This window comes from Nerophis lumbriciformis, linkage group LG15 (assembly GCF_033978685.3).
Source record: "Nerophis lumbriciformis linkage group LG15, RoL_Nlum_v2.1, whole genome shotgun sequence".
Classification (NCBI taxonomy): domain Eukaryota; kingdom Metazoa; phylum Chordata; class Actinopteri; order Syngnathiformes; family Syngnathidae; genus Nerophis; species Nerophis lumbriciformis.
The window spans coordinates 30,817,208-30,889,296 of NC_084562.2; the positions used below are offsets into that span (position 1 = coordinate 30,817,208).

At 38.5% G+C, this 72,089-nt stretch overlaps 2 protein-coding genes across 8 annotated transcripts; one reads left to right on the forward strand and one right to left on the reverse strand.

Moving 5' to 3' along the window:
• Positions 1–21,095: 21,095 nt before the first annotated feature.
• On the forward strand, positions 21,096–51,631 carry LOC133579560 (uncharacterized). Its single transcript, XM_061934036.1, has 6 exons — positions 21,096–21,217; positions 23,570–23,717; positions 48,275–48,539; positions 50,180–50,239; positions 50,369–51,439; positions 51,526–51,631. The coding sequence occupies exons 1-5, from the start codon at positions 21,171–21,173 to the stop codon at positions 51,436–51,438; spliced, it is 1,590 nt and encodes a 529-aa protein (XP_061790020.1). The 5' UTR covers positions 21,096–21,170; the 3' UTR covers position 51,439; positions 51,526–51,631.
• On the reverse strand, positions 27,370–43,964 carry LOC133579561 (uncharacterized). Of its 7 annotated transcripts, XM_061934040.2 has the most exons (7): positions 32,419–35,495; positions 30,497–30,523; positions 29,953–29,999; positions 29,689–29,862; positions 29,429–29,596; positions 29,149–29,244; positions 27,372–28,848 (listed from the first exon to the last, which is right to left on the reverse strand). In XM_061934040.2, exons 4-7 carry the CDS (start codon positions 29,776–29,778, stop codon positions 28,462–28,464), a joined length of 741 nt encoding a protein of 246 aa, XP_061790024.1. In that variant the 5' UTR covers positions 29,779–29,862; positions 29,953–29,999; positions 30,497–30,523; positions 32,419–35,495; the 3' UTR covers positions 27,372–28,461. The 7 variants fall into 7 exon arrangements, with proteins under 7 accessions (XP_061790027.1, XP_061790024.1, XP_061790026.1 ...); XM_061934042.2 differs by lacking the exons at positions 29,953–29,999; positions 30,497–30,523; positions 32,419–35,495 and adding exons at positions 38,401–38,610; positions 43,776–43,964; XM_061934039.2 differs by lacking the exon at positions 32,419–35,495 and adding exons at positions 38,401–38,610; positions 43,776–43,963 and having other exon boundaries at positions 29,689–30,523.
• Positions 51,632–72,089: the final 20,458 nt, after the last annotated feature.

Below are 72,089 nucleotides of genomic sequence, written 5' to 3' on the forward strand. Positions count from 1 at the left end.
CTGATGACATTTTGAGACATTTTATACAACTACAGCAGCAGAAATGTGCTGCTGAAGCAAGTCCGTTTTTTTGAATTTTTTGTAAGGGTCCCGCCTTACGAAATTTTAGCAACATTTTTTTTTCGTAAACGATGCATTTTCTTCTATTTTTAGGTTGTGTCGGGACACCTGATGACGTTTTGAGACATTTTATACAACTACAGCAGCAGAAATGTGCTGCTGAAGCAAGTCCGTTTTTTTGAATTTTTTGTGAGGGTCCCGCCTTACGAAATTTTAGCAACATTTTTTTTCGTAAACGATGCATTTTATTCTATTTTTAGGTTGTGTCGGGACTCCTGATGACGTTTTGAAACATTTTATACAACTACAGCATCAGAAATGTGCTGCTGAAGCAAGTCCGTTTTTTTGAATTTTTTGTAAGGGTCCCGCCTTACGAAATTTTAGCAAAATTTTTTTTCCGTAAACGTTGCATTTTCTTCTATTTTTAGGTTGTGTCGGGACTCCTGATGACATTTTGAGACATTTTATACAACTACAGCATCAGAAATGTGCTGCTGAAGCAAGTCCGTTTTTTTGAATTTTTTGTAAGGGTCCCGCCTTACGAAATTTTAGCAAAATTTTTTTTCGTAAACGATGCATTTTATTCTATTTTTAGGTTGTGTCGGGACACCTGATGACGTTTTGAAACATTTTATACAACTACAGCATCAGAAATGTGCTGCTGAAGCAAGTCCGTTTTTTTGAATTTTTTGTAAGGGTCCCGCCTTACGAAATTTTAGCAAATTTTTTTTTTCGTAAACGATGCATTTTCTTCTATTTTTAGGTTGTGTCGGGACTCCTGATGACATTTTGAGACATTTTATACAACTACAGCACCAGAAATGTGCTGCTGAAGCAAGTCCGTTTTTTTGAATTTTTTGTAAGGGTCCCGCCTTACGAAATTTTAGCAAAAAATGTTTTCCGTAAACTATGCATTTTTTTCTATTTTTAGGTTGTGTCGGGACACCTGATGACGTTTTGAGACATTTTATACAACTACAGCACCAGAAATGTGCTGCTGAAGCAAGTCCGTTTTTTTGAATTTTTTGTAAGGGTCCCGCCTTACGAAATTTTAGCAAAAATTTTTTTTCGTAAACGATGCATTTTCTTCTATTTTTAGGTTGTGTCGGGACACCTGATGACGTTTTGAGACATTTTATACAACTACAGCAGCAGAAATGTGCTGCTGAAGCAAGTCCGTTTTTTTGAATTTTTTGTAAGGGTCCCGCCTTACGAAATTTTAGCAAAAAATGTTTTCCGTAAACTATGCATTTTTTTCTATTTTTAGGTTGTGTCGGGACACCTGATGACGTTTTGAGACATTTTATACAACTACAGCAGCAGAAATGTGCTGCTGAAGCAAGTCCGTTTTTTTGAATTTTTTGTAAGGGTCCCGCCTTACGAAATTTTAGCAAAAAATGTTTTCCGTAAACTATGCATTTTTTTCTATTTTTAGGTTGTGTCGGGACACCTGATGACGTTTTGAGACATTTTATACAACTACAGCACCAGAAATGTGCTGCTGAAGCAAGTCCGTTTTTTTGAATTTTTTGTAAGGGTCCCCTTACGAAATTTTAGCAAACATTTTTTTTCGTAAACGAAGCATTTTCTTCTATTTTTAGGTTGTGTCGGGACACCTGTTGACGTTTTGAGACATTTTTTACAACTACAGCAGCAGAAATGTGCTGCTGAAGCAAGTCCTTTTTTTTGAATTTTTTGTAAGGGTCCCGCCTTACGAAATTTTAGCAAAAAATGTTTTCCGTAAACTATGCATTTTTTTCTATTTTTAGGTTGTGTCGGGACACCTGATGACGTTTTGAGACATTTTATACAACTACAGCAGCAGAAATGTGCTGCTGAAGCAAGTCCGTTTTTTTGAATTTTTTGTAAGGGTCCCGCCTTACGAAATTTTAGCAAAAAATGTTTTCCGTAAACTATGCATTTTTTTCTATTTTTAGGTTGTGTCGGGACACCTGATGACGTTTTGAGACATTTTATACAACTACAGCACCAGAAATGTGCTGCTGAAGCAAGTCCGTTTTTTTGAATTTTTTGTAAGGGTCCCGCCTTACGAAATTTTAGCAAAAATTTTTTTTCGTAAACGATGCATTTTCTTCTATTTTTAGGTTGTGTCGGGACACCTGATGACGTTTTGAGACATTTTATACAACTACAGCAGCAGAAATGTGCTGCTGAAGCAAGTCCGTTTTTTTGAATTTTTTGTAAGGGTCCCGCCTTACGAAATTTTAGCAAAAAATGTTTTCCGTAAACTATGCATTTTTTTCTATTTTTAGGTTGTGTCGGGACACCTGATGACGTTTTGAGACATTTTATACAACTACAGCACCAGAAATGTGCTGCTGAAGCAAGTCCGTTTTTTTGAATTTTTTGTAAGGGTCCCGCCTTACGAAATTTTAGCAAATTTTTTTTTTCGTAAACGATGCATTTTCTTCTATTTTTAGGTTGTGTCGGGACACCTGATGACGTTTTGAGACATTTTATACAACTACAGCAGCAGAAATGTGCTGCTGAAGCAAGTCCGTTTTTTTGAATTTTTTGTAAGGGTCCCGCCTTACGAAATTTTAGCAAAAAATGTTTTCCGTAAACTATGCATTTCTTTCTATTTTTAGGTTGTGTCGGGACACCTGATGACGTTTTGAGACATTTTATACAACTACAGCACCAGAAATGTGCTGCTGAAGCAAGTCCGTTTTTTTGAATTTTTTGTAAGGGTCCCGCCTTACGAAATTTTAGCAAAAATTTTTTTTCGTAAACGTTGCATTTTATTCTATTTTTAGGTTGTGTCGGGACTCCTGATGACGTTTTGAAACATTTTATACAACTACAGCAGCAGAAATGTGCTGCTGAAGCAAGTCCGTTTTTTTGAATTTTTTGTAAGGGTCCCGCCTTACGAAATTTTATCAAAAAATGTTTTCCGTAAACTATGCATTTTTTTCTATTTTTAGGTTGTGTCGGGACACCTGATGACGTTTTGAGACATTTTATACAACTACAGCACCAGAAATGTGCTGCTGAAGCAAGTCCGTTTTTTTGAATTTTTTGTAAGGGTCCCGCCTTACGAAATTTTAGCAAAAAATGTTTTCCGTAAACTATGCATTTTTTTCTATTTTTAGGTTGTGTCGGGACACCTGATGACGTATTGAGACATTTTATACAACTACAGCACCAGAAATGTGCTGCTGAAGCAAGTCCGTTTTTTTGAATTTTTTGTAAGGGTCCCGCCTTACGAAATTTTAGCAAAATTTTTTTTTCGTAAACGATGCATTTTCTTCTATTTTTAGGTTGTGTCGGGACACCTGATGACGTTTTGAGACATTTTATACAACTACAGCAGCAGAAATGTGCTGCTGAAGCAAGTCCGTTTTTTTGAATTTTTTGTAAGGGTCCCGCCTTACGAAATTTTAGCAAAAAATGTTTTCCGTAAACTATGCATTTTTTTCTATTTTTAGGTTGTGTCGGGACACCTGATGACGTTTTGAGACATTTTATACAACTACAGCATCAGAAATGTGCTGCTGAAGCAAGTCCGTTTTTTTGAATTTTTTGTACGGGTCCCACAGTCGGCCAAACAAACAAACCAAGGCCTCCCAGCCAGCCGAACAAACCAAGGCCTCCCAGCCGGCCAAATAAACAAATTAAAGCCTCCCCGTCGGCCAAACAAACCAAGGCCTCCCAGCCGGCCAAACAAACAATACTTGAATTTCAGTGCAAATTCAAGTATTTCTCTCTATCTATGCACTGAAATTCAAGAATATATATATATATATATATATATATATATATATATATATATATATATGTATATACATACATACATACATACATACATCTGAATTTGCACTGATATTCAAGAATTTCTATATATAAGAAATGTATACACAGAAATACCTGAATTTGCACTGAAATTCAAGAATTTCTATACATAAGAAATGTATATATAGAAATACCTGAATTTGCACTGAAATTCAATATATATATATATATATATATATATATATATATATATATATATATATATATATAAGAAATGTATATATAGAAATCATTGAATTTGCACCGATATTCAAGAATTTCTATATATAAGAAATGTATACATAAATATAAATAATGATAAATGGGTTGTACTTGTATAGCGCTTTTCTACCTTCAAGGTACTCAAAGCGCTTTGACACTACTTCCACATTTACCCATTCACACACACATTCACACACTGATGGACGGAGCTGCCATGCAAGGCGCTAACCAGCACCCATCAAGAGCAAGGGTGAAGTGTCTTGCTCAGGACACAACGGACATGACGAGGTTGGTACTAGGTGGGGATTGAACCAGGGACCCTCGGGTTGCGCACGGCCATTCTTCCACTGCGCCACGCCGTCCCTAAATATACTTGAATTTGCACTGATATTCAAGAATTTCTATATATAAGAAATGTATACATAGAAATACTTGAATTTGCACTGAAATTCAAGAATTTCTAGATATATATAAGAAATATCTGAATTTGCACTGAAATTCAAGAATTCTATATATAAGAAATGTATACATAGAAATACCTGAATTTGCACTGAAATTCAAGAATTTCTATATATAAGAAATTTATACATAGAAATACTTGAATTTGCACTGAAATTCATGAATTTCTAGATATATATAAGAAATATCTGAATTTGCACTGAAATTCAAGAATTCTATATATAAGAAATGTATACATAGAAATACCTGAATTTGCACTGAAATTCAAGAATTTCTATATATAAGAAATTTATACATAGAAATACTTGAATTTGCACTGAAATTCAAGAATTTCTAGATATATATAAGAAATGTCTGAATTTGCACTGAAATTCAAGAATTCTACATATAAGAAATGTATACATAGAAATACCTGAATTTGCACTGAAATTCAAGAATTTCTACATATAAGAAATGTATATATAGAAATACCTGAATTTGCACTGAAATTCAAGAATTTCTATACATAAGAAATGTATATATAGAAATACCTGAATTTGCACTGAAATTCAAGAATATATATATATATATATATATATATATATATATATATATATATATATATATATATATATATATATATATATATATATATATATATATATATATATATATATATATATATATATATATATATATAAGAAATGTATATATAGAAATACTTGAATTTGCACCGATATTCAATAATTTCTATATATAAGAAATGTATACATAAATATACTTGAATTTGCACTGAAATTCAAGAATTTCTAGATATACAAGAAATGTATATATAGAAATACTTGAATTTGCACTGATATTCAAGAATTTCTATAAATAAGAAATTTATACATAGAAATACTTGAATTTGCACTGAAATTCAAGAATTTCTAGATATATATAAGAAATGTCTGAATTTGCACTGAAATTCAAGAATTCTATATATAAGAAATGTATACATAGAAATACCTGAATTTGCACTGAAATTCAAGAATTTCTACATATAAGAAATGTATATATAGAAATACCTGAATTTGCACTGAAATTCAAGAATTTCTATACATAAGAAATGTATATATAGAAATACCTGAATTTGCACTGAAATTCAAGAATATATATATATATATATATAAGAAATGTATATATAGAAATACTTGAATTTGCACCGATATTCAAGAATTTCTATATATAAGAAATGTATACATAAATATACTTGAATTTGCACTGAAATTCAAGAATTTCTAGATATACAAGAAATGTATATATAGAAATACTTGAATTTGCACTGATATTCAAGAATTTCTATAAATAAGAAATTTATACATAGAAATACTTGAATTTGCACTGAAATTTAAGAATTTCTAGATATATATAAGAAATGTCTGAATTTGCACTGAAATTCAAGAATTCTATATATAAGAAATGTATACATAGAAATACCTGAATTTGCACTGAAATTTAAGAATTTCTACATATAAGAAATGTATATATAGAAATACCTGAATTTGCACTGAAATTCAAGAATTTATATATATATATACATATATATATATACATATATATATATATATATATATATATATATATATATATATATATATAAAATAAATTTATATATAGAAATACTTGAATTTGCACTGATATTCAAGAATTTCTAGATATAAGAAATGTTTACATAGAAATACTTGAATTTGCACTTAAATTCAAGAATTTATATATATATATATATATATATATATATATATATAAGAAATGTATATATATATATATATATATATATATATATATATATATATATATATATATATATATATATATATATATATATATATATAAGAAATGTATATATAGAAATACCTGAATTTGCACTGAAATTCAAGAATTTCTATATATAAGAAATTTATGCGGATAAGCGGAAGAAGATGGATGGAAGAAATGTATTTATAGAAATACTTGAATTTGCACTGAAATTCAAGTATTTCTTATGTGTACATCTACATACACATATACACATAAGAAATACTTTAATTTCAGTGCTTCTCCCGGAACAACCATTCTCACAAATTTCCAGCCGGACCTGAGTGAGGACAGCCTGTCATGTCCGCTTTTCGTGCCGGCCTCGTCACGTTATAACATCTACGGCTTTTGGAGCCCAGTGCACCAACTGCACACACAAGAAGGAGACTATTATATATGTCTCTGTTATCCATAGGTTTATCTATAACCCATAAAGTAGGAAGGCACGGAGCTATTTCCCAGCGTGTGTTTATTCCAGCCGGCACGTTAACACACTGACACAACATCCAGATTCCCATCATGCATTGCTTCAAAAGTACGGCAAGTAGTGATGTCCAAACAAAGACTGACAGAATAGAATGAGGATGGACAATTCAACCCTAAACTCACTCCTTTCCCGCAAATTAAATGTCACCTATGTTCCTTCAAAGGCTGTGCTACTGGCTGCAAAGCATTGCACTTTCAAATACAACAATGAGTAGAGGAGTGTTGTGTATGTATATATGTATATTATATTAAAAATATTATTATTATTATTATTATTATATGTATAAGGAATACTTGAATTTGCATTGAAATTCAAGCATATCTTTTGTGTGTATATATATATATATATATATATATATATATATAAATAAAATAAATACTTGAATTTCAGTGCAAATTCAAGTATTTCTTATATATACATACATATACACACACACAAACACTACTCATTGTTGTATTTGAAAGTGCAATGCTTTGCAGCCAGTAGCACAGCCTTTGAAGGAGCATAGGTGAAATTTAATTTGCGGGAAAGGAGTGAGTTTAGGGTTGAATTGTCCATCCTCATTCTATTCTCTGTCAGTCTTCGTTTGGACATCACTACTTGCCGTACTTTTGAAGCAATGCATGATGGGAATCCGGATGTTGTGTCAGTGTGTTAACGTGCCGGCTGGAATAAACACACGCTGAGAAATAGCTCCGTGCCTTCCTACTTTATGGGTTATAGATAAACCTATGGATAACAGAGACATATATAATAGTCTCCTTCTTGTGTGTGCAGTTGGTGCACTGAGCTCCAAAAGCCGTAGATGTTATAACGTGACTGGGCCGGCACAAAAAGCGGACGTGACGACAGGCTGTCCTCACTCAAGCCCGGCTGGAAATCGGGAGAAATTCGGGAGAATGGTTGTTGCACTGAAATTCGTGATTCTCCTGTAAAATTCGGGAGGGTTGGCAAGTATGGTTCACCTGTATCAAACACTCAGACCCAGGCTCTGCTTTTTATCCATAGATTCATCAGATTTATTGTTTAATTATCTATAGCAGGGGTGTCAAAAGTCTGCCCCGGATGCCATTTGCAGCCCACAGCTAATTCTAAAAATACTATTAAATCAAACCGAAATAAAAGCTTAAAGGTGAAATGTAATTTAGAAAAAGTTGCAATGTTGACTAAAACAAAGCTGGGTTTTTTTTCTTCCTTTCAAACTGTCATTGCTGAAAACATAATATTGAATCAAAATCAATGTTATTATTGACCTATCCAAAGTTCCGATTACTTCACATCAAATATTACACTTTGAAAATTATTTTTGGTGGAAGATTTTGCATATTTTGTGTGTTTGCAATTAAACAGTTTGGTTTGACAAAAAAGGGCAGAAAACAAACAAAAACACACACACACAAAAAAAAAAAAACATTTTGAAATGAGGGATAGATCTGAAGTTATGTAGACTCCAGAGGTTTAAGCGTTAAATATAAAAGCATATGCCCTGGCACACCATTATAATCATTTCATGACCGATGCAAAACACTTTTATACTGAAATAAATACACCTACAACATATTAAATAAAAACATAAAAAAAACTAGCAGCAGCGGTAAAGTTTAGATCCATGAAGGAAAGAAGTGAATGAATGTTTATAACTGAATACATTCACATATGCATACACATTTGTTTTCTTTTTTTCTTAATGAAGTAATGTTTATGACAACCTTTATCCAAAACACAATATAGAAGAGATATACCATAATTCATAAGTTTTTTTTTTGTTTGTTTTTTTAAAAGGCTTACAAAAAAGTCGGACCCCAAAAATGTACTGTGGGACCCCATTTTGAAAATTCCTAGCGCAAACACTGCTGTCAGAGGAGAAAACTGCTGTATTTAAATAAATATTTATAAAGCAAGTTCGAGTATTGGCAAATTTCCACCTAGTCCCGGCCTTGGCACGCATATACGTGTCCTCTTTTTGGGATTTCACAATATGGTCAGCCTAATTAAAGCAGCTAAGCACAAGATAGAAGCAACCCTTGACTAACACCCTCCCCCTTACACCTCCACGGATCCTAAATAACCAAATGTTAATCAAACGGATTTCTAATGTATATAATTGTTGTTCTTATGCTATCTGAACTCACTATGTTCTCCTCATCCCACCCCCCGGATTGTAAATCATTCAATGTATATACTCTGATTAACTTGTGCGATGACTGTATTATGATGATAGTACATATATATTTGTGCCATGAATTGATTACGTGGACCCCGACTTAAACAAGTTGAAAAACGTATTGGGGTGTTACCATTTAGTAATGATGGGTTGATGAGGCGTCATGAAGCGTTTCGACACATTGCAAAACTGTACTGATACTGTGTCGATACTGTGTCACTAAATACTGACATCTGCTGGACATTAAAAATCCCTACAGGCAACCTATGGACCGACTCAACTGACACTGATTTTATGACCTAGTATATACAATAATATAAACCAAGTCATTGTATTTCATTTAAGATTATTTCATATCTTCATTTAAATAAAAATATATTTTTATCTTTTTTAGATACAGTCAATAAAAAATATGAACATGTATAATAACATGGAAATCTAAGAGAATGTGTTGTGAATGAGGATGTTTGTGGACTGGGATTTTTTTTTAATTAATTTTTTACACATTTTTATTTTAAAAAAACAGTTTTTCCAACGTATTCAATTTTAGACGATTTCTTTCATTGATTGATTGAGACTTTTATTAGTAGATTGCACAGTGAAGTACATATTCCCTACAATTGACCACTAAATGGTAACACCCCAATAAGTTTTTACACTTCTTTAAGTCAAGGTCCACTTAAATTGATTAATGATACAGATATATAACATCATAATACAGTCATCACACAAGATAATCATCACAGTATATACATTCAATTATTTACATTATTTACAATCCGGGGTGTGGGATATAGAGGGGGGGGGGGTTAAGTTTGGTTGTTATCAACACTTCAGTCGTCTCTTCTTAGTTATTATTTCTCTGGCTGTAGAAAAGAGCCGCTCACAGGGCACAGAGGAGGCGTCTGTGCGACACAGTTGGCGTATCGGTCACGTGACCAAAACAGCTCATGATCGGTCACGTGACTTTCTAAAACCGACACAGGGTTTCGCTCTATGAGCTCGACGCATGCGCCGATGCATCGGTGTTGCCGGACCCATCACTACCATTTAGTGGTCAATTGTACGGAATATGTACTTCACTGTACAATCTACTAATAAAAGTTTCAATCAATCAATCAATAGAAAGCATCATCACATACAGTAGAAAGCAAGCGAAAAAGACCAAAGTATGAGTCACTGTGAATAAAAAACCGTCTTTTCAATCAATCATCAATAGAAAGCACATGATAGAAAGCATCAACACAAACAGTAGAACTAGAAAGTAGTGATGGGTCCGGCAACACCGATGCATCGGCGCATGCGTGGAGCTCATAGAGCGAAACCCTGTGTCGGTTTTAGAAAGTCACGTGACCGATCATGAGCTGTTTTGGTCACGTGACCGATACGCCAACTGTGTCGCCTCCTCTGTGCCCTGTGAGCGGCTCTTTTCTACAGCCCGAGAAATAATAACTAAGAGAAATCGTCTAAAATGTAATACGTCGGAAAAACTTTTATTTATTTATTTTTTAATAAAAATGTGTAAAAAAATAAAATTAAAACAATTCCCAGTCCACAATCATCCACAACACGTTCTCTTAGATTTCCATGTTATGATACATGTTCACATTATTTATTGACTGTATCTAAAAAAGATACAAATATATTTTTATTTAAATGAAGATATGAAATAATCCTAAATGAAATACAATGACTTGGTTTATATTATTGTATATACTAGGGCAGGGGTCACCAGGTAGCCCGTAAGGACCAGATCAGTCGCCCGCTGGCCTGTTCTAAAAATAGCTCAAAGAGCAGCACTTACCAGTGAGCTGCCTCTATTTTTTAAATTGTATTTATTTACTAGCAAGCTGGTCTCGCTTTGCTCCACATTTTTAATTCTAAAAGAGACAAAACTCAAATAGAATTTGAAAATCCAAGAAAATATTTTAAAGACTTGGTCTTCACTTGGAATAAGCGGTAGAAAATGGATGGATGGATGGGTCTTCACTTGTTTAAATAAATTCATTTATTTTTTACTTTGCTTCTTATTACTTTTAGAAATACAATTTTAGAGAAAAAATACAACCTTAAAAATGATTTTAGGATTTTTAAACAAATATACCTTTTTACCTTTTAAATTTCTTCCTCTTCTTTCCTGACAATTTAAATCAATGTTCAAGTAATTTTTTTATTTTTTATTGTAAAGAATAAATATTTTAGCTTCTGTTTTTTCGACGAAGAATATTTGTGAAATATTTCTTCAAACTTACTATGATTAAAATTCAAAAAAATTATTCTGGCAAATCTAGAAAATCTGTAGAATCAAATTTAAATCTTATTTCAAAGTATTTTGAATTTCTTTTGAAATTTTTGTTCTGTAAAATCTAGAAGAAATACTGATTTGTCATTGTTAGAAATATAGCTTGATCCAATTTGTTATATATTGTTACAAAGTGCAGATTGGATTTTAACCAATTTAAAACATGTCATCAAAATTCTAAAATGTATCTTAATCAGGAAAAATGACTAATGATGTTCCATACATTTTTTTTTTTTAATTTTCAAAAAGATTCAAATTAGCTAGTTTTTCTCTTCTTTTTGTCGGTTGAATTTTGAATTTTAAAAAGTCGAAATTGAAGATAAACTATGTTTCAAAATGTTATTTTAATTTTTTTCGTGTTTTCTCCTCTTTTAAACCGTTCAATTAAGTGTTTTTTTCATCATTTATTCTCTACAAAAAACCTTCCGTAAAAGGAAAAAAAAAAATGTACGACGGAATGACAGACAGAAATACCCATTTTTTTTATATATATAAATGTATTTATTTAGGTATTGTTGTTTAAATCACACTTACGTGTAACTTACAAATGACAATATATGTATTTATTTAAGTGTGTATCAAACTGGTAGCCCTTCGCATTAATCAGTACCCAAGAAGTAGTTTTTGGTTTCAAAAAGTTTGGTGACCCCTGTACTAGGGCATCAAATCAGTGTCAGTTGAGTCGGTCCATAGGTTGCCTGTAGGGATTTTTAATGTCCAGCAGATGTCAGTATTTAGTGACACAGTATCGACACAGTATCAATACAGTTTTGCAATGTGTCGAAACGCTTCATGACGCCTCATCAACCCATCACTAATAGAAAGCATCAACACAAACAGTAGAAAGCAAGTGAAAAAGACCAAAGTATGACTCACTGTGAACAAAACCCGTCCGATCCACATCCGTCACAAAAGAATAATGATGAAGCGCCGAAGGAGGAACTCGGGTGGGACTAAATAGAACTAATTAAAGGAGCAACAGGTGTGCTCACAGCTGTAGACACGGAGCAGATAGTAAAAGTGCCGTAAAAGACAGAGAGCAAACAGGAAACAGTAACAAAACAAGAGCTCCAAGACAGGAAGTGATTTCAAACACAGGAAAAGCAAATATAACCAAAGTGTCAGTAGCACTTCTGACACACACACACACATATATATATATATATATATATATATATATATATATATATATATATATATATATATATATATATATATATATATATACATATATTAGACCAGGGGTCTCAGACACGCGGCCCGCGAGACGTTATTTTGCGGCCCCACCTTAATATGAAAGTTTAATGTTAGTGCGAGTTTTATATGAATGGCGCTTGACAGTGTTGTGTGCGGAGATGAAGGAATATACCAATCACAGCTACGTGCATTGTATCATGTCACATTGATATTAAATATAATCATTCATGTGCATTGTATCATGTCACATTGATATTAAATATGTTCATTCATGTGCATTGTATCATGTCACATTGATATTAAATATAATCATTCATGTGCATTGTATCATGTCACATTGATATTAAATATAATCATTCATGTGCATTGTATCATGTCACATTGATATTAAATATAATCATTCATGTGCATTGTATCATGTCACATTGATATTAAATATAATCATTCATGTGCATTGTATCATGTCACATTGATATTAAATATAATCATTCATGTGCATTGTATCATGTCACATTGATATTAAATATAATCATTCATGTGCATTGTATCATGTCACATTGATATTAAATATAATCATTCATGTGCATTGTATCATGTCACATTGATATTAAATATAATCATTCATGTGCATTGTATCATGTCACATTGATATTAAATATATTTATTCATGTGCATTGTATCATGTCACATTGATATTAAATATAATCATTCATGTGCATTGTATCATGTCACATTGATATTAAATATGTTCATTCATGTGCATTGTATCATGTCACATTGATATTAAATATAATCATTCATGTGCATTGTATCATGTCACATTGATATTAAATATAATCATTCATGTGCATTGTATCATGTCACATTGATATTAAATATATTTATTCATGTGCATTGTATCATGTCACATTGATATTAAATATAATCATTCATGTGCATTGTATCATGTCACATTGATATTAAATATAATCATTCATGTGCATTGTATCATGTCACATTGATATTAAATATAATCATTCATGTGCATTGTATCATGTCACATTGATATTAAATATGTTCATTCATGTGCATTGTATCATGTCACATTGATATTAAATATAATCATTCATGTGCATTGTATCATGTCACATTGATATTAAATATAATCATTCATGTGCATTGTATCATGTCACATTGATATTAAATATAATCATTCATGTGCATTGTATCATGTCACATTGATATTAAATATAATCATTCATGTGCATTGTATCATGTCACATTGATATTAAATATAATCATTCATGTGCATTGTATCATGTCACATTGATATTAAATATAATCATTCATGTGCATTGTATCATGTCACATTGATATTAAATATAATCATTCATGTGCATTGTATCATGTCACATTGATATTAAATATAATCATTCATGTGCATTGTATCATGTCACATTGATATTAAATATATTTATTCATGTGCATTGTATCATGTCACATTGATATTAAATATAATCATTCATGTGCATTGTATCATGTCACATTGATATTAAATATGTTCATTCATGTGCATTGTATCATGTCACATTGATATTAAATATAATCATTCATGTGCATTGTATCATGTCACATTGATATTAAATATAATCATTCATGTGCATTGTATCATGTCACATTGATATTAAATATATTTATTCATGTGCATTGTATCATGTCACATTGATATTAAATATAATCATTCATGTGCATTGTATCATGTCACATTGATATTAAATATAATCATTCATGTGCATTGTATCATGTCACATTGATATTAAATATAATCATTCATGTGCATTGTATCATGTCACATTGATATTAAATATGTTCATTCATGTGCATTGTATCATGTCACATTGATATTAAATATAATCATTCATGTGCATTGTATCATGTCACATTGATATTAAATATAATCATTCATGTGCATTGTATCATGTCACATTGATATTAAATATAATCATTCATGTGCATTGTATCATGTCACATTGATATTAAATATAATCATTCATGTGCATTGTATCATGTCACATTGATATTAAATATAATCATTCATGTGCATTGTATCATGTCACATTGATATTAAATATAATCATTCATGTGCATTGTATCATGTCACATTGATATTAAATATAATCATTCATGTGCATTGTATCATGTCACATTGATATTAAATATAATCATTCATGTGCATTGTATCATGTCACATTGATATTAAATATAATCATTCATGTGCATTGTATCATGTCACATTGATATTAAATATAATCATTCATGTGCATTGTATCATGTCACATTGATATTAAATATGTTCATTCATGTGCATTGTATCATGTCACATTGATATTAAATATAATCATTCATGTGCATTGTATCATGTCACATTGATATTAAATATAATCATTCATGTGCATTGTATCATGTCACATTGATATTAAATATAATCATTCATGTGCATTGTATCATGTCACATTGATATTAAATATATTTATTCATGTGCATTGTATCATGTCACATTGATATTAAATATAATCATTCATGTGCATTGTATCATGTCACATTGATATTAAATATGTTCATTCATGTGCATTGTATCATGTCACATTGATATTAAATATAATCATTCATGTGCATTGTATCATGTCACATTGATATTAAATATAATCATTCATGTGCATTGTATCATGTCACATTGATATTAAATATAATCATTCATGTGCATTGTATCATGTCACATTGATATTAAATATAATCATTCATGTGCATTGTATCATGTCACATTGATATTAAATATGTTCATTCATGTGCATTGTATCATGTCACATTGATATTAAATATAATCATTCATGTGCATTGTATCATGTCACATTGATATTAAATATAATCATTCATGTGCATTGTATCATGTCACATTGATATTAAATATAATCATTCATGTGCATTGTATCATGTCACATTGATATTAAATATATTTATTCATGTGCATTGTATCATGTCACATTGATATTAAATATAATCATTCATGTGCATTGTATCATGTCACATTGATATTAAATATGTTCATTCATGTGCATTGTATCATGTCACATTGATATTAAATATAATCATTCATGTGCATTGTATCATGTCACATTGATATTAAATATAATCATTCATGTGCATTGTATCATGTCACATTGATATTAAATATATTTATTCATGTGCATTGTATCATGTCACATTGATATTAAATATAATCATTCATGTGCATTGTATCATGTCACATTGATATTAAATATAATCATTCATGTGCATTGTATCATGTCACATTGATATTAAATATAATCATTCATGTGCATTGTATCATGTCACATTGATATTAAATATAATCATTCATGTACATTGTATCATGTCACTTGACATACACTCCATCATCTTCCTCTGTGACCAGTACATTAGTACATTAGTACATTAGTACATTAGTACATTAGTACATAGCTAGCATGTATCTGTTACCACTTTGCCTAAGAAGTATAATGTTGCCCTCAGTCCAGTGTGTCCTAACCTACGTGGACTATATACTCTCTCCTACACTTTCCTCTATAGTCTTAGAGTATATACCAGAGGTGTGGACTCGAGTCACATGACTTGGACTCGAGTCAGACTCGAGTCATGAATTTGATGACTTTAGACTGGACTTGACAAAATGTAAAAAGACTTGCAACTCGACTTAGACTTTAACATCAATGACTTGTGACTTCACTTGGACTTGAGCCTTTTGAATTGACATGACTTGACATGACTTGCTACTTTCCCCAAAACCCAAAGATGAAAAAGTTATTCGGGAGCGCTCCGTATTTTTCATTGTGTACTTGTCTATCAGCGTTGCGTGTGTCAGCTGGTGTGCTCTCAGTACAACAGCCAATCAAATTAGATCTACTTTGTTTTCATCACACAGCATTCATCCAATCAAATTGCAGGACAACCAACGAAGAAGACATGTCCAAACCACACGCCAGTAAACAAAAAATGATACCTAAAATAATTTCGTTTGGGTATAAAAATTACGAGGTGGTCAACACAAAACGGTTTGCAGTATGCAACACATGCGGTTCCAAAATGACTGATGGAGAGGCAACAACTTCCAACTTCGTCCGGCATTTGAAGTTGCACAAAGAAGGGTAAGTTTTGAATGTAAGATAACGTTTATTGGCTAAGTAACGTGACTTTTATTTGCTGTGTAGTTAAATCAGTGAGGCTGTAAACTCACTGCTAACGTTATAACGTTATTGCAAACACGGGAATCTGTTGCAGTTCACTACCTTATTCATACTTTTTGTTCAGTGATTTTTTTTAAGCAGGGTTACGTTAGTCAATATATCACACGTAACGTTAGACGGCGGTCAGCAGCACCGCGTATTTTAGCCACCTAAAAAAAGACAAAAATAGTCAAATAGGTCAGTTAAAATGTATACTATATTATGAATATGTGTACCGTTTTAGCTAGCTTTCTGACATACTGTTGGTTGTTTACCTCAGTGGTCCCCAACCACCGGGCCGCGGCCCGGTACTGGTCCGTGGATCGATTGGTATCGGGCCGCACAAGAAATAATTTTCTTTTTTTTCTTTTTTTAATTAAATCAACATAAAAAACACAAGATACACTTACAAGTAGTGCACCAACCCAAAACAACTCTCTCCCCCCTTTTGTTCTGGGCATTGAACATGAAGACTCTTCCTTCACTGTTCCGAGTGGCCATGAGAGTCTTGGCAGTGCCTGCCTCCAGTGCTCCAGTGGAGCGAGTTTTCAGCCATGGTGGCATCATACTACGCCCCCATCGTGCACAAATGACTGACAGACTCTTGGCTAATTTGGTCTTTTGCAAATGCAATGCAGCATAGGGCCCTGACATATAAAAAGTACAACTTTTTTGTTATGTTCACGTATATGTCATGTTTTTTCAATGTTAACACTTTTGTACAAATAAGTACATTTGCACTTTATTTTTCAATGTGTTTGTTCTGTAAAGGAATGAGTTAATGTTTAAAATGACTGGTTAATAGTGCTATTATAAAGTGCAATGTCAGCGCAATTTTCTTTCCTGCAATTTAAAATGCACTTGTTTTAATAAATAAATACAGCGTTTGAAAAGCATACACAATCTGTGTTAATATATTAGTCTGTGGTTAAAAGGACTTGAAAGGACTCGAAACTCAAAATGCAGGACTTAGGACTTGACTTGAGACTTTCCAGTCTTGACTTTGGACTTGACTCGGGGCTTGCTTGTCTTGACTCGGGACTTGACTCGGACTTGAGGGCAAAGACTTGAGACTTACTTGTGACTTGCAAAACAATGACTTGGTCCCACCTCTGGTATATACTCTCTCCTACACTTTCCTCTATAGTCTTAGAGTATATACTCTCTCCTACACTTTCCTCTATAGTCTACCCCTTTAATAGATTGTTAGATGTTGTCTGTCTTTCCTCCCAGACTCCCCCAGTTTTTGCCAGGATTCCCAAATTGCTGCATTAATCAGTGATTTAATTGCTCCTTTAATCAGTGATTTAATTGCTGCATTAATCAGTGATTTAATTGCTGCATTAATCAGTGATTTAATTGCTGCATTAATCAGTGATTTAATTGCTGCATTAATCAGTGATTTAATTGCTGCATTAATCAGTGATTTAATTGCTCCTTTAATCAGTGATTTAATTGCTGCATTAATCAGTGATTTAATTGCTGCATTAATCAGTGATTTAATTGCTGCATTAATCAGTGATTTAATTGCTGCATTAATCAGTGATTTAATTGCTGCATTAATCAGTGATTTAATTGCTGCATTAATCAGTGATTTAATTGCTGCATTAATCAGTGATTTAATTGCTGCATTAATCAGTGATTTAATTGCTGCATTAATCAGTGATTTAATTGCTGCATTAATCAGTGATTTAATTGCTCCTTTAATCAGTGATTTAATTGCTGCATTAATCAGTGATTTAATTGCTGCATTAATCAGTGATTTAATTGCTGCATTAATCAGTGATTTAATTGCTGCATTAATCAGTGATTTAATTGCTGCATTAATCAGTGATTTAATTGCTGCATTAATCAGTGATTTAATTGCTGCATTAATCAGTGATTTAATTGCTGCATTAATCAGTGATTTAATTGCTGCATTAATCAGTGATTTAATTGCTGCATTAATCAGTGATTTAATTGCTGCATTAATCAGTGATTTAATTGCTGCATTAATCAGTGATTTAATTGCTCCTTTAATCAGTGATTTAATTGCTGCATTAATCAGTGATTTAATTGCTGCATTAATCAGTGATTTAATTGCTGCATTAATCAGTGATTTAATTGCTGCATTAATCAGTGATTTAATTGCTGCATTAATCAGTGATTTAATTGCTCCTTTAATCAGTGATTTAATTGCTGCATTAATCAGTGATTTAATTGCTGCATTAATCAGTGATTTAATTGCTGCATTAATCAGTGATTTAATTGCTGCATTAATCAGTGATTTAATTGCTGCATTAATCAGTGATTTAATTGCTGCATTAATCAGTGATTTAATTGCTGCATTAATCAGTGATTTAATTGCTGCATTAATCAGTGATTTAATTGCTCCTTTAATCAGTGATTTAATTGCTGCATTAATCAGTGATTTAATTGCTGCATTAATCAGTGATTTAATTGCTGCATTAATCAGTGATTTAATTGCTGCATTAATCAGTGATTTAATTGCTGCATTAATCAGTGATTTAATTGCTGCATTAATCAGTGATTTAATTGCTGCATTAATCAGTGATTTAATTGCTGCATTAATCAGTGATTTAATTGCTGCATTAATCAGTGATTTAATTGCTCCTTTAATCAGTGATTTAATTGCTGCATTAATCAGTGATTTAATTGCTGCATTAATCAGTGATTTAATTGCTGCATTAATCAGTGATTTAATTGCTGCATTAATCAGTGATTTAATTGCTGCATTAATCAGTGATTTAATTGCTGCATTAATCAGTGATTTAATTGCTGCATTAATCAGTGATTTAATTGCTGCATTAATCAGTGATTTAATTGCTGCATTAATCAGTGATTTAATTGCTGCATTAATCAGTGATTTAATTGCTCCTTTAATCAGTGATTTAATTGCTGCATTAATCAGTGATTTAATTGCTGCATTAATCAGTGATTTAATTGCTGCATTAATCAGTGATTTAATTGCTGCATTAATCAGTGATTTAATTGCTGCATTAATCAGTGATTTAATTGCTGCATTAATCAGTGATTTGGCCTCTTCTTTTCCAACTGGATTTTAATGAACTCATTGACCGCCATTTTGAGTGCTCTTTTGGCTTGCGTCTTCTTCGCTGGGCAGTAGGTAGTTATCACGTGCAGACTTATAGCGCCCCCTGTAGACAACGGCAGTACAGTACATTAGTTACATTTTAGCTGTATTTTATTCAACGCTGATGACCAAATAACGTCAAGTACTTAACTAACACAAATACATCTAATTGTTTGTTTTTTTATGTGTTTTGAAAACATTACTATTATCAGCAGTTTGATATATATATATATATATATATATATATATATATATATATATATATATATATACATATATATATATATATATATATGTCTTAATAAGATTATCCAAAAAATAGTGCTCGATACCGTGGTAGAGCGCAATATATGTATGTGTGGGAAAAAATTACAAGACTATTTCATCTCTACAGGCCTGTTTCATGAGGGGGGGTTCCCTCAATCATCAGGAGATTTTAATGGGAGCATTCACATACCATGGTTTATATAGGGCACAGAGTGGGTGGGTACAGGCTGGCGTAGGGGCGTGGTGATTGGCTCATGTGTTACCTAGGAGGTGTTTCCGTCTGTGGCGGCATGCTGATACAATTTTGCTGCGCTTGTTGAGGGATGACAGGTCTGGACGGTAAATAATAAACAGTTTCTCCTTCAAGCATAGGTTGCATCTTTTATTACCACTATTGTAAGGTGTGCTGGATGCAAGAATTTGCCATGTTATTGAATATTCAACATTATTGTCTTTGAGGTCCCAAATGTGTTTGCTGAGTTCTGTGGTATTCCGCAGGTTTTGGTTCCTGAAAGAAGCCTTGTGATTGTTCCATCTGGTTTTGAACTCTCCCTCGGTTAATCCTACATATGTGTCGGATGTGTTAATGTCCTTGCGTGTTACCTTAGATTGGTAAACAACTGATGTTTGTAAGCACCCCCCGTTGAGAGGGCAATCAGGTTTCTTGCGGCAGTTGCAGCCTTTGTTGGTTTTGGAGTCGCTCTGTCCGGGGGCCGACGGCTCATTTGCAATTGTTTTGTTGTGGTTTGAGATAATTTGTCGTATATTGTTCATACAGCTGTAGCTCAATTTAATGTTGTTCTTGTTGAATACTTTTCTTAGGGTGTTGCCTTTGGGGAAGTGTTTGTCAATCAGAGTGAGGAACTTGTGGCCAATGTTAGTCTTTTAAGACTATGATACCCATGATGTAATATTGTATAATCATGAACGTCTTTCACCAATCTACTTTACTTTACGCCCTAATGCAAGTAGGACATGTTTGATGTCCTTCATGCTAATATGACATCACATGACATGCATAAGCTATAAGGAAGGGAGTTGTCCTTCACTCCATGGAACAGAACTACAGGAATGAAAGTGTAAAGCGAGAAGGACACAGGTATGTCATTTCTAGATCTGGGAAACTTCTATGTAAATATGATATATACAGGTAAAAGCCAGTAAATTAGAATATTTTGAAAAACTTGATTTATTTCAGTAATTGCATTCAAAAGGTGTAACTTGTACATTATATTTATTCATTGCACACAGACTGATGCATTCAAATGTTTATTTCATTTAATTTTGATGATTTGAAGTGGCAACAAATGAAAATCCAAAATTCCGTGTGTCACAAAATTAGAATATTACTTAAGGCTAATACAAAAACGGGATTTTTAGAAATGTTGGCCAACTGAAAAGTATGAAAATGAATAATATGAGCATGTACAATACTCAATACTTGGTTGGAGCTCCTTTTGCCTCAATTACTGCGTTAATGCGGCGTGGCATGGAGTCAATTAGTTTCTGGCACTGCTCAGGTGTTATGAGAGCCCAGGTTGCTCTGATAGTGGCCTTCAACTCTTCTGCGTTTTTGGGTCTGGCATTCTGCATCTTCCTTTTCACAATACCCCACAGATTTTCTATGGGGCTAAGGTCAGGGGAGTTGGCGGGCCAATTTAGAACAGAAATACCATGATCCGTAAACCAGGCACGGGTAGATTTTGCGCTGTGTGCAGGCGCCAAGTCCTGTTGGAACTTGAAATCTCCATCTCCATAGAGCAGGTCAGCAGCAGGAAGCATGAAGTGCTCTAAAACTTGCTGGTAGACGGCTGCGTTGACCCTGGATCTCACCCTGGACCCTGGATCTCACTGATGGTGGAAACTTTACACTAGACTTCAGGCAACGTGGATCCTGTGCCTCTCCTGTCTTCCTCCAGACTCTGGGACCTCGATTTCCAAAGGAAATGCAAAATTTGCATGGTTGGGTGATGGTTTGGGGTGCCATGTCATCTGCTGGTGTCCGTCCACTCTGTTTCCTGAGATCCAGGGTCAACGCAGCCGTCTACCAGCAAGTTTTAGAGCACTTCATGCTTCCTGCTGCTGACCTGCTCTATGGAGATGGAGATTTCAAGTTCCAACAGGACTTGGCGCCTGCACACAGCGCAAAATCTACCCGTGCCTGGTTTACGGACCATGGTATTTCTGTTCTAAATTGGCCCGCCAACTCCCCTGACCTTAGCCCCATAGAAAATCTGTGGGGTATTGTGAAAAGGAAGATGCAGAATGCCAGACCCAAAAACGCAGAAGAGTTGAAGGCCACTATCAGAGCAACCTGGGCTCTCATAACACCTGAGCAGTGCCAGAAACTCATCGACTCCATGCCACGCCGCATTAACGCAGTAATTGAGGCAAAAGGAGCTCCAACCAAGTATTGAGTATTGTACATGCTCATATTTTTCATTTTCATACTTTTCAGTTGGCCAACATTTCTAAAAATCCCTTTTTTGTATTAGCCTTACACAATATTCTAATTTTGTGACACACGGAATTTTGGATTTTCATTTGTTGCCACTTCAAATCATCAAAATTAAATGAAATAAACATTTGAATGCATCAGTCTGTGTGCAATGAATAAATATAATGTACAAGTTACACCTTTTGAATGCAATTACTGAAATAAATCAAGTTTTTCAAAATATTCTAATTTACTGGCTTTTACCTGTATATTTGTTGTTGTTGTTTCTTACGCATTCATGTCTAGTGCAAGTACAATAAGCCATTCTTTGGTTCAATGTTATTAGCAAGCTATCCTGCAAAGATCCTGTAATAGATGTGCTGTGAAATAACACCAGGACAAGCTACTGGACTTCATTTGATAGTGTCCTCTACCGTCTTCTCAGACATTTCAAGTGCAGGCGGACAAAAGTCCAGAAAGTAGTGGACAGTAAAAGAAAAGTCCCAAATAAGCGGACTGTAAGACAAGGCCTTCTGCAGTGTACAGGACACATGGCATAAGAAGATTGATTGACAATGGTCTACAGTCCCTTTGCCAATCAGGATGCAGAACACAATGCGCAATCATGTGCTGTAAAAACAAAGGAAAAAAGCCTCAAAAAATACACACACAAAAAAGATGGGTGTAACAGCGAGGCCGTGTAAAGTGAAGCGTGTTGTAGCGAGAGAACACTATTAGTTTCACCTTGTAAATATCATTGCTGGAATAAAAACCACTTCACTATGTCCAGGTATATTCTTCCAAATTCAGAACATTACAAAATGGTCAAAGTCTGCACATGTGACAATAAATGTGGAGATGTAAAGTGCAAGTCATTGAATGGACTGGAAAACAACTAAAGAGCAAGTCAGGAATGCTCTCACTATTTGCCTACTAAGCAAATTCTCCGGAGATAGCTTCCCCCGTAGCTTAGCTACATTTCATGGAGACTAACTTGCAGCTTACATGTTCCAGGTATCTTGCCCATCACTTGGAGCCCACACAAGCGTCTGAGGACAGCAGAGGAGGACAAGCAAAAATGAAGGTGGAGATGTGGAAGGTGCACGCCACGCTACAGTCGGCGCTGGATGGCAACGTGGCCATTTCCACACCTCCAAATGTGGTAATGAAATGTACAATGACAAGTGAATACATCCTATCTACAACACATGACAAGTGAGTACATCCTATCTACAAACCTCCTTTCCATATGAGTTGGGAAATTGTGTTAGATGTAAAAATGTGTGGCGCATTATGAAGCCTAAAATAGCACAACGGAGACCCCCGGACTGTTGAACAACTTAAGCTGTACATCAAGCAAGAATGGGAAAGAATTCCACCCGAGAAGCTTCAAAAATGTGTCTCCTCAGTTCCCAAACATTTGTGCCCCCCCTCCTTGTGGGGGGGGGGCACAGGTCCGGTGGCCATGGATAAAGTGCTGGCTGTCCAGAGTCGGGACCCGGGGTGGACCGCTCGCCTGTGCATCGGCTGGGAACATCTCTGCGCTGCTGACCCGTCTCCGCTCGGGATGGTGTCCTGCTGGCCCCACTATGGACTGGACTCTTACTATTATGTTGGATCCACTATGGACTGGACTCTCACAATATTATGTCAGACCCACTCGACATCCATTGCTTTTGGTCTCCCCTAGAGGGGGGTTACCCACATATGCGGTCCTCTCCAAGGTTTCTCATAGTCATTCACATCGACGTCCCACTGGGGTGAGTTTTTCCTTGCCCGTATGTGGGCTTTGTACCGAGGATGTCGTTGTGGCTTGTGCAGCCCTTTGAGACACTTGTGATTTAGGGCTATATAAATAAACATTGATTGGTTGATTGATTGAGTGTTGTTAAAAGGAAAGGCCATGTAACACAGTGGTGAACATGCCCTTTCCCAACTACTTTGGCACGTGTTGCAGCCATGAAATTCTAAGTTAATTATTAGTTGCAAAAAAAAAATAAAGTTATGAGTTTGAACATCAAATATGTTGTCTTTGTAGTGCATTCAACTGACTATGGGTTGAAAAGGATTTGCATATATTTACATCTAACATCATTTCCCAACTCATATGGAAACGGGGTTTGTATATATGTCTCCGTCATCCATAGTTTTATCTATAAGCCATAAAGTAGGCAGGCACGGAGCTATTTCTCAGCGTGTGTTTATTCCAGCCGGCACATTAATACACTGACACACAACATCCCGATTCCAATCATGCATTGCTTCAAAACTACGGCAAGTAGTAATGTCCAAAAAAAGATAGTGACAGAGAATTCAAGCCTAAAATCACTTCTTTCCTGCAAATGAAATGTCACAGATGCTGCCCATACCTATGCTCCTTCAAAGACTGCTACTGGCTGCAAAGCATTGCACTTCAAATACAACAATGAGTAGAGACGAGTGTTATGTGTGTGCATATATACGTATGTGGAAATAAATGAACACTGAAATTCAAGTATTTCTTTATATATATATATATGAAAGATATATAAAAGAAATACTTGAATTTCAGTGTATTGTAGCTATAAATATTCCCCCCACCAATCTCCCGAATTCGGAGGTGTCCAGGGTGTTTCAAATCCTAAAGTTGTTGTGGTTGTTTTACACTTACATGCTGTGGTTAATAGTATTCTATCTTTATTTGTCGTTATTTACACTTTCTGAATAAATGGTGTGATAAAGATCATCAGTCAACTCATTGGTGTTCATTGAGAAGCTCTGCCATCCGGGGGGAGCTCAAAGTGAAGCCGCTGCTCCTCCACATGGAGAGGAGCCAGATGAGGTGGTTCGGGCATCTGGTCAGGATGCCACCCGAACGTCTCCTGAGGTAGGTGTTTACGGCACGTCCGACCGGTAGGAGGCCGCGGGGAAGACCCAGGACACGTTGGGAAGACCGTGTCTCCCGGCTGGCCTGGGAACGCCTCGGGATCCCCCGGGAGGAGCTGGACCAAGTGGCTGGGGAGAGGGAAGTCTGGGCTTCCCTGCTTAGGCTGCTGCCCCCGCGACCCGACCTCGGATAAGTGGAAGAAGATGGATGGATGGATGGATGGAAATAATAAAAATGTAAAAAAAAAATCGATTAAAAAAAAAAAAAGAATCAAATCTGAATCGCACAACGGGAGAATCGTGATTCGAATTCGAATTAATTTTTATTCCCACACCCCTACTATATATATATACATATATATAGATAAATGAATAAATGATAAATGGGTTATACTTGTATAGTGCTTTTCTACCTTCAAGGTACTCAAAGGGCTTTGACAGTATTTCCACATTCCCCCATTCACACACTGATGGCGGGAGCTGCCATGCAAGGCGCTAACCAGCAGCCATCAGGAGCAATATATATATATATATATATAAAGAAAAACCCAGAAACCATCTTTGTAGTCATTTTTCTCCTGCGTGGACTTCCGTCTTCCTTTACAATGAGTGAAGCTGCACGAAACCCTGTGTCTGCAAGTGTAAATAAATTAGGTTTTAAGTTTTGTTTCTTGTAGAATCTATATAAAGTAATATACATTAGCCTATTGTTAAAATAATGAAAAAAACTCATTTATATATTTGTTTTATTGTATTGTTACATTAATAGCTGTTGTATTATAGGATGGCTTGTTAAACATTTCAGAGTTTTTCAGATCAGCTAAGTCATTCTTATTTACAGTACATATACAGTCAAGAAAATAAGTATTTGAACACCCTGCTATTTTGCAAGTTGTCCCACTTAGAAATCATGGAAGGGTCTGAAATGTCCATGGTATAGGTGCATGACCACTGTATGAGAGATGACCTAAAAAGAAAAATCCATAAAACACAATCTATGATTTTTTTTAACAATTTATTTGTGTGATAAAGCTGAAAATAAGTGTTTGAACACCAACATTAATATTTGGTAGAGTAGCCTTTGTTTGCAATTGCAGAGGTCAAACGTTTCCTGTAGTTCTTCAGCAGGTTTGCACAGACTGCAGGAGGGATTTTGGCCCACTCCTCCACACAGATCTTCTCTAGATCCGTCAGGTTTCTGGGCTGTCGCTGAGTAACACAGACTTTCAGCTCCCTCCAAAGATTTTCAATTGGATGTAGGTCTGGAGACTGGCTAGGCCACTCCAGAACCTTGATATGGTTCTTACAAAGCCACTTCTTGGTTTTCCTGGCTGTGTGCTTTGGGTCATTGTCATGTTGGAAGATCCATCTTCAATGATCCGACTGAGGGAAGGAGGTTTTTGGCCAAAATCTCACAATACATGGCTGTAACTGATAACGTAAAAACTTTTTAAGTTATCATAATAAATGTTTTGAGTTACAGTATACTTAAAAATGTGTGTTCAGTTGACTTAATTTATATTCAAAGTTCAATATAACATTTTAAATGATCAGTAACTTAGTATTTATGTCTTCTTCATACTTAAATGATCTGATTGAATATATTTGTAAAAACTAAATGACATGGACTTGAAAAAAAATAACTGAATACAATGTATTAATATCAATAGTATCTACTCAAACTATTACACCTTTTTGAACTCAAAATATTTACTTCTTGCCGACTTAATGTGCAAGATGCCCTGTTTTTAGAGAGCTGTGTTTTCTGAGAGGTTCTGTCCCCCAAAGACATGCCAAAAAAAAACCAAGTGTGCAAATTCAGTTGTGCATATTGTTGTGTACATGTAACTGTAGAACTATAGTCATGTGCAAGAGAAACCTCATCCTTGCAATAAAAGGTTCTTGACTAAAGTGTTACTGTCAAAATTTATTAGGGTATAAAACAGCACCTTAAAACGTACCTTTTAAAAAGGCAATAACAACTGTTACATTTTAAGTTTTTTATTTTCCCAGAACAGACTTAGTAAAACTGTGAAATGTCGAATAACATTAAAGTGCAACACCTGGAGTCAAACTTTTTTTTTTACAAATATATTTTAGCAGCCTATTTTGAATCATTGGGGATGAACAAACTTCCCTTTCTCTGCACTGTATTTTCTCAAGGAAGAGAAAAAAACTTATGAAAGCAGCAGCGCAGACATCTAAATGTGTGCAAATGAGGAAAATAAAAAAACATTCCAAATAAAACAGAAGAAAAGAAAAGAAAAGCTAATATAAATAAATAACTGAATCATCATTACAACTGAGGGCTGACTCAGCTCAGTGAGGTCAAGGAGGCAGTACAATAAAATGAACTAAATATTTACCTCTCATTCTAAAGTTATAAAAAGCCCACTGGGCATACGCAAAAGTGCTTTCAACATTTGAACAGACATGTCTATGGAAATCAGACAGGTTAACAGTAGAACAACATGGCTGCAATAATGATGCTGATCTGAAGCACATTTATGCATGGTTAATGAGTGCAGGCATGCACTTCTCAGCTGCTTCGTTACTCAAACTTGAACAAGTCATTTTTCAGGCAGAGTAGGCATGGCTTCAGTGCTTTGTTATCATCCAGACACAGCAGGACTTTCTGGATGAATGTGAATGTGTGAGTGACTTTCTTTGGATAATCCAAGTCAGTGGTTCTTAACCTTGTTGGAGGTACCGAGCCCCGCCAGTTTCACTTTAGTGAAAAATAAAATGGGTTTTTTTTCAAATTCAAGAAAAAGTGCTGTTATTTTACTGGTGCACAAAATGAAGCGTGCATGAACATCACCTTGTTCAAAGAACAAAACCAACACAGTGCATAAACTCACAACAAATAACACACCTCACACACATTACCATGAATTGATTAACGTGGACCCCGACTTAAACAAGTTGAAAAACTTATTGGGGTGTTACCATTTAGTGGTCAATTGTACGGAATATGTACTGTACTGTTTCATATCATGTATTCTCCTCCTTTGCAATCTGCTAGTAAACGTTTCAATCGATCAATCAAACAACCGGCAAATCAGATGGAAAATTAGAGGGAACATTGTTTGGGAGTATCCATAATACGCCGACAGGGAGAAGTTTTTATTTACACGATAAGTCGGATGTGTCTTTACCTCCGTGGCGGAGGCTCCGCCGAACCCCTGAGGCCGACCCCTAGGGTTGGATGGAACCCGGGTTAAGAAGCACTGATCTAAGTGTGATGCATAGATTGAACCAAGCAGCACCACAAATGCATCAGCCAACCTGGGAAGCTCGCTCATAACAACTTCATCCTCTATCACGATGGATATGTTCTCCGGGCTGAAGCTGCTGGAACCAGTGGAGTCAGGGGCCACAGAGAGAAACGCCAGTGGTGTGTCAGTGGTCTCCATCTCATCTTCACCCTGCAAAATAACAAGAAAATCAACTATAACCAATCCAGAAGGATGGCACACAATTCTTGTTTGTAGAGCCAAAACATACAGTATGCATAGTCCCCCTCTCCTCCTCCTCCTCCTCCTCATCTCCTCTGCTCCTTCTTCCTCCCCGTCATTGTTTCCTCTCCTCTCCTTTCCTGTCATTGTTTTCCCTCCCCTCCTCTCGTCTCATTCTTCTTCCTCCCCTCCCCTCCTCTCCTGTCCTTCCTCCTCCTCCTCATCTCCTCAAATCTCCAAGCATAACTTTGGCTGCAGAGACATACTTACATTACAGGTTTTGTAGAATTCAGTGTCATCCTCCCGGAGATACACTGGAAGTCCACGAAGAACCAGAGTGCGTCGCATGTTGATGTCATATTCTTCCTAGATGGAGAAACAAGAGAAAATGCCAGCATAGCCAGTCCGTGTCACTGATATAACAGTGTGCATGCTTCAGTTCTGTTAAAAACAGTCATCTATGACTGACTACTATCAAGGCGTCTATAATCTGCAATGACAACACATATGATCAACATTGTCCCCATGAAAAAGGCAAACATAAACTTACCTCCAAGTCATCAATTCTCAGCATCTCTTGCAGTGCCTCTGCTCCCTTTCCAGTCCTTGAGGACTTCTGTCGATACAGTGCAACCAGTTTTGGTGTGTAGCGCTCAAGTTCACAGTAGAACTGGTTGCGTGGATTCACATTTGTAATACGATGAAACTCTGCAAACACCTGTACAGATATAAATATTTCGGTGTAAAAACAATCAGACATGGCAATGATTTTGATGAACTATTACTAATCAAAACATACTACATATTTACCTGTGAGGCCGGCCAGTTCTCCAGGAATTCCCGCACCCCTGGACTTCCTTGAACAATGTGTCGCCGGCGAAGGCCAAAGGTTGTGTGCATGAGTTTCTCTATCAGTATCTGCTCTCTCTCAGTCTCTTGTGTGATTTGTACTCTCTTGTGTGGCGCAGAGACGTCACACAAGATCTGCAGGGAGACAATAAACAAATGTCATTTCTTTCCAAATCATGGTGAATGGCATAACCAAATGGTGTTTTAAAATGAACAAATACTCACAAATGTTGCTCAAAATGACAAACTTTATTTCCAACCACTCTATGGTACTAGAACATAACAGAGAATGTGACTTAAGATGCAAAATGCATATGATGATGTATAGTGTACTGCATTACGTGGTCAATCCCTTATTGGCGAGGGCGACTCCGTTAGACAGCCCTTCTGAACATATTAGGATTTTGCTTTTTTCTCCAAAGTCTGATCATTTCAAAAAAACTTTCACATATGCAGTAACTGCTTAATTCAAACATTTCACCAATATTTGAAACACGTCGTCCTCTGCATATTTATCAAGGCAAAGAACGTCTGTTTCCACTACGTTACCCTCAACGTTAACGTTACGTTGTTGACAGTAACAAAGTAACGTTAGCGACCTGGGCCTACAAACAACACTGACAATAAAGTCATAGGCTTTGGTTTCAACCAGTTGGAAATATGTGCAATATCGTAGCATGTAACCTGCACACATTCACTGCGTCGAGCAAAAGATAGCCTAAGTTAACCTTATTGAACTTTTGAAACGTTCATTTTCTACGTTACTCACCGGCTTCACGCGCAGAACTTTCAAATTCTGGAGCCGGAACACAAAACACAGATAAAAGACCATTTTACAATAGCACGGCGAAAAAATGACCGTCGTCGTGTGGGTTTTTTGACGAATAACACACTTTTTCCACTTTTCTTCGCTCCCGCCTCACCTCCAGCTAGCGTCCAGACATCCCGAATGTTCTGGATACGTGCCCTAAACCGCTAGGGGTAGTGACGTCAGACGTCACGTCCCCTCACGCACGCACGCCCGTTCTTCTTCTTCTTCTTTTGATTTTTTATGGCGGTTGGCAAGCAACCTTGTGGTGTGCATTACCGCCACCTACTGTAATGGAGTGTGAACCGAGATGGATCCCTATTCTATTCATTTGGTGTGAGAGGAGTAGTTTTAGACTGGCTAAGAAGTTATTTAGATAATAGACAAGAGGTTGTGGATGTTGTGGGTAATCCATCTGAACACATGAGGATTGAATGTGGACTTCCACAAGGTTTGGTTTTGGGACCAAAATGGTTTATTTTATATATGAATGATATATGTGAGGTATCAAAGTTATTGACATTTGTATTCATTGCGAACGACACCAACTTTTCTAGTTCGGGACATGACTTAAAAGCATTATCAAACATTATTGAACAGGAAATGATTCAACTTAAGAGACGGTTTGATGTCAATAAAGTATCATTAAATGTAAAAAAAACCAAAGTTCATGATGTCTTGTAAGAGGAAAAGGGAGGAAAGGATCACACTGTCAATAGATGGAATTGATATTGAAAGGGTTTCTGAACTTAGATTTTTAGGAGTGATACTGGATGACGGTCTGACATGGAAATCTCATATTGCACATGTACGGAAACAAATGTCTAAGAGTATTTTTATATTAAATAAGGTCAAATATGTGTTAGATTATAGGGCAATTGTGCACACTTACATTGCCATACATCAGCTACTGTGTGGAAGTGTGGGGGAACACATAAGAGTAACATAAAGGCATTGTATCAACTACAGAAAAGAGCTATAAGGATTATTCATAAAGTAGATCACTTAGAACACACTAACATATTAATTATTAATTATGGTTTATTGAAACTACAGGGGCAGCACGGTGGCAGAGGGGTTAGTGCGTCTGCCTCACAATACGAAGGTCCTGAGTAGTCTTGGGTTCAATCCCGGGCTCGGGATCTTTCTGTGTGGAGTTTGCATGTTCTCCCCGTGACTGCGTGGGTTCCCTCCGGGTACTCCGGCTTCCTCCCACCTCCAAAGACATGCACCTGGGGATAGGTTGATTGGCAACACTAAATGGGCCCTAGTGTGTGAATGCTGTCTGTCTATCTGTGTTGGCCCTGCGATGAGGTGGCGACTTGTCCAGGGTGTACCCCGCCTTCCGCCCATGTGCAGCTGAGATAGGCTCCAGCGCCCCCGCGACCCCAAAGGGAATAAGCGGTAGAAAATGGATGGATGGATGAAACTACAGCAGCTAGTAAAGTTACAGACATCATGTGTCACGTTTAAGGCTACAAGTAAAACATTACCAGCAAATTTACAACAAATGTTTGTCATCACTTGTGAGAATGAAGAGCATAGAAGAAAAGGTCATTTCCAACATGGGTATTCAGGGACAACTTGAAAACAAATGTGCATATCAGTGGTGGGGGTTCAACTATGGAATTCTCTTTACAATGAGATTTAGGCTGAAACGACGCGTCGACGTCATCGATTACGTAAAACGGCGTCGACGCGTCACATACCGTATTTCCTTGAATAGCCGTCGGGGCGCTAATTGATTTAAAACCTCTTCTCACTCCTGCGCTTACCAAAAGGCGTGGGGTAAATTTAGGCCTGCGCTTATAAATTTGAGTGATGTAAGGATACCATCATGAAAAGCACATTTAATTACAAAAAAAACGTTATTATGGTCTTACCTTTACTTATGAGTCCATGCGCAGCTGCTTCTGATCAAAAGCATGGATAACCTGTTTATAGAAGCCTTCTTTATCTTTCTTCAGTTTTAAAAGTCTCTCTGTCTCGATGGAGATATTCCTTTAAGTATTACCTCCTGCTTCCATTGAAAGTCCAGTTTAGAAAACGGTTTTATTTGAGATATGTAATCCTCCATGTTAAAAGTGCAAGCAAACGATCGCTGCTCACTCTTGTGGCTTGTTGTCTTCTTCTGCAGCACCGATCCAGGTTTTTGCACTTCCGATCCGATATCGATATTGTTTTTGCACTTCCGATACGATACCGATACTGACCTATCCGAGCATGTATTCAAGTTGAAAGTTATTTAGCCTACTTAGTTGTCAGAATCATGTTGAAAAGGGTTTCGGTACTCTTGATAACAACTAGCCAGCTGAATTAGGGGACTTTGAATAATACACAATGGTTGGTAACAAGAAACTGACCTGTTTCTTCAAGGATAAACACAAAATAGACCAAATTATACATGACAAACAGAAATGGCATCATTGAACTAGGGCTGGGCGATATGGCCTTTTTTTAATATTGCCATATTTTAAGGCCATATTGCGATACACAATATATATCGCGATATTTTGCCTTAGCCTTGAATGAACACTTGATGCATATAATCACAGCAGTATGATGATTCTATGTGTTTGGATTGATTGATTGAGACTTGGGACGGCGTGGCGCAGTGGTAGAGTGGCCGTGCGCAACCTGAGGGTCCCTGGTTCAATCCCCACCTAGTACCAACCTCGTCATGTCCGTTGTGTCCTGAGCAAGACACTTCACCCTTGCTCCTGATGGCTGCTGGTTAGCGCCTTGCATGGCAGCTCCCTCCATCAGTGTGTGAATGTGTGTGTGAATGGGTAAATGTGGAAGTAGTGTCAAAGCGCTTTGAGTACCTTGAAGGTAGAAAAGCGCTATACAAGTACAACCCATTTATCATTTATCATTTACTTGTATTAGTAGGTTGCACAGTGAAGTACATATTCCGTACAATTGACCACTAAATGGTAACACCCCAATACGTTTTTACACTTGTTTAAGTCGGGGTCCACTTAAATTGATTCATGATACAGACATATACTATCAGATATATGCTATCATCATAATACAGTCATCACATTGAATTATTGACATTATTTATAATCCGGGGTGTGGATGTAAGTGTCAAAAAGACAGCCAAAAGAGTTTGATATGAGAATAAATCTAAAGTTAAAATATAGGGTAGAAATGCACCCATTTGCAAGAAATGTAGTCTAGGTTTTCAACATTTTCTTTCAAGGCTTGCATGTCTACATTAAAACATTCTTCTTCATACTGCATTCATATATGCTGCTTTCATGCAGAGAAGGAAATCACAACTAAAAAAATCACGCATTTTTTCATACGGTGTTGATGTGGAAATGTTTGCCTCGGCATTTTGATGGTGTGGACGTGTGGCACCGAACGGAGATAAGCGTCTCGACAGACGTCACAATATTTGAACAATGATGACGAAAACTGTTTTCTCTGTCGTGTCCGTGTGTCGAACATTGTTATGCGCTTATTTTTTTATTTGATTTTGTGCGTGGCATAGATTTGCCGTGCGCAGAGGACGCTTGAGCAGTGCGTAATTGCGCAGGCGCGCACCTTAGATGGAGCGTTGCTCGCACGGCTGCGCTAGCATCACAGCTAACGTTAGCCATGCTGCTACCTCTCTGCTGGGAGAGGGCGTATACGTATGTGACGTATGACGTGACAGTATGTGACGTGTGTCGTGACAGCATGTGACGTATGACGTGACAGTATGTGACGTGTGTAAGAAGGTGCGCTTGCTGTCTGTGAGAGGGAGACACAGAAAAGAGTGAGAAGAGCCTGTCGTGTTATGCCAGCAGCTAAAAGCAACTGCGTGAGAATCCACAGACCTGTGGATGTGTTGAAGGTGTGCTGGAAAATGCGGAACGGTAATTATAGGGAGCAGCAGAAAAGTGGAATGTATTATTTAAATCGGTGCGTTGGAAAACACGGACCGGAGTTTTTTAAACTGGATCTGGATCAGCATTTTCCCATGCCTTGCCGATGCGCATTTTTTGGCAAATATCGGCGGCCGATCCGATCCAAAGATCGGATCGGGACATCCCTAGTACCGGTAGTCGCAAGAAGGATCACTAGCGCCCTCTACCACCAGGAGGCGGGAGTCATTTAATGACTCATATTTGACACACGCAGCTACGGTATATTAATAAAACATAGCTGCTTACTGTTCTTTTTAGCAGATTCAATAGCTTGGACCTTAAATCCTACTGAATAGCTCTTAATCTTCTTCCCTTTATGTGATTTCAAATGATTGAAATCGGCCTCCTCCATTTTGAAAATGATGACAGGTGAAGTGTCACTCATGACGTGACGAGTTTGACCCGGCGGAAGTCCGAGACATATGCTAATTATTTTGCAAAACGAGTTTGACCCGGCGAAAATTCCAGACATGCACTAATAAAATGAATATTTTGCGAACTGAGTTTGATCCGGCGTTAATCCTGAGCCGGCGGTAAGGCCAGGCATGCGCTAATTATTTTGCGAAACGAGTTTGACCCGGCAGTAATTGGAGGCATGCGAATACTATACACCCGGCGCCAATTCAAGGAAATACGCACTTTTTTGTATTGGATGTTTATCTTTATTTTTGCACATTTTAAAGCAAAAATAAGCAATACTTTTACCTTTGGAATGCTTATACTATTGCAGAATATTAAGATTTGCACTGTATGTTTATTTTATATTTGCACATTAAAAAGCAAATAAGCTACTTTTAGTTTTGTTAAATGTTAAAAGTTTTAAAGGTTTACATTGTTACAGAATATGTTGTCATGTTGTTGTCAATGTTGACTGAGTGGCCACACTTTTTTTTTTGTAAATAAAAGGCATGCCTTCTGAAAAAACTGGCCTAAATTTATTTTTTCGTCTTCATTTAAAAAAATAAAAAAAAATCGGTAAAAGGAAAAATAATCTATAGATTCATCGAAAAAAATAATCTATAGATTAACCGAAAAAATAATAGAAAAATAATCGTTAGCTGCAGCCTTAAATGAGATGAAAGACTGTAAAATATATTCCAATTGAAAAAATATATAAAGACAGAACAATAATATCATACGGACAGCCATAAGTGTTTACATTTTGCTTTATATTTATGATTTTACTTATTTTTATTTTTTTGCCTGGTTTTGTATCATCCCGTGAGGTGTATATTACTTTTTTTGTACTTCATGAAGTTTTGCACTTGTTGTGGTTTTTTTGTGTTTGTTTTCATTACATTTGGATGTAATTGTTGGTTGATATGATATCTATTAGGTAAGACTGCGTGCTATGTTGAAAGGGGCAATAAGATTTGTCTTCATCCTACTCCTTCTCAGGCATTGCTGTGTAGATGTGTAGTTGAATGGTTGAGGTGTGATTGTCTGTTGATCGAGGATGCACATCAATGAAGGAGATCAATAAAAATGAAATATTCTTTTATTGAACCCAGTGTTTTTAAAATATGTGTATATTGCTCTATATCCTATATGTTCTGAATTCAATCCTAATAATATAACATATGCAGACATTTCTTATTCAGCATGTGTTTTACTTTCTAAAGAATAGCAATGGATTTGGATATTTTTCCCTTTATATATTCAATATGCGGTTTCCAACATAATTCATGATCAATTATTATTCCCAAGAATTTAGTTTCTTGTACTCCATCGATTTGCACTACATTTAATTTGAATTGTGCTTCACAATTTGCCCTTGCACCACTAAACACCATACATTTACTTTTCTTATCATTTAATGATAACTTATTAATATCAAACCATTTTTTTAGCTGAATCAACTCAACCTCAACACTTCCTTCAAGTCTTCTCCTGAACAATATCCATTTGTATCATCTGCAAACATAATACATTTCCATGTATTAGACACTGAACAAATATCATTTAAATATAGTAGAAATAACTTAGGTCCCAATACCCAGCCTTGTGGAACCCCACAAGTTACTCTTCTTGGCTGTGATTTAGTCTTAGTCATTTCCACATATTGAGATCTATTACTTAAATAACTACTTTACCCCTGTTGTGAAACACCTCTTATGCCATAGTTTTCCCATTTTTGCAGAAGTAAGGAATGTGTCAAAAGCTTTACATAAGTCAATAACTACTCCAACGGTGTGTTGCTTTTTTTCTATTGCTGTGGCTACGTTTTCTACAAAGTCCATCACTGCTAGGGATGTAGATGGATTACTCCTGAAGCCATACTGATGATCATTCACTAGCTCATGTTTGTCAATCAACTTATCAAGTCTATTTACAAATCATTTCTCAAGAATTTTTGCAAACTGAGGTAGTAGAGGCCCGTGTCTATAATTTGAGACCATATGTTTATCACCATTTTTATAAATCGGAATAACTTTAGCAATTTTCATTTTGTCAGGAAAAGTTCCAGATGATAAAGATTTATTACATGTGTGAGTAAACGGCTTCAGGACACAATCCTCCACCACTTTAACAAGTGACATATCCACGTTGTTACCATCCACAGATGTTTTGTTTTTAAACTTTCTGACCACTTCTAACACATCACTTTGACAAACTCCACCAAGAAACATTGCATTTTTAATGTCAGATACACGTTTGAACTTTTTCTCATCATTCATCCATCCATCCATCATCTTCTTCCGCTTATCCGAGGTCGGGTCGCGGGGGCAGCAGCCTAAGCAGGGAAGCCCAGACTTCCCTCTTCCTGTGGGACCCCGAGGCGTTCCCAGGCCAGCCGGGAGACATAGTCTTCCCAACGTGTCCTGGGTCTTCCCCGCGGCCTCCTACCGGTCGGACGTGCCCTAAACACCTCCCTAGGGAGGCGTTCGGGTGGCATCCTGACCAGATGCCCGAACCACCTCATCTGGCTCCTCTCCATGTGGAGGAGCAGCGGCTTTACTTTGAGCTCCCCCCGGATGGCAGAGCTTCTCACCCTATCTCTAAGGGAGAGATCACTCCCATCAGTCACTAAGAGTCCACTTTTTCTATTCCCATCAAATACATTTATAAAAATATTGTCAATCAGTGCTAAGCTGTCCTTTGTTATTCTGCTAGGTTTTACAATTAGTGGAGAGAAACTCAAGCTAAACAAAATCAGTGGTTTTCATGTGATCATTGAAGGCCTACTGAAAGCCACTACTACCGACCACGCAGTCTGATAGTTTATATATCAATGATACGGCCGGGTTAGCTTACTAAAGTGCAATTTTAAGTTTCACGCCGAAATATCCTGCTGAAAACGTTTCGGTATGATGACGCCTGCGCGTGACGTCACGGATTGTAGAGGACATTTTGGGACAGCATGGTGGCCAGCTATTAAGTCGTCTGTTTTCATGGCAAAATTCCACAGTGTTCTGGACATCTGTGTTGGTGAATCTTTTGCAATTTGTTCAATGAACAATGGAGACAGCAAAGAAGAAAGCTGTAGGTGGGAAGCGGTGTATTGCGGCCGGCTGCAGCAACACAAACACAGCCGGTGTTTCGTTGTTTACATTATCGGGACAGCTACTATTTGGACAGGACTTTGTTAAAAAATACACATATTTGAACCGAAATTTGACCGAAACGACGCACACTTTAGCCGAATAAGCAGGCAAGCTGAAAAAAAAGAGACAACAATCCAAAATTCACCAATCTATTTCAGTCTTAACAAGCTAACGCTGGTCATTACATCCGTCTGCTGGTTTACACGCTTTTCCCGTGTATTATGTATAGTAAACACATAACATTTAAGGCAACGTTTAAGTGGGTACCTTGGAACATTAATTTGGACAATAACCTTACATGACAAAAATCAATAAAAAATAGCCAATGCTAATGTTTTAGTCGTACAACACGGACGTTGTTGTGGGACATTTTTGGACTGATTTAGAATTCGGACGTTACCTGTCAGTGGTGCTTCTTCGTGCTTGTGTATGTCCGCCTGGGGCTGCCTTCGACGGGGCTGACGGCTGACTGAGGGCCGCAGAGCAATGAGGTGCGAGGCAAGGGGTTCGGCTATAAGCCGCCTACCGGCCCGACCAGAGCAGGTGGAGATCCTTGGCCTCAGGCTCGAGGCCTATCTACAGCTCGCCATCCAAGACTTAGGGACCTGGCCTGCGTAAGTATCAATGTGCGCACATAACATCAACATTAAGTCATCTATCGTTCGACCTTCAATAAATAATACTGCTAACATTAACAATCACATGCATGTATAAAATAAACACGACAGTACACAGTGTTGTCACTATGACGGGAGTAGCATCTGAACAGTAACAGTGACGTCACTACGACGGCTCTAACCAAAGAACAGCTGCAGTGTTCATTCATTGTCTTTACCACAGCATAAAAAGTGCAAATGGCCTTAAAACGCCACAATACTCAGATACCATATGTAAGTTGAAGCAGGAACAGGAAGTAGTTGTAAAAAGATGGCGGCGCTCCCGTAAGTTGCGACAACATTTAGTAATTATTATCAAATCCACTGTCAAAATACAAAGAAAAGGCGTGGGAAGCATCGACGTAATTTTTGTCATGCCTCCTCCAAAGAAGAGCGCACAGATGGAGAATGACATAGAGGAAATACGCAAGTCGCTAAACTTCATGTCAGGGGACCTGGCTAGCGTCTCCCAACAGCTAAGCAAGCTAACGGAGCTTGTAGATGAAGTGAGGAAACTCAAAGAAACAATCCGACAAAAAGACAAGACAATAACTGATCTTGAAAGGAGAGTTGAAAACTTGGAGCAGTACACAAGGATGGAAGATGTCATCATCACGGGACTAAACATCAGACCGCGCTCATATGCCCGAGCTGCTACGGCGGGCAGGAATGTTGGAGAGGACGCGGAGACAGACGATCTGCAAACTCTGGAGGACCAAGTCTTGCACTTTTTGAAAGGAAAAGACATACACGTGGATGCAAACAATATCTCAGCGTGTCATACACTGCCACGCAGAGACAGAGCAAAGCCTGCAGTCCTTGTGCGCTTTGTAAACCGGAGACACAAAACGGAACTACTGAGACAAGGAAGAAAGTTAAAGGGATCAGCGGTGTATATCAACGAGCATCCGACCAAGAAAATATCGGATATAGCACGGGAAGCACGGATCCTCAGGAAAAACAACAAGATTGGAGCCACATGGACAAGAAACTGCAAGGTTTTCATTCAGCTGAATGGATCTACGCCGGAAAAAGCTAAAGTGATACTGGTAAGAGAACTTGAAGACCTCGAACAATTCAGATAATGTCGATTGTTCCATTTTTTGGACAATCACAATTGCACTCTCGTCGAGCTCATTTTTTGATCGTTCCTTTTTTGATGAGGACAGCTACAGTGAGATTTTTGATGAGCTTATTTTTGGAATGCTCAGACTATTTTTGTTGTTTTTTACTTTTTCTTACCTTGGATCATAAAGACATATACTCAACACCACGTATAAACACTAACTTAATACCAAATACAAACTTGTTTTCATTTGGACTGTTTTGGGACGCTCATAATAGAGTAAAAGTATTGTCAGTTGTGTGCGTGTGTTTGTGTGTTTGTGTGTGTGTGGGTGTGTGTGCGTGTTTCAGTGGAGGTGGATACAAATGTGTTATCTGTACAAAGAAAAAGATGTAAATATATACTAAAATATAATGGGGAGTGAATTAAAAAATATCTTTACCAATGTTGGTGATAAGGAATTAGAATGTAGAAATACTGATAATAATCATAGTAGTGAACTGTATAATAATTATAATCACATCCAACTAGACTTCTACGACAATATCAATTACAACTGCAATTCAAATGAGTTTGGCAGTGACATAGATCCCCATTGTAATCTTTACAATAATATTACCAGAAACTGTGAGTACTACACAGACGAACAATTTAAATGTGTGAATGTGGACAAATCGTTTACTGTAATACATTTTAATAGCCGAAGCTTGTATAAAAATGTTGACAATATTAGAGAATATCTGAGCCAGTTCAATAAATTTAGTATTGTTGCAGTCTCAGAGACTTGGCTTGATGAGAATAAGTGTTGTGAAATAAGATTGGATGGTTATGAATTATTCACCACAAACAGAGTTGGAAAAAGGGGAGGAGGAGTAGCACTTTTTGTAAATCAAGATTTAAAATGTTGGAAGATTGACAGCAAATCAACTGCTATAGCTGGAGTTTTTGAATGTATAACTGTAGAAATTGAAGTAGAAAAATCAAAAAAAATAAATGTCAGTTGTGTTTATAGAACACCTGGATCATGTCTAGATACATTCAATCAAAAATTGGATTATTTGTTTATTAAATCAAACAAGATCCATATTGTGTGCGGTGATTTTAATATTAATCTTCTGAACCCCATGGACAGTACCAAAACAACCCATTTTATAACAGGACTGTACAGCAATCATTTCTTTCCCCTTATCACAAAACCAACTAGAATAACAGTAGACTTTGCCACACTGATAGATAACATTTTCACCAATCAAATAACAGCAGGACTACTACTCAATGACGTAAGTGATCATCTACCTGTATTCAGCATTTTACACCATTTCTTTGATGAGAGAGGGGCCAAAAAAGCAGTTCAATATAGATTTGTTAGACACCAAACACCAGAAACTATGGCAGCATTCAAGTCTGAGTTATGTGCTCAAGACTGGGGGGAGGTTTATACCTCCACAGACCCGAATGAGGCATATGAAACCTTTCTCAACATTTTCATAACACTGTATGATATAAGCACTGTCCAATGACAAAACATGACATTAAGGACAGCACTGTCAAGGACAAACCGTGGATCACAAAAGGGTTATTGAAGTCCTGCAAAAAGAAAAATGATCTTTACAGAAGACATTTAAAGCACAGAACCAAAGAAACTGAACACAAATATAAAACGTACAAAAATAAGTTAACACAAATAATAAAGCACAGCAAAAGAACATATTACTGTAACCTATTAGAACAACATAAAAATACCATCCAGGGTACGTGGAAAGTTTTAAATGGTATCATTAAAAAAAACATGACAAATAATGAACATCCAAGCTATTTCATAGAAAATAATCAAACTATAAATGACCCTAAGGAAATAACGGATGCTTTTAACACCTTCTTTGTGAATGTTGGACCTAATTTAGCAAATGAAATTGCACAACCTGAAAACTGTGTCAAATTTAATGAACAAACCATTCAAAGGAACTTAGAATCGTTTTTTATTTCCCCCGTTTATGAAAGTGAAATCACAGAAATTGTAAATTCTCAGAAAAACAAGAAGTCAACAGACTGCTGTGACTTGGACTTTTCTCTGATCAAAGAAATTGTTGATTTTATAGCTGTTCCCTTCACTTATATATGTAATATTTCTTTTACAAAAGGAGTTTTCCCAAAGAAAATGAAAACGGCAAAAGTTATTCCCATCTTCAAAAGTGGAGATAAGCATCAGTTCACCAACTATAGGCCTATTTCTCTACTCTCACAATTTTCAAAAGTCCTTGAAAAATTATTTGTGTCAAGATTAGACAGTTTTATTGACAAGCATCACTTGCTAAGTGAACACCAATACGGTTTTCGAGCAAACAGGTCCACTTCCATGGCAGTGATGGAACTAGTTGAGGAGGTAACCACTGCTATTGATAAGAGGGAGTTTGTTGTTGGCGTTTTTATTGACCTGAGCAAGGCCTTTGACACCATCCATCACACATTACTTTGAAACAAAATGCAGAGGTACGGTTTTAGAGGTCTTGCTCATGATTGGTTGAAAAGTTATCTTGGTGGTAGAGAACAGTATGTGCATATGAACAATGTAGATTCAGATAAAAAGATTATAACACATGGAGTGCCCCAAGGTTCTGTACTGGGACCAAAATTGTTTTTATTGTATATTAATGATATCTGCAAAATCTTTAAAAAACTCAATTGTATTCTCTTTGCTGACGATACAAGTCTGTACTGTTCTGGGCAAGACCTTGGCCAACTCTTAGAGACTGTAGAGAGCGAACTCCATATACTAAAGCAATGGTTTGATGCCAATAAACTGTCAATCAACCTAAATAAAACAAAATATATAATTTTTGGAAATAGGAAAAATAACATACAGTGTCATATAAGAATTGATGATATGGAGATAGAAAGGGTGTATTCAACAAAATTTTGGGGAATCTATATAGATGATAAATTAAATTGGAAACTGTACATAAATATACTTAAGACAAAGATGGCAAAAAATATTGCTATGTTACATAAAATCAAAAACTACGTAAATCAAAAGGCTCTTAATATGTTATATAATTCTTTCGTACTCCCTTATCTTAATTATTGTGTTGAAATCTGGGGTAACAATTACAAAACAAACATCGACTCTATATTCTTACTTCAAAAGAAAGCGATTAGAATTGTAAATTATGCAGATTATCATGACCATACCAATGCTCTGTTTATTAAATTAAAAACCTTAAAACTGCATGATCTTGTTGACCTCAACACTGCTATTGTGACGTACAAAGCTCATAACCACATGCTGCCTGGGTGTCTACAGGAGAGGTTCAAACCCAGAGAGAATACCTATGACCTCAGAGGTTCAGCTGTCTTCCAGAAAGCTAAGATAAGAACAAGCTTAAAAAGTAGATGTGTTTGTGTCAGGGGGGTTCAACTGTGGAACAGCTTGGATGATTCCTTCAAATGTTCCAGGTCCATTCACACATTTAAAAAAACACTTTAAGACCAATGTCTTGGAAAAATATATCACTCTTGAATCAACACAGTAGTTAATACTATGATCAATGTTAATTAAAATACTAAATGTGGGATATAAATAATAATGGAAGTATAATTGTTTGTATATAGTATATAAATTGGTACAAAGGTGTATAAGGATATTTCACATGCCTTTACTGTGTATATAATTGAACAGTGTTCATGTTGTGTATAATGTGTATTTATAATATGTTGTACAAAGGACATTTCATCATTTTCGGAAGTTCATCTTGTACTTGACATTGTTTATAGGGTTAGGCGCTATAAGTGTTCAACTTCAGCCTAAACCCTTTCGGTCTGCAACATTTTCATTTTCATTTTCAAGCTATGAATGTGCAACTGTTTGTTTATTTTGTTGACCATTGACCGAAGAATAATAAACTAAAAAAAAACCCAAAATAAAGACTCGACATAAATATAAATTCAATCAGATCAGAAACATTGGAGGCAACGGGATTCAAAGCCGATGCTAATCGCCTATAGGAAATACATGGGTACGGCTAGTCGCTACTATTAGCAAACAGATTCACTTACCAACTCGGCTTAATATCTTATCATCGACACACTCTCTCGTCGCAACACGTCCCTGATGTTCGGCACCTACAAGTTTACAATTAGTTGTAAAATGTTGGACGGTTGTTTTTACAATATGCAAGCAAACGACAACTTTAAAACATACCGGCTTCATCCAGGCCTGGCAGCCATCTTGGAATGCTAGATTTTATAGAGCGTGATTGGCTGCAGCGGGTCACGTGAGCACCGTGCGGGGGGGAGGAGGGACCCTCTTGTCACGTGTCACGTAACTTCAGTATTCGCATCCTTTAAGTGTCTTTGGCGCCACGCAGCAGACCAGACGCGTTTTTTGGAAAACATTTGGTCTTTTGAGAATGGATCACCCGCAGGTACTTAATTTGCAATTCTCTCTTTCTTTCTTTCGAACAACACACTTAAGTGTGTAGGTAACACACGGACGTTAGGAGAACGTCCATTTTGTCTTGAGAATAGAACACCCGCAAATTTGCAATTCTCTCTTTCTTTCTTTCGAACAACACACTTAAGTGTGTAGGTAACACGCGAACGTTAGGAGAACGTCCATTTTGTCTTGAGAATAGAACCGCAGGCTTTGCAATTCTCTCTTTCTTTCTTTCGAACAACACACTTAAGTGTGTAGGTAACACGCGGACGTTAGGAGAACGTCCATTTTGTCTTGAGAATAGAACACCCGCAAATTTGCAATTCTCTCTTTCTTTCTTTCGAACAACACACTTAAGTGTGTAGGTAACACGCGAACGTTAGGAGAACGTCCATTTTGTCTTGAGAATAGAACCGCAGGCTTTGCAATTCTCTCTTTCTTTCTTTCGAACAACACACTTAAGTGTGTAGGTAACACGCGAACGTTAGGAGAACGTCCATTTTGTCTTGAGAATAGAACACCCGCAGGTAATTATAATACAATAGAAATGGAATGCAGTGGTTTTTACGTCTGTTTTTGTGCTAACGTCTGTTTTTGTGCTATATTGTCAGGACTAACACTCAAACACAAAATTCAACAATAATTCTTTATTAGTGATAATTATAATACAATAGAAATGGAATGCAGTGGTATTTACGTCTGTTTTTGTGCTATATTGTCAGGACTAATTACATCATAATACATCACACAATTTCAAATCATTTCATTTTACAGTAGGAAGAAGCAAAGCGTATGTACGGTAATCCTATCCAGGGACGTGCACATGATTAAAGAGGGGCAGGGGCTCAAAGTCAGAAAAGGGCAGGACATTTTTTTTTGGTCCTTTACACAATATGGAAATTAATGTAAAATTAAAATTGCTAATAGGAAGCTAACTACTTGTAAAAGTGATTGCCATTTCTTTTGTGTCAACAAATTATTGTTATAATGAGTTAATTCACATTATCATAGTCTTGGAAGACATGAAAAGCAACAAAACACTGGTTTATTATTAGACACAGTGCATTTTATTTTGAAAATTAACCCGGTGTTTTATTTTGTATTTTGTACACTACTTCCTGTCCCGCACGATCCGCTCTGCTCTGTGCGGACTTGATGTGCGGTGCTCAATGGGGCAGGGCCGACATCCGGGCAACTGAGCTACATACGGGTTCTTCGAGCCATAGCAACCTGACTGGCGTTGAAAACAAACCGTCGCCATTACTCTTTAACCTGTCGACCTGCGCTGATTAAACCCGGCATTCTGCCTCCAAAATGCCCAAAAACTGTGTTGTTTTTGGTTGTGCAAACCACAACTGGAAACAGGGAAAACAAAGGTGGTATTTTGTTCTGCCAAAGCGTGCTAAAAGCCCACAGAGACGAGACAAATGGCTCGCAGCTTTACACCGGGAAAACGAGGACGGTTCTCACTGGAGTCCCCCAAAATCCCGGGTCGTGTGTTCGGATCACTTCGTTTCTGGTAAATATAAGGAACAAAAATCCACCTTCTTAACCACAACTTGGTCCATGCTAATGTTGAACCCGTTGAATTTTTACTGAATAACGTTCGACAGCTGAAGTTGTTGTTGTTGCACAACAATAACATACGGTATAAAGGCTATTTCCAGTCATTCAGCAAATAATAAATCATAATACTGAACTGAATTTGAATGAGCTCTCTACAGATATAATCAATGTACAGATACTGGTAGCCACCGTGTCATCCTTATTATCATTTATCAACATACCTTGGGTGATTTAACCATTTATTCGTTATATAACAACCGAAGCGAACAACCGACCTGGTGCGCTTGTGACTCAGTGGCCTAGTGGTTAGAGTGTCCGCCCTGAGATCGGTAGGTTGTGAGTTCAAACCCCGGCCGAGTCATACCAAAGACTATAAAAATGGGACCCATTACCTCCCTGCTTGGCACTCAGCATCAAGGGTTGGAATTGGGGGTTAAATCACCAAAATGATTCCCGGGCGCGGCCACCGCTGCTGCCCACTGCTCCCCTCACCTCCCAGGGGGTGATCAAGGGTGATGGGTCAAATGCAGAGAATAATCTCGCCACACCTAGTGTGTGTGTGACAATCATTGGTACTTTAACTTTTAGACATAAAGATTTCCAAATTCCATGTCCGGCCATTGTGTAGGATTATCAGTCCACGCATCTGCTGGAAGGCGGTAAGGGCAGTCGTTTAATCCAACTACAGAACATTTTAACTCGTATCTTAACCTAGCCTCACTGGAAAGACTATTTACATAATCATACGCCATTTAGAACAGTTTAAAATGCCGTGAAACCTCGTTAAATGCCTTTTCTGTCAATGCTGTGTTCGCTGTGAGCTGGTTTGTTTTCAACCAATTCAATATGGCGACCGCGTTGCTAGGGGATTGGAGGGCGGAAGTGACGTAGGTCCGCCCTCGCCCATTGATGCGCCGTGCTCCGACGTCCGGCAAAAACAGAAGCTGGCACACTGAATACTAGAATAATACAGCGTGTTTCTGAAATATTACCCATATTAGATGCTGAATAAGTGGACGGCGACTAGACCATAACTCACAGGTTCAAGTTGCTCCACTGTCACGTCTCCTCACGGGCGCAGTTGGCTCTCTCTCCTCTCACTTACTCACTCACTCGCCCTCTCTCTCTCTTTCTGGCGGAAGTGGCAGGCTTAAACAACCCGGTATTACAAGAAAACGTGGAGTTTTTGTACCGCTGGTTTTTTTGTTTGTTTTTTTTACATCCTTGACAGGAATTTATTACTGTTGTTTAAAGAAGAAGAAAAAAAGAGAAAAAGCACACACAGGCAGAGGGCACTTTTTAAGACGAGGCAAAAAAGGGCAGGGGCTCAAGCACCCATAGGGCCCTATGTGTGCACGTGCCTGATCCTATCCCTTTCCCACTTCAAAGCGTTTACAAATATATAGAATCATTTACTGACCTTTTTATATAACAAAATAACATATATGAATTAGTGTACAACAGTTTTGTAATATGTAATTAATTCATGAACGGGGCTTTATATTAAGCCCGGTCAGAATAACGTCATTTATTCTTGTGTACTGTTCCAGTTCGTCCACTCGGTCCGTTATTTGTTCTATTTGTACATTTTTTGCGTCATTCTCGACTCGTAGAATTTTGACCTCCTCCACCAGCTGCATAATTGTCTGTTGGTACTGCTTAATGGCTGATACCTCTGCTGTTCAAAATTCAAGCCATCTCCTTATCTCCTCACCTTCATCAGGAGAGAGCACCTTCTTTGGCCCCATGTTGATCTTGGCTGTCGCAGGTGTTCACTGCCTTCGGCCTAGGCTGTCCCCGGTCCCGATAGATGTCGTCTAATGCCCAAGATCTTTGATGGGATCCCGTCTGGCCTGGCAAGCCTCGCTCTAGCCTCTCTCGCGCTAGCCTCGCCGTTGTCACCGCGATGTGGTCCCGCTGCTGCCAGCCGCCAGCTGGGCCTCTCCAAGATCTTTGATGGGATCCCGTCTGGCCTGGCAAGCCTCGCTCTAGCCTCTCTCGCGCTAGCCTCGCCGTTGTCACCGCGATGTGGTCCCGCTGCTGCCAGCCGCCAGCTGGGCCTCTCCCTCGTCGCTCTGCTGCCGTCACACGCCGCCGCCGCCAACTGCCGGTCCCGTTTTGATTGATTGGTGAAGGTGAAGGTGGTTGACGCAAGGGGCGGGGCGGTGGTGCGGCGGTGACCTTAGAGATGTATCGGGCCCTTCACAAAACATCCACATCCGCCCTGCAGCTGAGCTTTGAACCGGGGGTGTGAGGGCCTGGATAACGAGAGAAGGCAGCGATGCGGCTGCTTCCCCATCAACGACACCGTACAGCACTGGTAGCGCGTTATTACCAACCTCTGTTTATAAAGCAAGTTTGAGTATCACTGGCAAATGTTCACCTAGTCGCATATATGTGTCCTCTTTTTGGGATTTCACAATATGGTCAGCCTAATGTAACCGAGGGTTTATATAAGTCGCCTATACTGTGTGTGTGTGTGTGTGTGTGTGTGTGTGTGTGTGTGTGTGTGTGTGTGTGTGTGTGTGTGTGTGTGTGTGTGTGTGTTGAACAGGACATTCAGCAATTGTTGGAAAACTTGCCGCCAGACCAGCGGGAACGACTGGAGGAGTACTACTGTGAAAAGGAAAGGGCCATATTCCTCGAACGTCAAGGTACCGCAAAGGCCCTTCAGGATGCCGCAAAGGCCCTTCAGGATGCCGGAAAGGCCCGGCGGGATGCCGAAAAGGCCCGTCGGGATGCCGGAAAGGCCCTTCAGGATGCCGGAAAGGCCCTTCAGGATGCCGGAAAGGCGCGAGAAGAGCTTGCCCAGAACCAATGTAAGGAAGGTAGATTCTACAAACCCCGTTTCCATATGAGTTGGGAAATTGTGTTAGATGTAAATATAAACGGAATACAATGATTTGCAAATCCTTTTCAACCTATATTCAGTTGAATATGCTACAAAGACAACATATTTGATGTTCAAACTCATAAACTTTTTTTTTTTTTTTTTTGCAAATGATAATTAACTTAGAATTTCATGGCTGCAACACATGCCAAAGTAGTTGGGAAAGGGCATGTTCACCACTGTGTTACATGGCCTTTCCTTTTAACAACACTCAGTAAACGTGAGGAGACACATTTGTGAAGCTTCTCAGGTGGAATTCTTTCCCATTCTTGCTTGATGTACAGCTTAAGTTGTTCAACAGTCCGGGGGTCTCCGTTGTGCTATTTTAGGCTCCATAATGCGCCACACATTTTCAATGGGAGACAGGTCTGGACTACAGGCAGGCCAGTCTAGTACCCGCACTCTTTTACTATGAAGCCACGTTGATGTAGCACGTGGCTTGGCATTGTCTTGCTGAAATAAGCAGGGGCGTCCATGATAACGTTGCTTGGGTGGCAACATATGTTGCTCCAAAACCTGTATGTACGTTTCAGCATTAATGGCGCCTTCACAGATGTGTAAGTTACCCATGTCTTGGGCACTAATACACCCCCATACCATCACACATGCTGCCTTTTACACTTTGCGCCTATAACAATCCGGATGGTTCTTTTCCTCTTTGGTCCGGAGGACACGACGTCCACAGTTTTTAAAAACAATTTGAAATGTGGACTCGTCAGACCACAGAACACGTTTCCACTTTAATCAGTTCATCTTAGATGAGCTCAGGCCCAGCGAAGCCGACGGAGTTTCTGGGTGTTGTTGATAAACGGTTTTCGCCTTGCATAGGAGAGTTTTAACTTGCACTTACAGATGTAGCGACCAACTGTAGTTACTGACAGTGGGTTTCTGAAGTGTTCCTGAGCCCATGTGGTGATATCCCTTACACACTGATGTCGCTTGTTGATGCAGTACAGCCTGAGGGATGGAAGGTCACGGGCTTAGCTGCTTACGTGCGGTGATTTCTCCAGATCCTCTGAACCCTTTGATGATATTACGGATCGTAGATGGTGAAATCCCTAAATTCCTTGCAATAGCTGGTTGAGAAAGGTTTTTCTTAAACTGTTCAACAATTTGCTCACGCATTTGTTGACAAAGTGGTGACCCTCGCCCCATCCTTGTTTGTGAATGACTGAGCATTTCAAGGAATCTACTTTTATACCCAATCATGGCACCCACCTGTTCCCAATTAGCCTGCACACCTGTGGGATGTTCCAAATAAGTGTTTGATGAGCATTCCTCAACGTTTTCAGTATTTATTGCCACCTTTCCCAACTTCTTTGTCACGTGTTGCTGCCATCAAATTCTAAAGTTAATGATTATTTGCAAAAAAAAAAATGTTTATCAGTTTGAACATCAAATATGTTGTCTTTGTAGCATATTCAACTGAATATGGCTTGAAAATGATTTGCAAATCATTGTATTACGTTGATATTTACATCTAACACAATTTCCCACCTCGTATGGAAACGGGGTTTGTACCATCTGACATTATAATATTGTTTTTTTAATTTAAGCCCTCTCTTGCAGTGAAGTCCCTGAACACAATCCAAGCCCTTCAAGTTGAGAACAGAGCTCTCAAGAGAAGAGGTATGAAAAGTCAACATCAGCTCCTTGAGTAGCCTGACAATGAACTGTTTCATTTGTAACCTGTATCTTACCTTCACTGTAACTTGTATTTCTGTGTCTTACCAAACACAACTTGGAAAATGCCAACAGTCGCCCGCGATGTCGGTGAAGGGATCGTGGCCCCCGATGTCGGCGAAGGGATCGTGGCCCCCGATGTCGGCGAAGGGATCGTGGCCCCCGATGTCGGCGAAGGGATCGTGGCCCGCGATGTCGGCGAAGGGATCGTGGCCCGCGATGTCGGCGAAGGGATCGTGGCCCGCGATGTCGGCGAAGGGATCGTGGCCCGCGATGTCGGCGAAGGGATCGTGGCCCGCGATGTCGGCGAAGGGATCGTGGCCCGCGATGTCGGCGAAGGGATCGTGGCCCGCGATGTCGGCGAAGGGATCGTGGCCCGCGATGTCGGCGAAGGGATCGTGGCCCGCGATGTCGGCGAAGGGATCGTGGCCCGCGATGTCGGCGAAGGGATCGTGGCCCGCGATGTCGGCGAAGGGATCGTGGCCCGCGATGTCGGCGAAGGGATCGTGGCCCGCGATGTCGGCGAAGGGATCGTGGCCCGCGATGTCGGCGAAGGGATCGTGGCCCGCGATGGCGGCGAAGGGATCGTGGCCCGCGATGGCGGCGAAGGGATCGTGGCCCGCGATGGCGGCGAAGGGATCGTGGCCCGCGATGTTGGCGGCGAAGGGATCGTGGCCCGCGATGTTGGCGGCGAAGGGATCGTGGCCCGCGATGGCGGCGAAGGGATCGTGGCCCGCGATGTTGGCGGCGAAGGGATCGTGGCCCGCGATGGCGGCGAAGGGATCGTGGCCCGCGATGTCGGTGAAGGGATCGTGGCCCCCGATGTCGGTGAAGGGATCGTGGCCCGCGATGTCGGCGAAGGGATCGTGGCCCGCGATGGCGGCGAAGGGATCGTGGCCCGCGATGGCGGCGAAGGGATCGTGGCCCGCGATGGCGGCGAAGGGATCGTGGCCCGCGATGGCGGTGAAGGGATCGTGGCCCCCGATGTCGGTGAAGGGATCGTGGCCCGTGATGTCGGTGAAGGGATCGTGGCCCGTGATGGCGGTGAAGGGATCGTGGCCCGTGATGGCGGTGAAGGGATCGTAGAGGATCCCGGTGATGAGGCACCGGCGGCCAAAAGGGCCAGACGAAGCCCCTCCATATAAGGTAGCAGGATTAACACACACAACTCTACTGACACATACACATTTTTTTGTACATCTCACTCCTTCTGATTGTCATCTTTTTTCCAGGCGGTACCATGGGCTCAGCGCTGCGGAGTGGTACCATGTGGCACCATGTGGTACCATGGGTTGAGTGCTGCTGCTGTCCCACTTCAATAAAAAATTGATTGACAAATGCTTGGTTGCTTTTTATCAATTTTATGCTTTTATGGGGATTGGCCCCTCCCACCTGCGAAGACATGCACCTGTCTTGCCCAAGGACACGACGGCAGTGACTAGGATGGTGGAAGTGGGGATTGAACCTGGAGCCCTCAAGTTGCTGGCACGGCCGCTCTACCACCCGAGCTATACCGCTGTTTTCACTGCTGGACTCTAGAAAGAGGTTCCGCAGCCTCCGAAGCACAACCTCCAGGTTGTGTAACAGCTTCTTCCCTCAGGCCGTAAGACTCTTGAACGCGTCATAATTAAATGATCCCCTCAACTCCCCCCAAAATGGATTAACTCGCTGCACACTGTAAGAATGTTCACCGTTTAAATACAGTAACCTACTGGCAGCTAATGGTTCCAGTACAAAACTGTTTTTCTACAGCACACATACTGTGATTTATCACTACAGTTTATTACTGTAAAAGGTATCACAGTACTATGCTGTATCAAATATACGCTTCACAGCATAATACTGTCATCTGTTTAGCGGCATTACACTGTTATTTTAGTGTAATATCCATGAACAGTTAATTACAGTCAAATAATTGTAAGCACTTTAGACTGAGCTTTACAGTATAATGCCACTAGAAGTTCATGAGTTGAACTTTTAATTTTTCAAAATCAAAACCCCTGTAATCTGCTGGCATAAAAATGACTGGAGAAATGGCCTTGCAAGTTTAAGCTTTTATTAACCAATTATTTTAATTATCTACATTCAGCTCGCTACTCGCTACTCATTTTGATCGATCTGTTAATGCACGCTTTGTTTGTTTTGGTCTGTCAGACAGACCTTCAAAGTGCCTGCCTTACTGGTGACGTTTCACTTTGTTCCACCAATCAGATGCAGTCACTGGTGACGTTGGACCAATCAAACAGAGCCAGGTGGTCACATGACCTGACTTAAACAAGTTGAAAAACTTATTGGGGTGTTACCATTTAGTGGTCAATTGTACGGAATATGTACTGTACTGTGCAATCTACTAATAAAAGTTCCAATCAATCAATCAAAAGTGTGAGGGAAAAAAGATACTTGTTTTATTTCAACCGTACCGTCAAAAGCCTCAAGACTGACCGCACATGAGGACGTTCCTGTCTTCACAATAAAAGTGCCGCGCCATCGCGCCTGCGCTTTCAAAACAGAGTCTCTGAAAGCCAGCGCAAACAAGCTAGCAAGCTACGGAGTTTGACGCCAATATATTTCTTGCAAAGTGTATAAAAACGAATATGGAAGCTGGACAAATAGGATGCCAAAAACCAACCACTTTCATGTGGTATTGGACAGAAAGGAGGAACTTTTCTTCTCCTCCATTTGAAAACGTGGACGTTATCATCACGACTGTCTGATTACAATCAATGCAAGTCATCAGAATCAGGTAATACACCAACTTATATTCTAGTCTTCATGAAAGAAAGGAATCTATATGTGTTAAACATGCATGTATATTCATTAAAACACCTTTAACATGTAAACAAAAACAGCAAAATAACTACTTATAAATTATATACTGTATATATCAATGTATATGTATGTATGTATGTATATATATATATATATATATATATATATATATATATGATATGAGTGTGTATGTTACTCATCAGTTACTCAGTACTTGAGTAGTTTTTTCACAACATACTTTTTACTTTTACTCAAGTAAATATTTGGGTGACTACTCCTTACTTTTACTTGAGTAATAAATCTCTAAAGTAACAGTACTCTTACTTGAGTACCATTTCTGGCTACTCTACCCACCTCTGTCTAAAACCCATTAAGACGAATTCAGAGAGGAAGACAATGCTAAAGCCTCCCCAATCCCTCTCTCTATTTATGTGTTTTCTCTCCATCTACGGGACCGTGTATTTACGCTGATGTTTCCTGCTTTCACCCATTTAACATATCGTTACCTGCTCATTACCTATCTTCTCTGCATCCTGGGGTCACACTGGTGCTTCCTGCCTTTACCCATTCAACATATCTTTACCTGCATGTTACCTACCTTCTCTGCATAGTGTGGTCACGCTGGTGCTTTCTGCCTTTACCTATTCAACATATCTTTACCTGCACATTACCTACCTTCTCTGTATCCTGGAGTCTAGCTGGTGTTTCCTGCCTTTACCCATTCAGCATATCTTTACCTGCACATTACCTACCTTCCCTGCATCCTGGGGTCACACTGCTGCTTCTTTCTTTCACCATACAACATACACATTACCTACCTTGTCTGCATTGCCTCGACCACACCTGCGCTTCCTTCTTTCACCCATTCAACATATCTTCACCCGCACATTACCTACCTTCTCCGTTACCTGCTCATTACCTACCTTGTCTGCATTGCCTCGACCACACCTGCGCTTCCTTCTTTCACCCATTCAACATACCTTTACCCGCACATGACCTACCTTCTCCGTTACCTGCTCATTACCTATCTTCTCTGCATCCTGGGGTCACACTGGTGCTTCCTGCCTTTACCCATTCAACATATCTTTACCTGCACATTACCTACCTTCTCTGCACAGTGTGCTCACGCTGGTGCTTTCTGCCTTTACCCATTCAACATATCTTTGCCTGCACATTACCTACCTTCTCTGTATCCTGAAGTCTAGCTGGTGTTTCCTGCCTTTACCCATTCGACATATCTTTGCCTGCACATTACCTACCGTCTCTGTATCCTGGAGTCTAGCTGGTGTTTCCTGCCTTTACCCATTCAACATATCTTTGCCTGCACATTACCTACCGTCTCTGTATCCTGGAGTCTAGCTGGTGTTTCCTGCCTTTACCCATTCGACATATCTTTACCTGCACATTACCTACCTTCTCTGTATCCTGGAGTCTAACTGGTGTTTCCTGCCTTTACCCATTCAGCATATATTTACCTGCACATTACCTACCTTCCCTGCATCCTGGGGTCACACTGGTGCTTCTTTCTTTCACCATACAACATACACATTACCTACCTTGTCTGCATTGCCTCGACCACACCTGCGCTTCCTTCTTTCACCCATTCAACATATCTTCACCCGCACATTACCTACCTTCTCCGTTACCTGCTCATTACCTACCTTGTCTGCATTGCCTCGACCACACCTGCGCTTCCTTCTTTCACCCATTCAACATACCTTTACCCGCACATGACCTACCTTCTCCGTTACCTGCTCATTACCTATCTTCTCTGCATCCTGGGGTCACACTGGTGCTTCCTGCCTTTACCCATTCAACATATCTTTACCTGCACATTACCTACCTTCTCTGCACAGTGTGGTCACGCTGGTGCTTTCTGCCTTTACCCATTCAACATATCTTTGCCTGCACATTACCTACCTTCTCTGTATCCTGAAGTCTAGCTGGTGTTTCCTGCCTTTACCCATTCGACATATCTTTGCCTGCACATTACCTACCGTCTCTGTATCCTGGAGTCTAGCTGGTGTTTCCTGCCTTTACCCATTCAACATATCTTTGCCTGCACATTACCTACCGTCTCTGTATCCTGGAGTCTAGCTGGTGTTTCCTGCCTTTACCCATTCGACATATCTTTACCTGCACATTACCTACCTTCTCTGTATCCTGGAGTCTAACTGGTGTTTCCTGCCTTTACCCATTCAGCATATATTTACCTGCACATTACCTACCTTCCCTGCATCCTGGGGTCACACTGGTGCTTCTTTCTTTCACCATACAACATACACATTACCTACCTTGTCTGCATTGCCTCGACCACACCTGCGCTTCCTTCTTTCACCCATTCAACATACCTTCACCCGCACATTACCTACCTTCTCTACATAGTGGGGTCACGCTGGTGCTTCCTGCCTTTACCCATTCAACACATCTTCACCCGCACATTACCTACTTGCTCTGCATCCTCGGGTCACGCTGGTGCTTCCTGCCATCACCCAGTCAACATATCTTTACCTGCAAATGACCTACTTTTCCTGCATCCTGGGGTCAAACAGGTGCTTCCTTTGACCCAGTCAACATGCCTTTACCTGCACATTACCTACCTTCTCTGTATCCTAGAGTCAAACTGGTGCTTCGGTCCACAAAGGAACAGAAGAGTCATTGATTTAAGGCACAAACTTGGGGAAATGACAAGTCAAATTCCTGAACAGAGGTGAGAAAAGGGACAAAATATCCCAACAGTATCAAGGGGATTTACCTTTGAACAAATTCCAATGTCCGAGCACCTTCCTCTTGGTATTCCAAGTTGAACACATAGTAGGTGGCAAGAAGGGCAGCAAGCCCTGAGATGAAGCTAGGTTGGACGCCTTCGCAGATGACATCACCTTCCATGCTGATCATCCAACGTTTTATTGTGACTTTGTCACCAGCAACTGGTACAGTCAAGAAATGTAGTTTATGTTCCTAAACAGTATCCAATATGGGTAGCATTTTAAAGGTACCGTATTTGGAATGGCCACCTCACTCGCTCTCTCTTTACTCTGTTTACATGTAGTCTCCTAAGGCAGTGGTTCTCAAATCGGGGTACGCGTACCCCTGGGGGTACTTGAAGGTATGCCAAGGGGTACGTTAGATTTTTTTTAAATATTCTAAAAATAGCAACAATTCAAAAATCCTTTATAAATACATTTATTGAATAATACTTGGACAAAATATGAATGTAAGTTCATAAACTGAACATCAAATCAAGTAGGCTATTCTATTCATTACCACAAAGCCAGAGTTTCCCCCATGCCATGATGGTTTGACCCTACCTGGCGGTGCCACACAGCACCAACTGCCAATCAACTATCCATGTAGAAAACAATGGAGGCTTGGTTCAAGCGGAGCAGTAATGCAGCTGAGACATGTGGACATGTTCCATAAATATTGATGTTAAACATTTCTTTTTTTGTGCAGAAATGTTGAGAATGACGTTGATGAATCCAGATGGATCTCTATTACAATCCCCAAAGAGGGCACTTTAAGTTGATGATTACTTCCATGTGTAGACATCTTTATTTATAATTGAATCACTTGTTTATTTTTCAACAAGTGTTTAGTTATTTTTATATCTTTTTTTCCAAATAGTTCAAGAAAGACCACTACAAATATATACAATTTAATAAATCAGAAACTGATGACATAGTGCTGTATTTTACTTCTTTATCTCTTTTTTTCCAACCAAAAATGCTTTGCTCTGATTACGGGGTACTTGAATGAAAAAAAATGTTCACAGGGGGTACATGACTGAAAAAAGGTTGAGAACCGCTGCCTTAGGACAGTGGTTCTCAACCTTTTTTCAGTGCTGTGAACATTTTTTTTAAATTCAAGTACCACGTAATCAGAGCAAAGCATTGTGACTTGGATTTGCTATTGAGCAAGTCAAACTTGGTTCAGTGTAGCCGTAGCGCTTCCTTGACACGTGCGATGTGAAAGTAGACTTGACTGTAAATCTTTTTTCACATTGACTGAAGGGGCACGTAACTGTCCTACCTTCGGTAATATGACTTTTCAAATGCAGGAGAAGGCCCCGTATATCATCGCACTTCGCGCTACATGAGACAATATTACAAGGTAAACCTTCTGCGCTATACAGATCAGTCCTACTCTTGCCATATTTATGACGACGGCTGTGAGTTTTGAAGGTTGAGAAGTTGGAAAAAACTCTTGTGCATTTAGGGAAAGCACAAATAAACCATGCATTAGGCATACAACTATGACTTCGCACAGTGTTGGGTTAGTTACTGAAAACCAGTAACTAGTTACAGTTACTAGTTACTTTATTTCAAAAGTAACTGAGTTACTAACTCAGTTACTTACACCAAAAAGTAATGCGTTACTGTGAAAAGTAACTATTTAGTTACTTATTTTTTTCTCCTTTTTTTAAGGCTCCCATTAATGTCCTTTTAGCCTTCATTTCAGTACTGTTATTGCACTGGACAATAATACAATGTGTTGATCAACTTGACTGAACTCTGCTAAGCAATGTGCTCTACATACAACACACAAAGACAAAGATATGTTACAAAGGGCCAATTTATTTCAGGCCACAACAAATTGACAAAACTATTTTAAATAGCTGCAACATAACATACATAACTAACAAACCACATAATAACAACATAGCTGTAAAGCTGGCTTCACCCAAGGAAGGCACACATGACATACACAAAGCCTAATCAGGCATTTTTTTTCTCTCAAGGAATTGTGAAATAAAATCATGTATTCAGGAGATCAACACTGTAGTGAAGCCCAGAAGACTCTACACATTTCCCCAGTTTTAGTTTAGAGAAAATGAAAGATTGGCCTGGCCCACTAGCATCCCTCTTTATGTTTGTGAACTTTATAGTCTATACATTTAGAGTGATGTGATAATCAAACACCCTAGAAGTCTAGAATGAAATAGTATATAAGAGAATTGACAGAGTGTACCTTCAATGATGAGCAGAGGCAGAGTTTGGAGTGTTTTCTTTAGCTCGCTTTCCATGTTTATGTACTCACTGTCCAGGTACTTGGAACATGTTTTCTGTGCCATTTGTTGTTTGATGCCGGTATCATGCTATTTAGCTGCCAGAAAACGGGTGACTCCACTGTAGAAATAGCCTGCATGTCTTCTAGCACATACGCTGCAATGGCTCTATCAATGTTGTCCTGGCTAGCATTGCCTCCGTTAAAATCCTTAGGTGGAGGTGAAGTGGCATTGGAGTCTGTGTCTCTCTTTACTAGCTTCATCGAAGCATGTTGCTTATGTGGCGTGGCAAAGTTGGGAGAGTGGCCGTGCCAGCAATCTGAGGGTTACTGGTTCAATCCCCACCTTCTACCATCCTAGTCACGTCCGTTGTGTCCTTGAGCAAGACACTTCACCCTTGCTCCTGATGGGTCCTGGTTAGTGCCTTGCATGGCAGCTCCCTCCATCAGTGTGTGAATGTGTGTGTGAATGGGTGAATGTGGAAATGGTGTCAAAGCGCTTTGAGTTCCTGAAAAAGGTAGAAAAGCTATACAAGTATAACCCATTTACATTTATGTAGCTGTTTCAGCAGATTTGAATTGCTGTTTTGGGCAGTATTCCCGGGTGCGGTCACTGTTGCTACTCACTGCTCCCCTCACCTCCCAGGGGGTGATCAAGGGTGATGGGTCAAATGCAGAGAATAATTTCACCACACCTAGTGTGTGTGTGACAATCATTGGCACTTTAACTTTAAGTAGATGGGATCTTTGATCCAAGACACAACTTACATTTAACTAAAATGTTATTTTCTTTGTGCTCGACAAAAGAAAAGTAGTGACAATGTCTCCATGTAACTCGACTTCTGGCTTCGCCATGATGTCTTTTTAGTTGTTATGAGAGTAGCGTGTGTGTGTGTGTGTGTGTGTGTGTGTGTGTGTGTGTGTGTGTGTGTGTGTGTGTGTGTGTGGCCCTTTAAGATATGACAGCATGTGAGGTGAGTGACGTCAGTGAGTGAGTGGGCGAGAGAGGTGAGGGAGCGCAACAGTGAGTGCGTGCAGGTGCTCTAGCTTGGTGGATGGCTGCGTGCAAGACACCAATAAAGTCACAAAATTGCAACAAACCGCCGGCCTCGTCATTCACCCTCGAGTCCGGAGCTGTAAAGACCCACTGCCGGGTAAAGTGAAGGGTGTTAGCCCCGAAGTACATAGGCCCTGGAGGAACGTCTCCCCTGCGCTCCGCTCCTCGGTCGAGGAAAGCACGCCTTTTGTTTTCCTTGTGAGACAGAAGGACGACACTTCTTCTGTTTCTAGCCGATAGTACATTAAAAAATAACGTAAAATAACGCAGTAACGCATCATGTAGTAACGGTAACTGAGTTACTGGATATAAAAAAATAACGCGTTAGATTACTAGTTACCGCCGAAACTAACGGCGTTACAGTAACGCGTTAGTCCCAACACTGACTTCGCATGTGTCTAACATACGCAAATACATTGCTGCAAGTCATAGCACATTTGTTGCAAGTTATCTTCTTTTTGAGATGACTATGACATTATGATCACTATGACAAAAATGAAGAAAACTTAGCTCGCTAGCATGCGGCGGTACATGTGGTCAACGATAGTGTCTGTGATGCTGACTGTGACGCTTTGTCATTTCGGACTTTATAAATATATATATATAAAGCAATTGGGCTTCACGGTGGCAGAGGGGTTAGTGCATCTGCCTCACAATACAAAGGTCCTGAGTAGTCTTGGGTTCAATTCCGGGCTCGGGATCTTTCTGTGTGGAGTTTGCATGTTCTCCCCGTGACTGCGTGGGTTCCCTCCGGGTACTCCGGCTTCCTCCCACCTCCAAAGACATGCACCTGGGGATAAGTTGATTGGCAACACTAAATGGTCCCTAGTGTGTGAATGTTGTCTGTCTATCTGTGTTGGCCCTGTGATGAGGTGGCGACTTGTCCAGGGTGTACCCCGCCTTCCGCCCGATTGTAACTGAGATAGGCTCCAGCGCCCCCCGCGACCCCAAAGGGAATAAGCGGTAGAAAATGGATGGATGGATGGATATCAAGCAATTCAAACAGAAAATGACACATGAAGGTACAAGTGACTCTTACCTTGTTATCAAAAACACACCATGCAGTAGGATGGATTTAGCTGCGGCGGCCAGGTGAAATGAAGATCGGTTGGACGAATTGTGGGCGGACCCAAGAAACAAGTCTGAAAAATACTGAATTATACTGTAGTTTTACAGTAACTTACTGCTGGTCGATATTTTTTGTAAAATGCAACACAATTTACAGTACTTAACTGCATTTAAGAAGAACAGTATATAACTGTCATTTTTTTTTGTATTTTTACAGTAATTGTTTACAGTGTGGAATAAAAAAGACAATATAACATACATCCATAAACGTGGACGCATGTGAAAAAGTGCAATATATTTATCTGTACAGTAATCTATTTCTTTATATATATTTAAGTCTAAGTCGAAGTCTAAGACTCGCCAGTAGAAGGCAGCAGATCTCTGTCCCAAAGACTTGCTTCAAAGCACGGATCACTTGCAGGAGTCACCGCGTGTCCACGCAAAAAAACACCAGCTTCTTGCGTGGCTTCATTCCACGGAGGACCACAAAAGCACTTAGTTGCCATGACGACACCTCTGTCCACTAACAGATGTTGTCTTTTCTCCAGGCTTTTTATAGCAGCTGCTGCTACTTAAAAGAATCCACTTGGGAAAGTCATTAGTGTGCAGACCTGACCAGGGACTGGACCTGGACCTGGATTGTACACATATTGTGTGTGTGTGTGTGTGTGTGTGTGTGTGTGTGCGTGCGCTGCAGGCTTATGTCAACATGTTGGTGGAGAAAACGTCAGTAAAGAAGAATTGAAGCACCAGCAGCTTTGCAGCTCATGAATATGAAGCGAGACACTTTGGTGGCATTAGCTGCCATTTATGCACAGGTGCATGCTTCTTTCATTTGCTTCTGCACCTGCCAGAGACCAAGAAAAGGAAACAACAAGAGGTAAATTTGCCAGTTGACAGCAGGGTTGCACGGTATACCGGTACTAATATAGTACCACAGTACTAATGAATCATATTCAGTACTATACCGCCTCTAAAAAGTACTGCCCCCCCCTTTAATGGGCATGACGGCACGTCGTGACATTGCTGGCTTTACTAGCAGAGGAGCATGTTCGGCAGCGAACACACACAGAGTACTTACAAGCAGACACAGTGTGTAGACAGAAAAGGGAGAATGGGCGCATTTTGGTGTAAAAAGTAAAGATAAAGGTGAAGTTATAACACTGAAACACACTCAGGAAGAGCTGCTTTAAGACATGCAGCTAACATCCATCCACAGTGTTTTATCTGCTTCTAAATCACTAATCCTGGCCTCCATGGTGACAAATAAAGTAAGTTTCTTACAAGTATCATTATCACTGGAGGACGAGGAATAGCTAAACATGCTTCACTACACACCGTAGGAGGATACAATAGCTCATCGGCGTCACAATGTAAACAAATGCCATGGGTGGATCCACACCTGACATCCACTGTAACGATACCAAGTACAGGAGCGTAGCTAGCCGATACTACTATGATTACATCGATATTTTTTATCATCACAAAGTCTTTCTTCCTTTTTTGAAAATGTTTTTATGTTTATACAGTCAGTAAATATGTCCCTGGACACACGAGGACTTTGAATATGACCAATGTATGATCCTGTAACTACTTGGTATCACATCCATACCTAAATGTGTGGTATCATCCTAAACTAATGTCAAGTATCAAAGAAGAGAAGACTAAGTGATTATTACATTTGAACAGAAGTGTAGATAGAACATGTTCAAAGAGAAAATAAGCAGATATTAAGAGTAAATGAACAAGTGGATTAATAATCCATTTTTACAGTTTGTCCCTCATAATGTGTATAAAATAATAAATGACACAATATGTTACTGCATACGTCAGCAGCAGTGACGTGCGGTGAGGTTGATGGCTGCTGAGGCACTGACTGTTGTGTTTAGACTAAAGAGGTGACGGCTCAGACACCAGGGGGCAGTATATACAATCATTTATTATATATAATAATAAACAATACAACTAAACTATAGAAATAGAGTGTGTGACTAAAATACAAGAGTGTGTGTGTGGTAAGACTATGTGTGTAGATATCTGAAGTGTGTTACCAAGTGTTGATGAGAAAAAAGGCAGACAAGTCCAAAGAGGGCAAGGCAAAAGGGGTCCAAGATCAGCGAGGGGTCCGTGGGGCAGAGAGAGACGTCAGAGTCCAGGGGCGAGTGAGGAGTCGGGAAACGAAGAAGGCAGTCCAAAAACACCGGGGAAACAACGGGAGATCTCGAGGAGGGAAGACTCGGGAAGGCACTGCGGAAGAGCAACAGACGTCAGAATCACGGAGGGAAAAACAACACAGTAAGAGCGCATAAGGCTTACGGTACACCATGAGAAAACTAAGTTCCCGCGCTGATCCTTGGGTCCACTGATCCTTTATTGAGCTTGCCCTCATCAGACCCAGGAGTGTAGATTGCCGGTGAGTGATTGCAGCTGGTGGCTGCTGCAGGGCGTGGATGTGCGCACCCGTGGGCGTGTCCCGAGGTGCGCACAGACGGATGAGCGGCGTTGGCAGGAGCCTGAGCCGTAACACTGACTTCATCACAGTCAGATTTACAAACATATGAACCCTAAAGAGTATCTTATTCACCATTTGATTGGCAGCAGTTAACGGGTTATGTTTAAAAGCTCATACCAGCATTCTTCCCTGCTTGCCACTCAGCATCAAGGCTTGGAATTGGGGGTTAAATCACCAAAAGTGATTCCCGGGCGCGGCGCCGCTGCTGCCCACTGCTCCCCTCACCTCCCAGGGGGTGAACAAGGGGATGGGTCAAAGGCAGAGGACAAATTTCACCACACCTAGTGTGTGTGTGACAATCATTGGTATAACTTAACTTTAACTTTACACATACAAACTGTAGCACACAAAAAAGCACATTTAATTAAAAAAACGTTATTATGGTCTTACTTTTACTTATAAGTACGGGAACAGTGGTGTTGGTGTTGGAGGAGTTGTGAATGAATGAAATATGAAATCCGTGCTGCAGTCTGCAGGTGTACCTAATGTTGTGTCCTTGCAGTCGTTCACGGCTCCTCCGGCGCGAGCATTGTTGTTTTTGCACTTTTTGGCTTCTTGTTAAGTGACTTTTTTTGGGTGGATTCGGTCTTGCACATGGAGGGTTTGGGTGTGTGCTTTGGTTGGTGTGGCGCTCCCGTCGGGGGGTGCAGTCTGCGGCGGGGGTGCAATAACCGGCGCCAGGAGGCGGGATTACGCGAGCCTCACACAGTGCGTCTTCACAGCAGTTTTATGATTGCTCAGCACAAGAAATAGGTTATAAATGATAAATGGGTTGTACTTGTATAGCGCTTTTCTACCTTCAAGATACTCAAAGCGCTTTGACACTACTTCCACATTTACCCATTCACACACACATTCACACACTGATGGAGGGAGCTGCCATGCAAGGCGCTAACCAGCACCCATCAGGAGCAAGGGTGACACACATACAGTTGTTGACAAAATACACTGTACATTATATACCTCAGCTAACTAAACTATGGAAATGTATAATATAATTCATATAGCAATACAGTCTCACTGCACAGCAGGCCAGCAGTTAGCCCAGTCCGTCCATGGTGAGGCACTGAGTGACGTGCCTCGACTGGCTGCTGATCACCGCACCGTCTCTTCTCAGTATTTGAACGACAAATGTGAAAATTCAGCGATTTTGAATAAAAATAATCTAAAACTGGTGAAGTTACACGGAAAATAACTTTATAGTATAATCACTGGATACATATAACAATTTAATTCATTTTTTTCTTTTTACATTTTTTTTCTTTCCATGATTCCTCCAGTGACCGCACGTCACTGGTCAGCAGACTAATTAGGAGTCTTGTTTGTTTACTTACTACTAAAAGACAAGTTGTCGAGTATGTTCAACATTTTATTTAAGGACTAAATGACAATAATAAACATATGTTTCATGTACACCAGCGGTCTCAAACACGCGGCCGTTATTTTGCGGCCCGCACCTTTATATGAAAATGTAATGTTAGTGCGGCCCGCAAGTTTTATATGAATGGCGCTTGACAGCGTCATACTTGTAAACTAAGGCTGCAGCTAATGATTATTTTTCTATCGACTAATCTATCGATTATTTTTTCGATTAATCGGTTAATCTATAGATTATTTTTTCGATTAATCTATAGATTATTTTTCCTTTTACCGATTATTTTTGTATTTAAAATGAAGATGAAAAAATAAATTTTTTCAAAAGGTGTGACTTTTATTTACAAAAAAAAAAAAGTATGGCCACTCAGTCAACATTGACAACAACATGGCAATATATTCTGTAACAATGTAAGCATTTAAATTTTTTTAACATTTAACGAAATTAAAAGTAGCTTATTTGCTTTTTAATGTGCAAATATAAAAGTAAACATCCAGTGCAAATCTTAAGAGTAAAATCCCCAGTGTTAAATATGCAGTGTTGACATGAATGACATCTATCAGAGTTATTACAACAACAGCTGGAGTAAAAGGCCCCCCAGTGTTGGTGTTGATTTCCATCGTTAAAGGAGACAGTGTTGGAGGTACTCTGATTAGCCTCGCCCTCCAGCCCCTCCTCGTGTCCACACCCTGAACACTTTTCTGGATGTTTAAGGACTGTGGTAAATTGCTTCTCCTCTCTTACTAAATCAATTATTTGTCATTTGTAGCATCATGTCAGAATTTACTTTATATTGTTGCTCAATATGTAATTAAGTTATTTGTGTACGGTTTTGTATCTAATAAATATGGTATTCTAAAGTGAATGTTAGCTTAAATGTTAGGCACCTCAGACTTGGTTTTTGCGCGGGATGTGGGACAATTTCAAACATTATGTGAAATAGAATATTTGATATGTAAATTGTACATAATTATATACTGTATAAACCTGGAAAACGTATGTTTTACTCACTTATTCACAAAATACTGGTTTTCACTGTAGTATAGTGATGTACATGTACATTGATCCCTGTACTTGAGTACTTCAAATGCCTAATGGAGTGCTTCAGTACTTATATCTTAGAATTATAATTTTATTTTTATTTTTATATATATATATTTTTTTAATGTTTTTATTTTTCTAACTTTTAATACGAGGATTTTTCGACCACGGAGCACAACATTAGAAGAGTCATTTTAACACGTTTGTTACATTTACAGGAAACATTTAAGCCCAAAAATACATTATTTTTGCACCCAGTGCAAATAAGGCAGAACCTTTGTCACAACAGTGGAAGCTAAGTATGTTAGCCGCTTGGCTAACAGCCCTAACTAGCAGACGAGGCTGGCAGAGCACTGGGCGGACAGGTGAGTTTACCGTCGCTGCCACGAAGCGAAAAGGGGAACTCAATGCAATGACAGTTATACCATCATATTCAATAAAAAAAACTAACTTGTGTCTTTATAAACCTTACAAATTATTTGTTTCCAGTAAAACTCACACTGATACATTTCTCCAGGCATTATTAGCCATTTATCATGTTTGGTTTAGGAGTTATGTTTAAATAACTGTCATATCAAATGTTGCAGTTATACTGTCATTATGAGTAAAACCCAAGTTTTGTATTTGTAAACCTTACCAAAATACCTGATTCTGGTAAAACTCACATAGATTCAATATTACAGGCAGTTTAAGACGGATTGCAAGTTTGGTTTAGGAGTTTGGTTTTGGAATTATGTTTATATAACTTTCATATTTAGTATGACAGTTATACCATCATATTGAGTAAAAAAAACAACTAACTTTTGTCTTTACAAACCTTACAAAATATTTTTTTCTAATAAAAATCACAAAGATACATTTCTCCAGGCATTATTAGTCATGTATCATGTTTGGTTTAGGAGTTATGTTTAAATAACTGTCATGTTGAGTGTGGCAGTTATATTGTCATTATGAGTAAAACCTATTTTTTGTATTTGTAAACCTTACCAAAATACCTGATTCTGGTAAAAGTCATATACCGGTAGATACAATTCTACAGGTATTGTTAGACATAAAACATGTGTGGTTTAGGAGTTATGTTTAAATAGCTGTCAGATTGAATGTGACAGTATACTGTCATAGTGAGTTAAACCAATATTTTGTATTTGCAAACCTTACAAAAACAACTGATTCTAGTTAAACTCACATGAATACAATATTACAGGCATTTTTAGACATAATGCATGTTTGGTTTTGGAGTTATGTTTATAATTTTTTTACATTTAGTATGACAGTTTTACTGTCATATTGAGTAAGAAAAAAATAACTTGTGTCTTTACAAACCCATTCATCCATCCATTTTCTACCGCTTATTCCTTTTGGGGTCGCGGGGGGCGCTGGAGCCTATCTCAGCTACAATCGGGCGGAAGGCGGGGTACACCCTGGACAAGTCGCCACCTCATCGCAGTCATTACAAACCTTACAAAATTGTTTTTTTTTCCTGTAAAACTTAAAAAAATACATTTCTCCAGGCATTATTAACCATTTTGCATGTGTGGTTTAGGAGTTATGTTTACATAACTGTCATATTGAATGTGGCAGTTATACTGTCATTATGAGTAAAACCTATTTTTTGTTTTTGTAAACCTTACCAAAATACCTGATTCTAGTAAAACGAACATAGATTCATTGGTTTTGGAGTTATGTTAATATAACTTTCATATTTAGTATGACAGTTATATCATCATATTGAGTAAAAAATGTAACTTGTATCTTTATAAACCTTACAAATTCGTTTTTTTTCCAGTAAAATTCACAAAGATAAATTTCTCCAGGCATTATTAACCATTTTGCATGTGTGGTACAGGAGTTATGTTTACATAACTGTCATATTAAATGTGGCAGTTATACTGTCATTAAGAGTAAAACCAAATTTGTGTATATGTAAACCTTACCAAAATACCTGATTCTGGTAAAACTCACATAAATACAATATTACAGGCATTTTTAGACGTATTGCAAGTTTGGTTTTGGAGTTATGTTTATTTAACTTTTATATTTAGTATGCCAGTTATACTGTAATTTTAAGTAAAAAACTAACTTGTGTCTTTACAAACCTTACAATTTTTTTTTCCAGGGAAACTCACAAAGATACATTGCTTCAGGCATTATTAGCCATTTTGTATTTGTGGTTTAGGAATTATGTTTAAATACCTGTCATGTTAAATGTGGCAGTTATATTGTCATTATGAGTAAAACCTATTTTTTGTATTTGTAAACCTTACCAAAATACCTTATTCTGGTAAAACTCACATAGATACAATATTACAGGAATTTTTAGACATAAAACATGTTTGGTTTTGGAGTTATGTTTATATAACTTTCATATTTAGTATGACAGTTATACCATCATATTGAGTAAAAAAAAAAAAAAACTTGTGTCTTTATAAACCTTACATTTTTTTTTTCCAGTAAAACTCACAAAGATACATTTCTCCAGGTATAATTAGCCATTTATCATGTTTGGTTTAGGAGTTATGTTTAAATAACTGTCATATTGAGTGTGGCAGTTATATTGTCATTATGAGTAAAACCTATTTTTTGTATTTGTAAACCTTACCAAAATACCTGATTCTGGTAAAACCCACATAGATACAATATTACAGGTATTTTTAGACAAAATTCATGTTTGTTTTTGGAGTTATGTTTATATAACTTTCATATTTAGTATGACAGTTTTACCATCATATTGAGTAAAAAAAACTACTTTGTGTCTTTATAAACCTTACAAATTATTTTTTTCCTGTTAAACTCACAAAGATACATTTCTCCAGGCATTATTAGCCATTTATCATGTTTGGTTTAGGAATTATGTTTAAATACCTGTCAAGTTAAATGTGGCAGTTATATTGTCATTATGAGTAAAACCTAATTTTTGTATTTGTAAACCTTACCAAAATACCTGATTCTGGTAAAACTCACATAGATACAATATTACAGGAATTTTTAGACATAAGACATGTTTGGTTTTGGAGTTATGTATATATAACTTTCATATTTAGTATGACAGTTATACCATCATATTGAGTAAAAAAAAACGAATTTGTGTCTTTACAAACCATACAAAATATTTTTTTTTCATTAAAATTCACAAAGACACATTTTTCCAGGCATAAATAGTCATTTTGCATTTGTTTTTTAGGAGTTATGTTTAAAAAACTGTCATATTGAGTGTGGCAGTTATACTGTCATTATGAGTAAAACCTAATTTTTGTATTTGTAAACCTTACCAAAATACCTGATTTTGGTAAAACTCACATAGATACAATATTACAGGCATTTTTAGAGGGATTGCAAGTTTGGTTTTAGAGTTATGTGTATATAACTTTCATATTTAGTATGACAGTTATACTGTCAAATTGAGTAAAAAATAACAAACTTGTAATTTTAAAAACCTCACAAAATATTTTTTTCCAATAAAATTCAGAGAGATACATTTTTCTCGGCATTATTAGTCATTTTGCATGTGTGGTTTAGGAGTTATGTTTAAATAGCTGTCAGATTGAATGTGACAGTATACTGTCATAGTGAGTAAAACCTAATTTTTGTATTTGTAAACCTTAACAAAATACCTGATTCTAGTAAAACTCACATAGATTCAATATTACAGGGCATTTTTAGACGGATTGCATGTTTGGTATTGGAGTTATGTTTATATAACTTTTACATTTATTATGACAGTTATACAAACATATTGAATTAAAAAAAACTATGTTGTGTCTTATCAAACCTTACAAAATATTTTTTTTCCTGTAAAATTCACAAAGATACATTTCTCCAGGCATTATTAGCCATTTTGCATTTGTGTTTTAGGAGTTATGTTAAGATAACCGTCATATTGAGTGTGGCAGTTATACTGTCATTATAAGTAAAACCTAATTTTTGTATTTATAAACCTTACCAAATACCTGATTCTGGTAAAACTCACATAGATTCAATATTACAGGCATTTTTAGACATAATGCATGTTTGGTTTTGGAGTTATGTTTATATACATTTTTCCAAGCATTATTAGCTATTTATCATGTTTGGTTTAGGAGTTATGTTTAAATAACTGTCATATCAAATAATGCAGTTATAATGTCATTATGAGTAAAACCCAATTTGTGTATTTGTAAACCTTACCAAAATACCTGGTTCTGGTAAAACTTACATAGATTAAATATAACAGGCATTTTTAGACGTATTGCAAGTTGGTTTTGGAGTTATGTTTCTTTAACTTTCATATTTAGTATAACAGTTTTTCTGTCATATTAAGTAAAAAAAACTAACTTGTGTCTTTACAAACCTTATAAAATATATATATTTTTTCCAGGAAAACTCACAAAGATACATTTCTCCAGGCATTATTAGCCATTTTGTAATTGTGGTTTAGGAGTTATGTTTACATAACTGTCAGATTGAATGTGACAGTATACTGTCATAGTGAGTAAAACCTAATTTTTGTATTTGTAAACCTTACCAAAATACCTGATTCTGGTAAAACTCACATAGATACAATATTACAGGCATTTTTAGACATAATGTATGTTTGGTTTTGGAGTTATATCTATATAACTTTCATATTTAGTATGACAGTTATACCATCATATTCAATAAAAAAAACTAACTTGTGTCTTTATAAACCTTACAAATTATTTGTTTCCAGTAAAACTCACACTGATACATTTCTCCAGGCATTATTAACCATTTATCATGTTTGGTTTAGGAGTTATGTTTAAATAACTGTCATATCAAATGTTGCAGTTATACTGTCATTATGAGTAAAACCCAAGTTTTGTATTTGTAAACCTTACCAAAATACCTGATTCTGGTAAAACTCACATAGATTAAATATTACAGGCAGTTTAAGACATATTGCAAGTTTGGTTTAGGAGTTTGGTTTTGGAATTATGTTTATATAACTTTCATATTTAGTATGACTGTTATACCATCATATTGAGTAAAAAAAAACTAACTTTTGTCTTTACAAACCTTACAAAATATTTTTTTCTAGTAAAAATCACAAAGATACATTTCTCCAGGCATTATTAACCATTTTGCATGTGTGGTATAGGAGTTATGTTTACATAACTGTCATATTAAATGTGGCAGTTTTACTGTCATTATGAGTAAAACCATATTTGTGTATATGTAAGCCTTACCAAAATACCTGATTCTGGTAAAACTCACATAGATACAATACTAAAGGCATTTTTAGACATAATGCATGTTTGGTTTTGGACTTATGTTTGTATACATTTTTCCAGGCATTATTAGCCATTTATCATGTTTGGTTTGGCTCTCTGAGCTGCCACCTTAACGTGGTAGAGGAGTTTGCGTGTCCCAATGATCCTAGGAGCTATGTTGTCCGGGGGCTTTATTCCCCCTGGTAGGGTCTCCCAAGACAAACTGGTCCTAGGTGAGGGATCAGACAAAGAGCAGCTCGAAGACCTCCATGAAATATAAAAACCAAGGACCCAGATTTCCCTCGCCCGGACACGGGTCACCGGGGCCCCCCTCTGGAGCCAGGCCCGGAAGTGGGGCACGATGGCGAGCGCCTGGTGGCCGGGCCTGTCCCCGAAGAGCACAGCCCGAAGAGGCAACGTGGGTCCCCTCTCCAATGGGCTCACCACCCATAGCAGGGGTCATAGAGGTCGGGTGCGATGTGAGCTGGGCGGCAGCCGAAGGCAGGGCACTTGGCGATCCGATCCTCGGCTACAGAAGCTAGCTCTTGGGACGTGGAACGTCACCTCGCTGGGGGGGAAGGAGCCTGAGCTAGTGCGCGAGGTGGAGAAGTTCCGGCTAGATATAGTCGGACTCACTTCGACGCACAGCAAGGGCTCTGGAACCAGTTCTCTCGAGAGGGGCTGGACTCTCTTCCACTCTGGCGTTTCCGGCAGTGAGAGGCGACGGGCTGGGGTGGCAATTCTTGTTTCCCCCCGGCTCAGAGCCTGTACGTTGGAGTTCAACCCGGTGGACGAGAGGGTAGCTTCCCTCCGCCTTCGGGTGGGGGAACGGGTCCTGACTGTGGTTTGCGCTTACGCGCCAAACCGCAGCTCAGAGTACCCACCCTTTTTGGATTCACTTGAGGGAGTACTTGAGAGTGCTCCCCCGGGTGATTCCCTCGTTCTACTGGGGGACTTCAATGCTCATGTTGGCAACGACAGTGAAACCTGGAGAGGCTTGATTGGGAAGAATGGCGAAGAAGAGCGATGTTTTGTTATTGGACTTTTGTGCCCGTCACAGATTGTCCATAACGAACACCATGTTCAAACATAAGGGTGTCCATATGTGCACTTGGCACCAGGACACCCTAGGCCGCAGTTCCATGATCGACTTTGTAGTTGTGTCATCGGATTTGCGGCCTCATGTTTTGGACACTCGGGTGAAGAGAGGGGCGGAAATTTCTACCGATCACCACCTGGTGGTGAGTTGGCTGCGATGGTGGGGGAGGATGCCGGACAGACCTGGCAGGCCCAAACGCATTGTGAGGGTTTGCTGGGAACGTCTGGCAGAGTCTCCTGTCAGAGAGAGTTTCAATTCCCACCTCCGGAAGAACTTTGAACATGTCACGAGGGAGGTGCTGGACACGAGGGAGGTCTGAATGGACCATGTTCCGCGCCTCTATTGTCGAGGCGGCTGATTGGAGCTGTGGCCGCAAGGTAGTTGGTGCTTGTCGTGGCGGTAATCCTAGAACCCGTTGGTGGACACCGGCGGTGAGGGATGCCGTCAAGCTGAAAAAGGAGTCCTATCGGGTTCTTTTGGCTCATAGGACTCCTGAGGCAGCGGACAGGTACCGACAGGCCAAGCGGTGTGCGGCTTCAGCGGTCCCAGAGGCAAAAACTCGGACATGGGAGGAGTTCGGGGAAACCATGGAAAACGACTTCCGGACGGCTTCGAAGCAATTCTGGACCACCATCCGCCGCCTCAGGAAGGGGAAGCAGTG

Bases quoted from the DNA above. Each gene is read 5' to 3' on its own strand.
- LOC133579560 (XM_061934036.1), top strand. From the start codon at position 21,171: ATGGAACAGAACTACAGGAATGAAAGTGTAAAGCGAGAAGGACACAG. The intron at 23,718-48,274 runs GTAATGAAATGT...TGTGTTGAACAG, and splicing joins TTTCCACACCTCCAAATGTG to GACATTCAGCAATTGTTGGA. The intron at 48,540-50,179 runs GTAAGGAAGGTA...CCTCTCTTGCAG, and splicing joins AGAGCTTGCCCAGAACCAAT to TGAAGTCCCTGAACACAATC.
- LOC133579561 (XM_061934042.2), bottom strand. From the start codon at position 29,778: ATGCACACAACCTTTGGCCTTCGCCGGCGACACATTGTTCAAGGAAGT. The intron at 29,597-29,688 runs GTAAATATGTAG...ATATCTGTACAG, and splicing joins AGAACTGGCCGGCCTCACAG to GTGTTTGCAGAGTTTCATCG. The intron at 29,245-29,428 runs GTAAGTTTATGT...TTCTCCATCTAG, and splicing joins TGAGAATTGATGACTTGGAG to GAAGAATATGACATCAACAT.